The 68,115-nt window shown below is 46.1% G+C and overlaps 2 protein-coding genes across 4 annotated transcripts; one reads left to right on the plus strand and one right to left on the minus strand.

Moving 5' to 3' along the window:
- Positions 1–2,264: 2,264 nt before the first annotated feature.
- LOC149432797 (ras-related GTP-binding protein A) lies at positions 2,265–28,032 on the minus strand. 3 transcript variants are annotated; one of them, XM_089664934.1, is made up of 10 exons: positions 27,931–28,032; positions 26,268–26,311; positions 19,549–19,648; positions 19,354–19,420; positions 14,360–14,582; positions 10,315–10,410; positions 10,105–10,227; positions 9,912–10,003; positions 5,622–5,737; positions 2,265–3,554 (listed from the first exon to the last, which is right to left on the minus strand). In XM_089664934.1, the coding sequence occupies exons 2-10, from the start codon at positions 26,292–26,294 to the stop codon at positions 3,457–3,459; spliced, it is 942 nt and encodes a 313-aa protein (XP_089521060.1). In that variant the 5' UTR covers positions 26,295–26,311; positions 27,931–28,032; the 3' UTR covers positions 2,265–3,456. The 3 variants fall into 3 exon arrangements, with proteins under 3 accessions (XP_089521060.1, XP_089521061.1, XP_089521062.1); XM_089664935.1 differs by having other exon boundaries at positions 27,922–28,012; XM_089664936.1 differs by lacking the exon at positions 27,931–28,032 and adding an exon at positions 27,628–27,742.
- A 184-nt stretch (positions 28,033–28,216) lies between these two features.
- LOC149432798 (regulator of cell cycle RGCC-like) lies at positions 28,217–59,055 on the plus strand. The gene is made up of 6 exons (XM_089664932.1): positions 28,217–28,700; positions 33,315–33,387; positions 49,492–49,722; positions 56,316–56,459; positions 58,803–58,895; positions 58,985–59,055. The coding sequence occupies exons 3-6, from the start codon at positions 49,710–49,712 to the stop codon at positions 59,053–59,055; spliced, it is 321 nt and encodes a 106-aa protein (XP_089521058.1). The 5' UTR covers positions 28,217–28,700; positions 33,315–33,387; positions 49,492–49,709.
- Positions 59,056–68,115: the final 9,060 nt, after the last annotated feature.

Raw genomic sequence — 68,115 nt, forward strand, 5'->3', positions numbered from 1 at the left:
AAAATAACCTGGGCATGTAGGGGGGGGGGGGGGTAAAATCTTCTGGAGCCAAGCTGGTTAAATATTCACATATCCAAAGTTCTGGATATCATCGTCTATCTTTGCGGGAATTCGTTGAAGAAACGCTCAGCCTACTCTCACTATATGAGCATTGACAGGTTGTATGTATTTGTATCGTAACCCTATAGCAGGGGTCTCCAAATTATGGCCATCCAGCTGTTGAAGTACTACAAATCCCATCATGCCATTGCGAGTCTTGCCTGTGGCTGGCAAGACCTCATGGGACTTGTAGTTCCTCAAAACCTAGAGGGCCATAGTTTGGAGACCCCTGCCCTATAGTTTCATTCAGACGGGCATCAACACCCATTCTGTGTGCAGGTGGCAGCTACAGTTGCAAGAAAAAGTATGTGAACCCCTTCGGATTACGTGGAGTTTTGCATGAATTGGGTATAAAATGTGCTCTGAACATCATCTAAGTCACAACAATAGAAGAACACAGTCTGCTGAACATGATACTACACAAACATTAGATGTTGCCATGGTTTAATTGCACATAACATGTAAACATTCACAGTGCAGGGAGGAAAAAGTATGTGAACCTTTGGACTTAATAACTGGTTGACCCTCCTTTGGCAGCAATAACCTCAACCAAACGTTTCCTGTAGTTGCAGATCAGACCTGCACAACGATCTGGAGTCATTTTGGACCACTCCTCTTCACAAAACTGTTTCAGTGTAGCAATATTCTTGGGATGTCTGGTGTGAATCGCTCTCTTAAGGTCATGCCACAGCATTTCAATCGGGTTGAGGTCAGGACTCTGACTGGGCCACTCCAGAAGGCGTATTCTGTGCTGTTGCAGCCATTGTTTTGTTGAATTACTTGTATGCTTTGGGTCATCGTCCTGTTGCATCACCCATCCTCTGCGGAGCTTCAGTTGGCGGACAGATGGTCATACGTTTTCCTGCAAAATGTCTTGATAAACTCTGGAATTCATTTTCCCATCAATGACAACAATCCGTCCAGGCCCTGAGGCAGCAAAGCAGCCCCAAACCATGATGCTCCCTCCGCCATGTTTCACAGTGGGGATGAGGTTTTGATGTTGGTGTGTTGTGCCTTTTTTTCTCCACACATAGTGTTGTGTGTTCTTCCCAAACAACTCAATCTTGGTGTCATCTGTCCACAGTATATTTTGCCAGTAGTGCTGTGGAACATCCAGGTGCTCTTTTGCAAACTTCAAACGTGCTGCAATATTCTTTTTGGACAGCAATGGCTTCCTCCGTGGTGTCCTCCCATGTACTCCATTCTTGTTTAATGTTTTCCTTATTGTAGATGTGTCAACAAAAATGTTAGCATGTGCCAGAGATTTCTGTAGGTCTTTAGCTGACACTCTGGGATTCTTCTTTACCTCATGCAGCATTCTACGCTGTGCTCTTGCAGTCATTTTTACAGGACGACCGCGCCTAGGGAGAGTAGCAACAGTGCTAAACTTTCTCCATTTGTAGACAGTCTGTCTTACCGTGGACACATGAACATCAAGACTTTTGGAGATACTTTGGTAACCCTTTCCAGCTTCATGCAAGTCAACAATTCTTGATCGTAGGTCTTCTGAGAGCTCTTTTCTGCGAGGCATGGTTCACATCAGACAGTGCTTCTTGAAACCAGTAAACCCAAAACAGGTGTGTGTTTTTTAAGGGCAGGACAGCTGTCAGCAACACATCCAATATCATCACACTGATTGGAGTCAAGGTTGGCTCACTCCTGGCTCCAATTAGCTCTGGGAGGAGTCATTAAGCTAGGGCCTCACATACTTTTTCCTCCCTGCACTGTGAATGTTTACTTGTTATGTGCAATTAAACCATGGCAACATCTAATGTTTGTGTAGTATTATGTTCAGCAGACTGTGTTCTTCTATTGTTGTGACTTAGATGACGTTCAGAGCACATTTTATGCCCAATTCATGCAAAACTCCACGTAATCCCAAGGGGTTCACATACTTTTTCTTGCAACTGTAGATCCTCCCTGAGCTGCTCACAGGCAGCCTAGAGGAGGTGGATGAAGAGGACACAGGCATATGTCAAAATTTGAAATACATCCCGGAGCGGGTGCACAGGTCCAAAAACAGGTAATGTGCCTTCAGAGGCATGCACCCCGGTCATGGCTGTAGCTATGCAGCTGCAATGACAAAGATTACCTGCAATGGGGTGTCGATGCACGTCTAAATGAAGCCTTAATACTTTATTAAAAAAAAAAAAAAACAGACACTGTTTTAACAAGCATAAATATTTTAATTCTGAAGCATAAAACGCATTTCTTTTTTTTTATAATTGTTTTTTTTGCATCAAAAAAATTTCAATTTTATTCCAACTAAGATGAAGGACCAATGCAATGTACAAACAATAGGGACAAAATCGGAGTCGTTTTAAAAGGTCGGTCGTCATTTTCTTGTTTAAATCTACAAAGAATTCACATAACCATATTGAGAGGGAGAGAGGAGGTCAGAACCGGTCCAAAAAGCAGAAGGAGGTGGATGAGGGTCCATCAAGGTAGGAAATCTGAACACAAGTTATCACAATCTTCCAACAGAAGATATTTTCAGTGCAAACCGAGCGTTTACTTGGAGCACGATGATTCTTGGATGTGATGTGGAAGTCGCCTGCCCTAGGGGATTGAAGGTCAGGTAGGTCACTAACCTGTAAAAACACGCCCAATGACCTGTGTAATCAGGTACAGCCCTGTGTCTTCATACGCTTTGCTTAGGGAAGGGGGGGCGGTAAAGCTGAACTCCAAACAATCGGCTGAATACATATACAGCAGCCGTTTTGACCTGCCAAAGGGTTTGTCCTTTTGTCCATCCAGTTCTGAGATGGACACAGCCAGGCAGATGACACCACTTTCTTTGCTAGTTATAGGTTGCAGGAGGCGTACAGCAGTGTCCTTTCCGCACCCTTTGCTTGCTAGCTGGGCAGTGAAAGGAGACCAAGAATATCTCTGGTGAGTGGCTCCCGATCCTACACCTCCTTCTGCCAAGGATTGCTGCTGCTGTATAGGGAATGCAAGAAGCGGATTCTAAGCCAAATTCAGATTTTTACCCATGTTAAGGAATGTGACATCTGCCTGGAGTTCAGCGTTACGTACTGACCAAAATGTATGCAAATGTATGCAAGTGAAGCTTCAAACCACTTCCATGCTGGTGAGGTCACTAGCGACCAGACAAAGCTTTGAAAACGAGCATGCGGTTGACCGCCTCAATCAGCAGCATTTGCATACAAGGAGCCAGGACAATGTGGGGACCAGAAGGTAGACTGAGCTGCATTCAAGTACACAGTCCACCGGGCGTCCCTGAGCACCGCAGTCCACTGGTGTTCCCAAAACAACAACATTATACTGTAAATGGGGTACTGAGGTGTCCTCTCCATAACGAGCCTGTACTGGAATTCGTGACCTTGGCGTATATCCTCAGCGCATGAGAAGGCTGTGTTTAGGACCATCCACGCGTTCCAGCTTCTCAAAGTGTTTCCTTGCATTTCGGATATTTATTAAAGTTGCAGCTGAAGCTGTAAAAGAAGAAAGTAGTTTACATTCTTCTCTATGCAGTTCAATTTACTCTGCTCCCCCCCCCCACGACCATGCAGCTTTCCCCTCACAGCACAGACTCAGGTCTATTTCACTACGCTCCCTCTGCCCATCAGCTCTGCTCACCCTCCTCCTAGTAGTGACTAAAGCAGGCCATACAAGGATCAAAATTCAGCCAGTTCAGCAGGGACCGGCCAAGATTCCATCCATGTAGGGGCAGGCTGATTGGATCTACTTGGGCACAACCAGCCTGTCAAATTTTTTACATTTGATTGGAGGAGCTAGCAGTAATCATTGTGTTCTGCTGGCCAGGAAGGCTCCCAGCACCCCCTGCCGGCAGAACACAATAGCACCGTGGGAGGAATTCCCCCATCAACACGGACTATTCTGATGGGGAAAACTAGTGGTTTTCCTTTCACTCATGGTGGAAGGAAAGAAAATATTTGTCTATGGGCTGCTTAAGACAGGAAATAAGTTGTACATTTTTGTTTCGTTGAGGTTAAAAACCACACACACACACACACACACACACACACACTTGAGGTGGATGGGAAAAATTACTCCCACAGCTCTATTGTCCTGCCTGCAGGAATCCTTCCCATCCGGCAGAACATAATGATCAGTGTTGCAGAAGGAAAGCTGGTGCTCCAGTGCAACGACTGTAATCAAATGCTCTTTAACAGCTTCAGCACCACCCTATAGCAGAAATACTGCTACAGGGTGGCACGGTGTGCAAAATCACATTTATATATATATATATATATATACACATATACACACACACACACACACACACACACACGATTTTGCAGTTCCAGGTAGGGTGCACATGCCCTACCCGCGCCAGCCTCGGCTGTCAATCACCAGGTCCCTGCCGGTGATTTGTCACCTGCACACTGTGATCGCCGAGTATCTTTTGACGAAGGAGAGACCGGTGTTTAAAAAAAAAAAAAAAAACACAGATCTCTCTCCTGTCAGCTCCTGCACACTGCTTTGTGTGGCTCTGCATAGCAGACCTACAAATCAGTGTGCTTACAGTGTAAAGCACGCACACAGCTAACCCTTTGATCACCCTTCATGTTAACCCCTTCCTGCCCAGTGCCATTAGTACAGTATCAGTGCTTTTTATTAGCACTGATCACTGTATTGGTGTCACTGAGGATGTCAGCGACACCAAGTTGGTTCCCCCCCCAGTGTCAGAATGCCCGCCGCAGTCGCACAAGTTGCTGATCGCCGCCATTACTAGTAAGAACAAAAAAATTCCAGTATATATACACCGCCATTAGTAGACGCCATAATTTTCACGTTAACCAATTCATTTACACGTATTAGGACAAAATCTGATTCTTAAAAATTTATTGAACTGGATATGTTTAATAGCAAAAAGTCAAAAATATTGTTTTTTTTCTCAAAACTGGTGGTCTTTTGTTTATAGAGCAAAAAATAAAAAAAAACGTAGGAGGTAAATCAAATGCCACCAAAAGAAAGCTCTATTCGTGGGGGGGGTGAAAGGACGTAAATTTAATTTGGGTGCAGCGCTGCATGACCGCACAATTGTCAATTAAAATAATGCAGCACCGTAATGCAAAAAATAGCCTGGTCAGGAAGGGGGGGGGGGGATCCTCAGGAAGGAGGGGATAAAGCTCGTGTAGTACAGTCATATAAAAAAGCAAATGTGTTTGGGCTGTCAGGCCTTAATAATCCAGGTTGCTGGCTACAGCCAGTGGCAGTGATCGTTCGGGGGAAAAACCCAACATGCTTGTTGCACACAAGTCTGTCAATAAATTGACTTGGGAACAACCAGCTAGCTCACAAGTGGATCAAAATTCGTCTAGTCCCTGCTGAACCAGACAAGTGTCAATCCATGTATGGAGGCTCATCCTGCTCCCTCCACCCAGCAGTACCGGAAGAGCTCTGTACCCTCTTCCAGCAGTGACTCAACTCTGCTGCACCCTCCTTGCAGCATCCCAGTACCCCCCTCCCCCATGGAATAATAACTGCTTTATGAAAAAAAAAAACCCAAAAAAACAAACAAAACAAAAACTTACGAATTGAGGGGTCGGACATCACCACCATGACATAAGTGTTGGATGTGAAGATATCTATAAAGGCAGCGAAATTGGAATTCCGAACTTCCATGCTCTGGAAAGAGGCAGCCAGTTTACTGTAAAATCACAATAAGAAATGAGTGAGGGACAAAAGGTTGTAAACAGCAATACTTGACTACAAAATTTCATGGGAAGGTGGCAGGCTATACATTTACAGCAAGAACCTCCACCAATCACGTGGCCAGAACAATTATTAAACTCCCTGGCGGTAATCCAGAGTGTAGCTCGGGGTTCATTTTCAGCACCAAAAGCGGAAACCCTGAGCCACATTCGGGATTAAACTGTAGTGTAACTTACCTTGTCCCTGAGATCCCCCCATGTCCTCCGGCCAATGCCAGCAACAGTCTTCTCTTCCCTGTGAGCGCAGGGGGGCGGAACCGGCGGGAGATTCAAAAAGGCAAACAAAACATGACATACACATGATACATTGTAATCTGTTAGATTCCATGACTATCAAACCATTTCACATACATTTTGTCCCGAGTGCTTTGTCCGGCGCCCTGCCTGCATTTTTACTGTTCTTTCTGCCTGGAAACTTGAGAAAGTCCATGGCGTCCAAAAAGCGTCCCTTTAGGTCAAAAAGCAGTTCTAGACCAGCTAGAGATCAGCGATATTGAGCGATAGTGATTCGCGGGGAAATTCGTCATCAGACACCGAAAGTGACGACAGCGAGAATCCTGCGACTGAGCTCAGCGATGTGCGAACTTGGCACTCTATATCAAAATTTCAGTGTTTTTGGTTTGATTACATTATTGAATTGAATGTATTATATTATTTTTTTATATTCTTTATATTATATTTTATGATTTCGTGTTTCAAACTTTATCATACCCGGGATGTTTACTAGACTCTTGTTTGGACAGATTTGAGTTACCAGAGTACCTTGGTTTACGAACGCTTCGGTTAACGTACTTTTCAGTTTACGAATAAAAATCAGTTGAAAATAATGGCTCGGTTTACAAATTTTTTTTCGCAATACAAACAGATTAATTGGTTTTCAATGCATTTACGAATTGTTTTTTAATCATGTCCCTGTACAGTACTATGCCCTTATAAAGTGTTTTGAACAGATAAGACTTTTTTCTGGCCTCCGGAAAGGATTTCCAATGCATTTCTGAATTTATTTTTAATCATGTCCCTGTACCATATTTATGCCTTTAAAGTGCAATTTATAAAGAGTTTTGAACAGATAAAAGACTTATTTTACTTTTTTCTGACCTCCGAAAATGGATTAATTGGTCTTCAATGCATGCCTATGGGAAACCGCGTTTTGGTCTGCAAATTTTTCGCAATACGAAAAGTCCCGCAGAACGAAATAAATTTGTAAATTGGAGGTATGCCTGTATTCCTAAGAATTACAGGCCTACAATACAAAACAACAAAATTTCCATGCAAAACAATGTACCGCTTTGACATTCAAAAATATTGACATAATCAGACCGCCAGGGAGGTTAAAGACCAACTCCGGCTAAAACCTTTTTTTTTTTTTTTTTAAAGATTCTGCTGTGCTGGAAGGTTTGGAGTGTGCCTCCACCAGGGTGATTTCCATCATTTCCTGCCCTGAATGGAAATTATGGTGGACTCAAAAAAGGTACACAAGCACATCCGGAGTGGAGTGAGGGGGTTTGTTAAGAAATTATTTTTATTTCTCTCAGCCATTTCCTTTCCTAGTGGCAACCGCTGACCCAAAGACGTCGTTCACAGGGCTTCAGCTTGTATAAGAGCAGTTAGTGTGTACAGCGAGCTTTGGCACAGCATTTGTAGAGCTTTCAGCGATCTTCAAGCAGTTCTGTGGAAACCTTAAACATCAGTTTTATTGTGGGAATGATTCAATTGTTATTAAAGCCGGATTTGTTTCCTTTTTTTTGTACAATAGGCTGGGCAGGACTTCTCTCGTACTGGGCAAACATCATCCCATCCTTGCTGTGCATGCGCGCTCCCTCCATCTCTCTCAGACATGCACATCAGCAGTCACGGTAAAGAGCCAATGACGTTTACCATGTAATCTGCTGTGTCCAATCACAGGGACATTTACAGTATATGGATAATGAAGGCAGGGCAGAACTAAAATTACTTATTTGCAATATGTGATAAACAAAAAAAAAAAGTTTTTTTTTTTCAAAAATAATGATAAAATTTTAGTTTGAATGACAACTGCACAGTCAAGGAACACTGTACCCAAAGTGCAACAGCGATGAAAGCTAAAAATTGGCCTGTGTAAGAAGGGGGGGGGGGGGGGGGGGGGTTAGGAAGTGTCCAGTACTGAAATGGTTACAAACAAACATGTCATGCTTATCTGCCATGCGTAATGGATTTGCAGCATCCTGTTCACCGCCATACGTTCACTATACCCGGTCTCCCCCAGACCCCGCGTTCACTATACCCGGTCTCCCCCAGTACACACAACATGCCCCCTGGGCACTGCCTGAAGTGCCTGGTTGGGGCTCGTCCTGGGCTGGTCCCGGCCTCTGCTCCCTGAAGCTCTGAAAGGTCTCAGACATCTCTTGTGTCAGTCTGCAGGAAATCCTTAAAGAGGGTCCCAGACTCCTTTTTGATAAGCTTATCTATGCAGTCTTGGCAGAGTTCTTCCGCAGAGCGCACCAGCTTCTTTCTGCAAGTAGCGCATTTCTTTTTCAGCTCGCAAGGAGCTTCTTTTCCCCCCTCCATCCTCCTCCTGTGGGCCCATCTGGGGATAAGGAGACATGGGAATTTATGAACCGCGGGGGCCCCCAGGGATTGCCCTACATGCACCCCCCAATACCTTAAAAAAATACGGGGGGGGGGGGGAATGAGTGTAGGGAGCGCCTGAGGATCCCGGAGGGGGTAGAGGGTGAGTGGCGGCCAAAGGCCCTTACCTTGTCGCAGGCCTCCCCCCGCCCTGACAGATCTGCCTCCATCCTCGCCGCGAACTCCTCCTTAGTGTGGCGGTTTTTCAGGGACTGGCAGGCTCCGCCCCCCACCCCCCAGGGTCCATGCGCGTCGACCTCCCTTTCACGGTCGCCGGTGGAGAAGCGGCCATGGCGTGGGCTAATTCCGCGGTCCGCCGCCCACATCCAACATGGCGGCGGCCGATCCAGGTTTCCTGCGCCGGAAGGGACGCGGTTGCGGCGTCCTGACCCCGAGCAGCCGCACCTCCTGGCCATGCTGCCGGGATCCCGGAACCAGGTAAGACTTACCTCAGCCCCCAGGGAAAGGCACCACTGCCCAGGTCGGCGGAGTGGACTCTACCCCCCTGGAGAGCCCCGCTAGGACCATCCGGGGTCTGCCACCCCGAAGGGTCTGTCCATGACTGGGAGCCTGACTGAAAGCCCCCCCACAAGGCCCCTGCCTTGCTAGAGAGAGGAAGAAGGGGGTGTGGGGTCTCAGCCAGGGGCCCTCTGTACCTCGCCAGACGGTCGGGAAGAAAATAATAAAATCGGGCGTAGCTCCACCCTGGCCGGAGGAAACACTAATACTGAGGGTCCACTGGGAGAGAGGATACTTATAAAGGGGAAAAGGTGGAGCGGGTGTTTCCTGGGAGGAGCCCTATCTCTCAAGTGAAGCTGTCCTAGAAGAGGACTTGGGAAAATACAATTATTTTAGTAAATATAAAACTGCTAATTACCTTTTCTCATCAGCAGTATATAGCAGTCTTGTGACTTTAGCAGAGCACTGGTTAAAGCTTGTAGGAGTTTTCTGTTCTAGGAGGATGCAGTTGCCCTGACCTCTGTCTGGACAGTGCTGATAGGCCCTGTGCAGATCACATGCACTCTCCAAAGTAAAAAAAAACCTCGCTAGCAATACACACTAAACGGAGCATGTGCATGTGGCTACGGGTTAAGTGTCTTATCAGGTGGACATTTGAACAAGAGGAGGAGCAAAAAAGACAGGATCAAACTCCTTTTACACAATGCTGAGGATTAACCCCTTCCAAGGTGAGTATAACAAGCATGCTTTACTTCATATACAGACTGATTGTACTGTTGTGGGTTTAGTAACACTTTAATTGAATGAGCTGAAGTTAGAAGCCGATTGGCTCCCATGCACATCTGCACCAGATTGTGAGTGCTCCAGTTTTTGTAACTCTCCCCCTGTATCGATTGTGAAATGTGATGTTTTTGTGCCCAGGATTCAGTTTCAACTCTTCGCAAAACCAAAAGAAAAGAAAAGAAAAGAAAAAAAAAAAAGGAAGAAGAAACACAGCCTGGAGTTAGGTGTTCAGCCAATGAAAATCTTTGATACTTTCCTTACCTGCAGCTTAATTTGAACTGTTTTATAATGTTGCTAATCTTCTCAAACCTATGGATGTCCCTCTGTTCCCTGCACTGGTAGTGGGATATTACCTGAGAGAAAAAAAATATAAAATGGAAATGTCAGTTACCAAGCATTCGGTATAACAGTATTACTAGAACAATGGCAGGCAGAAGTCGCAGGGATCTCTCACCAGAAAAGTCGCTCTCTCGAATAGCAGCACTTCATCAGCCTCGATGATCTGAGCAAAGTTACGCAGGTTGGATTCCAGCTGCTGCACGTTGGGAATGAGCTGATAGACGATGCTGGACCAGGCCTGAGCACAGAGCAGAGCGGCAATCATTCACACGGCAGTCACTGTACTAACCTATGCATGTGACACGGCAATGGTGGGATTAGGTACCTTGTATAGCGTTTCATCCCAAATGGAGGTCCTGAAGCACGCACAATCCAAAGGTCTGGAGAGACGCCTCAAATCCTCCTCTCGCTCCTTAAATATCTAGAAAAAAAAAAAAAAAAAACACACTCAGAAGGAAATTAGATATTGTAGGAGCAGTACGCAATTATAAATCTCATTGCAACAACACACTTTGTCTTGTAAAATGGGGGGGGGAAAACCTGAAAATTGTACTTCGCGTCACAGCAGCATGCTAACAGACGCACGCCGACATGTTGGTACCAGGAAAATATTAAAATGCATGTCCGATTGTCTACTTGGTCTTTCCTAGTTGCTCCATCCCCTCTCAAACATGCAAATGAATTGTGTTAAAAAAAAAAAAAAAAAAAAAAAAAAACACATACTAATTAAACTTTTGCTTACATATCATAATTTATGCCCTGTGACATCACCAGGTCTCTGCGGTTCTCAATGCAATGCAGGCAGACGACAGCTGCGGAGGAATCAGCAAGGTGCTGTACATAGATTCCTGAAAACACACTCCAAAGACATGCTGGTAGGTGAATTGGATCCTGTCTAAATTGTCCCCAGTATGTGTATGTATGAATGTGAGTTAGGGACCTTAGATTGGACGCCCCTTGAGGGTTAGGGACCTTAGATTGGACGCCCCTTGAGGGTTAGGGACCTTAGATTGGACGCCCCTTGAGGGTTAGGGACCTTAGATTGGACGCCCCTTGAGGGTTAGGGGCCTTAGATTGGACGCCCCTTGAGGGTTAGGGGCCTTAGATTGGACGCCCCTTGAGGGTTAGGGGCCTTAGATTGTACGCCCCTTGAGGGTTAGGGGCCTTAGATTGTACGCCCCTTGAGGGTTAGGGACTGAAGTGAATGTACAATATGTATGTAAATGGACCGTGCTATATAAGTACCTGAAATAAAACACATCACAGCACCCTGCCTCAGTACTCCTTTCAGTCCTGATGGAAGCAGTGAGCAGGCTCTTGGTAGGAGTGTGCGGTGTTCCTTCACCTTTTTATTTTTTCTAAAAAGGTAAAAAAAAAACTTACATTTCCATTAGCAGGAGGTACCGCCACTGAACTCGATCCATTCAAGTAAAAATGGGCTGCACAGCAATTGCCCTGCAACCGTGTGCACTGCATGTAGTTGCAGTGTTGGGTCAACCACTAAGCAACTTATTGCCTCCCTTGTTATATCTCGCCTTGACTATTGTAACTCCCTCCTCATTGGCCGATCTCATCGCAGGCTATCCCCTCTTCAGTCTATCATGAATGCTGCTGCCAGACTCATCCACCTCACTAACCGTTCTGTATCTGCCACCCCTCTCTGCCAATCCCTCCACTGACCTCCATTCAGTGTCATCCATCCCTCTCTGCCAATCCCTCCACTGGCCCCCATTCAGTGTCCTCCATCCCTCTCTGCCAATCCCTCCACTGGCCTCCACTCAGTGTCCTCCACCCCTCTCTGCCAATCCCTCCACTGACCTCCACTCAGTGTCCTCCACCCCTCTCTGCCAATCCCTCCACTGACCTCCACTCAGTGTCCTCCACCCCTCTCTGCCAATCCCTCCACTGGCTTCCTGTTGCCCAATGGATAAAATTCAAAAACATTAATAACATATAAAGCCATTTATAACTCCGCCCCAAATTACATCACCGATCTTGTCTCCAAATATCACCCAAACCGTACTCTCCGCTCCTCGCAAGACCTCTTACTCTCTGTCTCCTCCTCCCATGCTCGTCTACAGGACTTCTCCAGAGCTTCCCCCATTCTCTGGAACTCTCTACCCCAATTTAACAGACTATCGGCTACTCTGCTCACTTTTAGGGGATCTCTGAAAACCTCTCTTCAGGGAAGCCTATCCTGCCCTCAGCTAATAATGGAATCTTCTACTCTTCCAACCAGCCCATCCCCCATATTTACTACCTTTTTGTACCACTAGCCCCTCCCTCCTAGATTGTAAGCTCCCAGGATCAGGCCCTCCAATCACTCGTGTTGAACTGTATTGTTGCTGTATTGTCTCCCATTATATTGCAAAACGCTGAGCAAACTGTTGGCGCCAAAAATCCTGTATAATAATAACAAGCAGCAGGCAGTGAGAAGGCGAAACATCGCAGATAGGCTTTTCGGAGGGAGAAACAATGATAATTGCATAGGTGATTGAGCCCTTAGCTGGTCAATCATGGCTTAAAGTGTTTCCAAACCCAGGACCCCGCATTCACTATACCCGCTCTCCCCGGACCCCGCATTCACTATACCCGCTCTCCCCAGACCCCGCATTCACTATACCCGCTCTCCCCGGACCCCGCATTCACTATACCCGCTCTCCCCAGACCCCGCATTCACTATACCCGCTCTCCCCGGACCCCGCATTCACTATATCCGCTCTCCCCAGACCCCGCATTCACTATATCCGCTCTCCCGGACCCCGCATTCACTATACCCGCTCTCCCCGGACCCCGCATTCACTATACCCGCTCTCCCCGGACCCCGCATTCACTATACCCGCTCTCCTCGGACCCCGCATTCACTATACCCACTCTCCCCGGACCCCGCATTCACTATATCCGCTCTCCCTGGACCCCGCATTCACTATATCCGCTCTCCCCGGACCCCGCATTCACTATATCCGCTCTCCCCGGACCCCGCATTCACTATATCCGCTCTCCCCGGACCCCGCATTCACTATATCCGCTCTCCCCGGACCCCGCATTCACTATATCCGCTCTCCCCGGACCCCGCATTCACTATATCCGCTCTCCCCGGACCCCGCATTCACTATATCTGGTCTCCCACAGTACACACAACATGGAAATGCAATTATTTTAATAAATACAAACTGCTAAATACCTTTTCTCATCAGCAGTTAGAGCTATCTTGTGACTTCAGCAGAGCACTGGTTAAGGCTTGTAGCATGAGTTTACTTTCTGCTCTAGGAGGATGCAAAACCCCTGACCTGTGCATGACCACTGCTGATCACATGCACTCTTCCAAGAAAAAAACAAAAACAAAAAAACCAAACAAAAAACAACTCTAGCAATACACACCAAACTGAGCATGCGCAGAGTGTATCTACACAATATGTCTTATCAGGAGATAAGAGGGGGCTCTGGAAGAAGGGGAGGATCAGAGAAGACAGGATCAAACAGCGGTTTTAAACAAAGCAGAGGATTAACCCCTTATGTTTCACAGTGAGTATAACAAGCATGCTTTACTGCAAATACAGACTGATTGTACTGTTGTGGGTTTAGTAACACATTAAAGTTTTTGGGTTTTTTTGTTGGTAGCTAGATGTATTTGTGTGTCCTGGATTCTAAAGCTAATTTGAACCCATACAGTGATTATGTGATTAATAAGGGGCCCCTTTTTAGAAAAAAAGCTTCACAAATACGACTCACCGACTATATAGATCAACAAGAAAACTAACTGCAGCATATTGTGAAAAGATCTTTTCGCAATATGCTGCAGTTTGGTTTCCTTGTGAGGCTGCTTTCTATAGGTTAGTGCCTCTTTAGTGCGCTCTATATACATTTTTGCTTAACCTCTTGGTGTGGTGTCTACCGGCCCTTTAAGAGTTTCAGAAGGGGTTTTAGGGTCATGTGACCACCGTGATTCGCCGTCACATGATTAGAAAAGGTCCCGATCGAAAGGGGAGATCGGCACCTTTCCAGGAGTAGCTGACATGTGTTGGAGCGCGCAGAGCACGCGCTCTCAGCACGTATGTATTTTCTAATTGTACGCAAATGTGCGGCCGCTAGGCGTCAAGGCCCAGACGCCGAGATGCTGTATATTTGCGTGCGATCAGCGTCAAGGGGTTAATACACCTAAACCTGCCTGCTGAAATGGTCATCAATCAGGTGCTCATGGGAGTATTCATTTATGGGGAAACCTTCCCTTCTTCAGCCTAGGTTCACACGTATGCTGTGCGGGAAGCACAGGGCAAGCGCAGACTCAAGTCGAATCGCATGTGAATGATGCAGGAACGCAGTGCGAGTTATAGTGTAAACCAGGGCGTGCAGACGGACTCTGTGCTCACCAGATCTCGCTGATCTTCCTGCACCAAATCCATCTTGTGCACCAGGCAAAACACCTTGGCATCCGGAGAGTTCTGCAAGATGGCTTCTAAACAGGACTGATAGTAATGCATGTCCTTCTCCAGTTCACGGCTCTCAACGTCAAAAACGTAGATGAGAACTTCAACGTTGCGGAATATGTTGTCCCGCTGACTGGTAAAGTAATTCTCCATGAACGTGTCCTGACTGAATGACAGAACGGAGAGAAAAGGAAAAACAGATCACTCCATCCGCTCTGCAACAATTACAACTTTTTTCCCAAATATCAGAACTCAGTCTGAACAGACTGTCTTTGTGGGTTACTGTCAAAGAATATTCTGTAGATGGGGAAACTATACTCTATCAGTTAAGGACCGCCCTATATAGCAGATGTACTGCTACATGGCGGCCGCTCCGCAAAAAACACAGACACAGACAGACACACACAGACAGACACACACACACACACACAGACAGACACACACACACAGACAGACACACACACACAGACAGACACACACACACAGACACACACACACACAGACACACACACACACAGACACACACACACACAGACACACACACAGACACACACACACAGACACACACACACAGACACACACACACAGACACACACACACAGACACACACAGACACACACACACAGACACACACACACAGACACACACACACAGACACACACACACAGACACACACACACAGACACACACACACAGACACACACACACAGACACACACACACAGACACACACACACAGACACACACACACAGACAGACACACACAGACACACACACACAGACACACACACACAGACACACACACACAGACACACACACACAGACACACACACACAGACACACACACACAGACACACACACACAGACACACACACACAGACACACACACACACAGACACACACACACACAGACACACACACACACAGACACACACACACACAGACACACACACACACAGACACACACACACACAGACACACACACACACAGACACACTTTTGCGCTTCCTGGTTTAGGGGGAGTGTCCGTGCTCTCCTGGCGCACTGCTTCTGCTGTGAATAGTCAAAGCAGAAGCCGATCAGCATGTCCTGACCAATGGATGAGTACCGACATGCACTGACTGCCTAGGGGAGAAAGCGAGAAAAAACAAAAAACAAAAAACACAGCTCTGCCCATACAAAGCACAGCTGTGTCCTGTCAGTGGCGATGTGCCGGATGTTATTTCCATGCAGAGCAGGGAATAAAATCCAGCATATTACCCAGTGAAAACACCACACTGTTTACACAAACACTGGCTAGGCACACAGTTGACCCTTTGATTGCTCTAGATGTTCAACCCTTTCCCAGCCAGTGTCATTAGTATAGTAACAGCGTATTTTTAGCACTGATTTACTGTATTAGTGTCACTGGTTCCCACAAGGTGTCCGTGTCAGATTGTCCAACGAAATATTGCAGTCCTGCTGTAAGTCGCTAATCGCCTCTATTACTAGTATACTAGTATGTATGGGATACTTCCACAGCACAGTCTGTAGACCAGCAACTCTTATAATCACCAATAAATCATGATACTTAAAGAATATAAACAAATATTTGTGCACAGGGCACCTCAAACTAATAGATCCGCTTCCAGACCAGCAACATACCCGTACATCCCAGGACTTCTGGTGGTTATACCTGAGTGACAGCATCACCCAGGTACTGGTCGGGTCTCTTGTACAAGCAGCGGGAGAACCCCCCCCATCTCTCTTCCCACCAGGAGTCCCATGCGACTAGCCGGTACATCCACCGTCTGGCCAGACAGCTGAACAAAGCCAAAATCAGCTTGGATTGGCTCTCCTTTACAGTAAACCAGAAGCAATGACCCGACATCACTTCGTATTTAACCACTTCCCGTGCAGGAGTGGGTTGCCGTTCATAAACGGTGCCCGCCATTTTAGCCTGGGAGCGTGCTGCACCGCAATCCAGTTAAAAAAAAAATATAAAAAAAATATACAAAAATTTAGAAAAATTATAGTTTTTGGTTATAAGCTAATTTGGGTTTGTTTTTTTTTTACTAAAAAGATAACTGAATACATTTTGGCCAAGATTTACAAAGATTTATTTACAAAATTTTATAAGAAAAACACTTTTTAAATTTTTGGACTTTATTCACCAGTGGTGAATAAATACCATCAAAATAAAGTTTCATCTGTCTCAGAAAAATGCAAAAAAAGTATATAGGGTACAGTGTTGCATGACCGTGCAATTGTCACTCAAAGTGTGCTAGCGCTGAAAGCTGAAAATTGGCCTGGGCACGAAGGGGGTATAAGTGCCCGGACTTGAAGTGGTTAAAAGTGTTCAGCCATTTTTAACAACCTGAAATCATTCAAAAATACATCGCTCTTGGTGTTCTCAATGCTTTCAAAGAGCAAAGGAGGGATTTGAGGTGTCCCAGATCCCTTCATAAAAATACCTGTCGCGTGTATTACTGTCACGGGATGATTACGTTCCTTGTGACAACAGTAAATGTGATCAAAAAATAAAATAAAATTAAAAAACTGACACATACACACCCCCCCCCCCCCATGCTCGCGCACAAAGGGGAACACATGTGTCGGTCCCACACGCATGCAAATAGCGATCGTCCAAGGTGAGGTTTTGCTGTGATTGTCAGATGGGCAGTAATTCTAGCACTAGACGACCTATGTAAATCTAAAAAATTGTAACCCGTAAAAGGCTTTTAAACGCGTTGCCTATTGATGGTAAAATATAAGCAGTTTGTCGCTGTTGCACAATTTTAAAGCTCAACATGTTTGCTATCTACTTACACAGTGTAACATTTATATTTTTACCAAAAACTGGGTTATGTATTTGGTATTATTTGCAATAAAATAAAGAAAAGAATTCCCAAAAATTGCTTTTGAAAAACCACTGTGCAAAGATCGTGTGACAAAAAATAAAAAAAAAAAAAAAAAAACACACCACACAACATAAAACAAACAATAAATAAAAATGCAAAAACCACCAATTTATTCTCTAGGGCCACTTTAAAAAATATATAATGTTTGGAGTTTAAGACATTTTCTAGCAATAAAATACTGATAGTAAAATGTAAACAAAAAGTGATAGAAATGGCCTGGGGCTGAAGTGGATTAACCTGTTCAATACCGGGCACTTCACCCCCTTCCTGCCCAGACCACTTTTCAGCGCTGTCACACTCTGACGATTACACGGTCATGCAACACTGAACACATGAAATTGTCATTTTTATTAGCTTTTTTTTTGGGGTGGTATTTAATAAAAAGACCGTAAATTTTGGGGAAAATATTTTTCTTAGTTTGCTATAAAACTTTGCAAATAAGTCATTTTTCTTCTTCACTGATAGGCACTAAGGAGCCAGCACTGGTGGGCACTGATGATCAATGCTCAGATAACCAGTGTAAGCAAAGCACAGTCAGGATTGCCAGTTATCGGCTTTCTTTGCCTCGCACTGGGACAGCACTGAGAAAAGGAAAAGCCAATAACCAGCAAATCTGTTTAGTTGTGATTGACTGACTAAACAGCTGATCACATGGTAAAGGACCGTTGCCATTGGTCTTTTACCACGATCTGTCCAAAGGACACAGTGGTCACAGATTACACCCAATACACATCCCAGGGGGTGCACGTTCTGGGAGATCGTCTAGACTTCTCTGTAACCATCTTCGGCTATAACCAGGCAATAAAGTGGTTAACCCCTCCTGAGGATTTCCCCCCCCCTCCCTGACCAATCCATTTTTGCGTTAGGGCTCTGTGTTATTTTAACGGACAATTGCGCGGTCATGAAATGCTGCACCTCAAATGCGGCAGACATTCTCACACTGGGGGGGGGGGAACTGACTTGGTGTCATTGACATCCCCAGTGACACCAATACAGTGATCAGTGCTAATAAAAAGCACTGACTGTACTAATGGCATTGGGCAGGAAGGGGTTAACATGGATGATCAAAAGGGTTAACTGTGTGCAGGGAGTGTTTTACTAGGCGTTGTATTGGTGCTTCACTGTAAGCACACTGCTCTGGATGGCTGTGCTGTACACAGCCATCCAGAGCAGTGTGCCTGAGCTGACAGGGAGGAGAACTGTTTGTAAACAAAACAGTTCCCCTCCCCGTCGGAGATGCTCGGTAATCACCGGGCACCAGCGGGTACTCACCGACCGGGACCCAGTGATTGACAGCCGCGCCTATCGGCGCAGGTAGGGCTCGTGTGCCCCCTACCCTAAAGTGCAAAATCACGTATATACACACACGTAATTTTACACACCCCTGTAGCAGTAGATCTGCTATAGGGCAGTCGAGAAGTGGTTAAGGAAACCCCTTGGTGCCAGCGCCTCCAAGCCATCCAATGGGTATCTGACCCTGGGAAGCGGGGCAGGGTTTAGGGTCATGTGACCACCGTGATTAGCGGTCACGTGTTTAGAAAGGGCCAAATCGTAAGTAGTGATTGGGACCTCTCTATGAGGCGCCGGTAAATGTCCCGGGAGCGCACGCATCAGAACACGGTTGTTTACTTTTGGTAGGCAAATATGAGGCCGCTGGCGTTAAGGCCCAGCCGGCAAGAGGCCGCATATTTGCGTACTGTCGGTGCAAACAGGTTATTAACAGAGGGGTTTTTTGGGCTTCTCAATCATGTGGTCACTACAATAAGCAGTCACAGTGCTCACATAATTGTGAGCCCATCCGAAAGGTTCTTGATTGTAATTAGAGACTGAGATCAGTGGGTGACAGTTTGATCACAGTATTGGGGGCACACTCCCAGTGCAGAACAGACACTGACTGGACCCATATACAAGGCAGAGCAGTGTTAAAGCCCAGCACCCTGTTACCGCATATATGCATGAGGCCAAATCTATTTGTACAAGATAGAGTACGAAAAACCATCTACTCTGCAACCTACTTGCTCAAGAATACCTTACTTACCCACCACAATCCCAAAGATTTAATACCAGGTTACCCAAGAATCGCACGTGAGAGTGTTCGACATCAACTGCACGGGAAAGATACAAGGATTACCTTGTGGCGGATGCTCGTTTACATCAATATACAAATTATCACATTGTAGGCGGATGCTCATTTCCATCAATATGCAAGGTTTTTCTCTAAGCAAATACTTACTTGTAGCCCCCAAACGACGAGTGTCCCGTGCTATGTAATTTGCAAAAATAATAGATCTCATGCTGGTCTTCCCAGACCCACTCTTCCCCATCAATAGCACCTGTAAAAATAGTAGAGGGACATCCAAATCATTAAAAACTCCATCTAAATAACCTAAAATTAGTCAACATTATTTGATTTTATAAAATCGCTTTCAATATTTTAAAATATGCAGCTATCATTAAAATAATCCTGGAGCTTCTTGTTTAGACACTTCCTGGTAACCTCCCTACCGGTCTGATTAGGTCCATATTTCTGTGCTCAAAGCGGTACATTTTTTTGCATGGAAATATGTAGTTTTTTTTATTGTAGACCTGTAATTTTTAGGAATAACTCACTGAAATCTGTCTGAAGAAGAGTCTAGTAAACATCCCGGGTATGTTAAAATTTGAAACACGAAATCATAAATTATAATTTAATAAATAATCATAAAAAATATAATAATTTAATTCAATAATATAATCAAACCAAAAACACTGAAATTTGAAATATAGCGCCAAGTTCGCACATCGCTGAACAAAGTCGTAGAATCGTTTTCAGTGTCTGATGAGGAATTTCCCCCACGAATCATTATCACTCAATTCTGCAAGTGGTTCTGATTTACTATCGCTGTTCTCTAGCCGGTCTAAAACCGCTTTTGACCTGAAAGGGACGCTTTTTGGATGTGTCTCAGTTTCCAGGCAGAAAGAACAGTAAAATGCAGGCAGGGCACAGGATAAAATGTATGTGAAATAGTTTGATACAGTAATGTTATACTATCAGATTTTAGTGCATGTTACTTTTAAAATTTCCCGCCAGTTCCGTCCCCTGTACATCCTGACAACACAGGGAACGGAACCCAGAAGACGGATGCCGGCATCGGCCGGAGGACATTGCCGGGGACACTGCAGGAGGGACATCGCGAGAGCGAAGGACAAGGTAAGTGATGGAGGGATCCCGGAGCAACGCCGCAGTGTATTCCCGAGAGTAGCTCGGGGTTACCGCTTGTGGTGCTGAAACTTTACCCCGAGCTACACTCGGGAATACCGCCAGGGGGGTTAAAGGGTGACAAAGCTCCGTCCGCGTCTCTCTCTCTCTCGACAGAGAACCTCCCAAATGGGGACAGAGATAGCAATACCTGACATGGCGCTAACCCCTCGCCACTCTATTCAAACCAAACAAAAAAAAATTTAGCAAATGAAAGGAAGACTTTGTAATCAGAGACTAGCATCAAGTAAGTGAAACTCCTGGGATATTGATCTGGTCAGGTAAGTCGCAGAGGTGGTTGTTCATCAGTTTCAGCTGCTTTGGTGTTAATGAAATTAACAATAGGTGCACTAGATGGGCAACAATGAGACAACCCCCAAAACAGGAATGGTTTTACAGGTGGAGGCCACTGACATTTTTTCCCTACTCATCTTTTCTGACTGTTTTTCACTAGTTTTGCATTTGGCTAGGGTCAGGGTCACTACTGGTAGCATGAGGCCATACCTGGACCCTACAGAGGTTGCACAGGCAGTCCAACTCCTCCAAGATGGCACATCAATACATTGCCAGAAGGTTTGCCGTGTCTCCCAGCACAGTCTCAAGAGCATGGAGGAGATTCCAGGAGACAGGCAGTTACTCTAGGAGGGCTGGACAGGGTTGTAGAAGGTCCTTAACCCATCAGCAGGACAGGTATCTGCTCCTTTGTACAAGGATGAACAGGATGAGCCCTGCCAGAGCCCTACAAAATGACCTCCAGCAGGCCACTGGTGTGAATGTCTCTGACCAAACAATCAGAAACAGACTTCATGAGGGTGGTCTGAGGGCCCGACGTCCTCTAGTGGGCCCTGTGCTCACTGCCCAGCACCATAGAGCTCTATTGACATTTGCCATTGAACACCAGAATTGGCAGGTCCACCACTGGTGCCGCTTTTCACAGATGAGAGCAGGTTCCCCCTGAGCACATGTGACAGATGTAAAAGGGTCTGGAGAAGCCGTGGAGAATGTTCTGCTGCCTGTAACATGGCTCAGCATGACCACTCTGATGGTTGGTCAGGGGAGGCATATCCATGGAGGGACACACACACACACACACTGCCATTAGGTATCGGGATGAAATCCTTGGACCCATTGTCAGACCCTACACTGGTGCAGTGGGTCCTGGGTTCCTCCTGGTGCAGTGGGTCCTGGGTTCCTCCTGGTGCAGTGGGTCCTGGGTTCCTCCTGGTGCAGGACAATGTCCGGCCTCATGTGGAGAGAGTATGCAGGCAGTTCCTGGAGGATGAAGGAATCGATACCATTGAATGGCCCCCACACTCGCCTGACCTATTCCAATAGAACACCTCTGGGATGTCATGTGCCGGTCCATCTGACGCCGCCAGGTTGCACCTCAGACTGTCCAGGAGCTCATTGATGCCCTGGTCCAGATTCGGGAGGAAATCCCCCAGGACACCATCTGTGGTCTCATTAGGAGCCTCCCCCGACGTTGTCAGGCATGCATACAAGCACGTGGGGGCCATACAACTACTGAGGACCATTCTGAGTTGCTGCAATGACATTTTAGCCAGCCTGCTGCATCAATTTTTCACTTTGATTTTCGGGGTGTCAGTGAATTCAGCCCTCTGTAGGTCGATCATTTCCATCAAATGATGAGGCGTCCTTACGTTCCTCACCCATTACCCCGTCCATATCAGTATAGATATCCAGCAGGAGATTCCTCCCCATTGACATCTGATGTGCTTTCAAAGTGTTCTTTTAATTTTCTTTGTGTACTAGTTTGAAATAAGATTTTACTTTTTTTTTTTTTTTTTTTTGTGGCATTTCAGTACTGCAGATTCCCTGTGGCCTCTTTGCAGCCACTTCCTGTTAACATTCCCATGTGGCGGGGTGACAATACAGACCCCTCCATCTAACACAAATGCTAAATATTGATTTTTATTTTTACCTTTGGGTCAGTTTTTGTGCTGCAGCACTTGTTTCCATGCAGGCCGGACCCTGCAGCCTCCTATGATTTCAATTCGCATGCACACAAACATAGTGCACGCTTTAATGCCCATCTAGAAAAGACCGGCAGCACTTGTGCGCATGCCAGCTCCCAAATACCTGGAAGAGAGCGGTGGTGCATCTTTGCACATGCAGATTTTTTTTTTTTTTTTTTTAAATTGTGTTGGAGAGAACACCCATGCAATGCGATTCACGTGTTGGTATTAAAAAAATAAAATAAAATAAAAACAAACAAACAAAAACAAACAAACAAACAAAAAAAAGGGTCCTGCACCTTTTTGGTGCAGATGTGATGTGATTTGAGCTATACAAAATGTATGGCTCAAATCGCACCGCACAGATATCACATGCAATTTGCACACGAATGTGCTGTGATTCATGTGCGAATTACATGCGGTGTCCTGCACCGCATTAGTGTGAACCTGATCTTAATAACCCCTAAATGCAAAACTTTTTTAGATTGTGAGCAAAGATTAAGGATGCACCAAGACCGATATTGGTGCAGATACCGAGCATTTTCACGGGTACTTGTGAAAATGCTCCCGATACCGCAAACCGATACTTTGCAGTGCAATTTCCGTCACTACAAATTGCACCACAAAAATTAGCATGCGATTCCTGTCCAACTCACAAGCGGTTTTGCCTACTGCTCATGTGTGAACCTGGGCTTGTCAGTCTGAGCTCACACAGCAGTACAGGAAACCTCCCTTCAGGCATCCCGTGCTGAACGGAGAGTGGGCTTGTGGGGATGTATACCATGGAGGTAGATGGTCCATATTCTCAGCGATAGAGGAGCGAAAGCGACCTCACTGGCCTGGGGATTTGAAATCCCTGCTTCTTTCTCTCCTCGCAGGGTCGCCCGTACGGGCTAGACGGCATCTATGTGACGGTGCTGAGCTATCAAAAGCCCTTTAGCCTGAACTGTCATCGCAAGGTGAGGAGATAAAGCAACCTCACAGGCCTGGGGATTTGAAATCCCTGCGGCTTTCTCCCGTTGTGATAATGCTGACCAATCAAAAGGCCTTTAGCCTGAACGGTCATCCCTGCAAGGTGAGATAAAGCAACCTTACAGGCCTGGGGATTTAAAACCCCTGCTTCTCTCTCTTCTTGCAGGGATGACAGTTCGAGCTAGATGGCATCTGATTGGTCAGCACCGTCCATGTGACAGTGCTGACCAATCAAACGCCCTTTAGCCCAAAGTCATCCCTGCAAGGAGGAGATAAAGCGATCTCACAGGCCTGGGGATTTGAAACCCCTGTTGCTTGCTCTCCTTGTGACTGTGCTGAGCAAACAAAAGCCCTCTAGCTCGAAGTGTCATCCCTGCAAGGAGAGGAGAGAAAGGTGGGGATTTCAAATCCCCGCTGTTTTCTCTTCTGTCCTACAGCTGAAAATATGGAACATCTGCCACCAAGGCAAACATCCCCAGTTGCCCACTCTCCTACACCACTTCTGAGTGGACTCCAGCTATGACAGCCTGGGTTCACACAGGAGCAGTGGGGAAACTGCATGCGATTCCTGTTCAAACCACATGCGATTCTTTGCAGTGAAATTTGTGTCCAAACATTTTGTATAGAGGCAAATTGCAACGCAAATTATTGGCACTCGTACTCGCCAATTAAAAAAAAAACAAAACAAAAACAAAAAAAACATTTTGGGTTATCCCCAGAAACAGAGGGGAAATCTTCCAAAGGGGACACTAGTTAGTTCTGGTGACCTGGGGGGAGGGGGTTACCCAAAGGGATTTTCTCTCACTTCCAGTTCGGGAATGGGATGTTGTGCAGAGAGACATGCTGTGCAGAGAGATACAAAGCAGCATATCCTTGCTGGCACACACGCCCCCTACCCGGAGATGCAAAAATCAGAAAAATATATATACACCTTATTTTCCGGCGTATAAGGCGGCTAGGTGTATAAGATGACCCCCTAATTTTCCAGTTAAAACATAGGTTTTGGGCTATACTCATCGTATAAGACTACCCCCCTTCCAAGGCAACACCATTTAACCCCTTGCCTACAGGGCACTTATACCCACTTCCCCCCAGGCCAATTTTCAGCTTTCAGCGCTGTCACACTTTGAATGACAATTGCGCGGTCATGCAACACTGTACCCATATGAAATAGGTGGCACTGATGGGCACAGATGAGGAGGCACTGATGGGCATCAACAGGCATCACTGATGGGCACTGAAAGGCGGCACTGACAGGTAGCATTGATGCGCACTGATAGGCATTGACCGGCATGACTGATGGGCACTGAAAGGCAGCATTGATAAATGGAACTGATAGGCGGCACTGACTGGCATTGATAGGTGGCACTGAATGGCAGCTCAGATGGGCACTGATGTGCACTGGTAGGCACGGATGGACACTGACAGGTGGCACTTCTGGGGCCACACTGATCATCAGTGCCCTGATAATCAGTGTACATGTCCCCTCCGCAGAAAGCCGATTACCGGCTCTCCTCTCCTCTGTCAGTGTGACAGCTCGAGAGGAGAGAAATGCCGATAACCGGCATTTCCCTGTTTACATGTGATCAGCTGTGATTGCACACAGCTGATCACATGACCGAGCCGACATCTTCGGCTCTTTCCGTGATCGGTGATCCGCTGTGTCCGAGGGACACAGAGCATCGCTGCGCATGCGCAGAGAATGGGGGGACATCATATGAGCCAATCACGGCAAGTGATGTATTGTATTAATGAATACAGAGCCCGCTCAGATTGGCTGCATCAGAGGCGGGCTGATGATGTCACAACTTCAGCCAATCCGAGTAGGCTCTGTATTCATTAGTAGAATACATCGCTCGCCGTGATTGGCTCAGCGCGGTACACTGTATGTAGCTGAAGCTACCGTACAGTATTACCGCACATACCTGGCGTATAAGACTACCCCCAATTGTTGGGGTGTGTTTTTAAGTAAAAAAAAGACGTCTTATACACCGGAAAATACGGTATATATATTGTGCGCTTTTGAGTTGTACTATAGGGACTCCAAAGACATGCTGGTAGGTTAATTGGCTCCTGTCTAAATTGTCCCTAGTATGTGTATGTATGAATGTGAGTTAGGGACCTTAGATTGTACGCCCCTTGAGGGTTAGGGACCTTAGATTGTACGCCCCTTGAGGGTTAGGGACCTTAGATTGTACGCCCCTTGAGGGTTAGGGACCTTAGATTGTACGCCCCTTGAGGGTTAGGGACCTTAGATTGTACGCCCCTTGAGGGTTAGGGACCTTAGATTGTACGCCCCTTGAGGGTTAGGGACCTTAGATTGTACGCCCCTTGAGGGTTAGGGACCTTAGCATGTACGCCCCTTGAGGGTTAGGGACCTTAGATTGCACGCCCCTTGAGGGTTAGGGACCTTAGATTGCACGCCCCTTGAGGGTTAGGGACCTTAGATTGTACGCCCCTTGAGGGTTAGGGACCTTAGATTGTACGCCCCTTGAGGGTTAGGGACCTTAGATTGTACGCCCCTTGAGGGTTAGGGACCTTAGATTGTACACCCCTTGAGGGTTAGGGACCTTAGATTGTACACCCCTTGAGGGTTAGGGACTGATGTCAATGTACAATATATATGTGTAAAGTGCAGATGGGGTACACTGGCAGTGTATGCATGGATTGCACAGATGTTACATTCGGTCGGGGTATAGACGACATTTTACACAGATGATATGCCTGTGTGTGTGTGAGAAATGTCCCCTGCGGTGTACACATTACCTTTTTCTTCATGGCGGAGCTGGGCATCACACAGAGGAAGGACTCTGCACAGAGAACACAAAGTCAGGTTACTACACACTCAAGTCACAAGACAAGTGGCACCCCAATGACTACCATTCATAACTGTGTGACTTCAAGTCGCAGCGACTTGAAAGAAGTTCCTGCACTACTTTGGTCTGACTTTCATGTGGCTTGAGGGCCTTAGACTCCAATGGAAATCCTCCAAAGTCACACCTGAATGATATACATGCGACTCTGTACAGCACAGTCATCCTTGGTCAAAGCCAAAGTCGCACTGATCGTCGCGTCAAAGTCACAATGCAATAAGGAAAAAAAAATTTAAATATCGCACAATTTGGAAGTCGCACAAGTGTGAATGGAGCCCAACGCAAAGGGCACACCCCGATAATGCAGATCATGGGGGATCACACAGGAGAAAGAATTCCTGACTCTTCAAATAATTTGTTTGGTGCAGTTTGCATGGGGGACTTAGTTCCTTAAAAGGGACAGAGGAGAGATCAGATATCTATACAGGGACAGTCGCCCCCCCCCCCCCAAAATGAGGGACAGGAGGGATTGGGTATCTATAGAGGGTCAGTTCCACCCCCCCCCTTCCCAAATGAGGGATTGGGTATCTATAGCGGGTCAGTTCCACCCCCCTTCCTTCCCAAATGAGGGACAGTCAGCCCCCCCCACAAATGAGGGACAGGAGGGATTAGATATCGACAAAGGGACAGCACCCCCCCAAATGTGGGGTTTAAGGATCTGGTTCTAAAAAGAAGGACAGTTCCCACAAAGGACAGAGATTTAGTTCTGAAAGAGACAGTCCGCCCACATGACCACAAGAGTCGGTTCCTATAGAGGGCCAGTCCCTAAAAATGAGGGGAGGGACTTGGTTGTTATAGACGGCCAGTCCTTACAACACAGGGACTGAATGTTCTGATTCCTATTTAGGGTGATTTTACCCTCTATAGGTAACAGAGGGATGAGGTTCCCTACAAATGAGGGACAGAGGATGTGGTTCCTGGAGAGGGACAGCACTCCCAAAACGTAGGATATGGGGATTGAGTTCCTATACAAAAAGAGGTCCCCAGGAGACTTGTTTTCTATAGAGGGACAATCTCTACAAATAAGCTCCTGTAGAGGAACAGTCCCTACAAATCAGGGACACAAATTTGGTTCTAAAAGAGACATCCCCATTCCCCAAATGAAGGACAGAGGATTTGGTCCCTATGGTGGGATAGTGCCTACAAATGAGAAACAGGGGGGTTTGGTCCCTATGAAAGTCCCTACTAAATGAAGGACAGGGGGAATTGGTCCCTATGATATTAAAGTCCCTACAAAAGAAGGACACACTGACCGAGGGATCCGGCCCCCACCGACCGACGGATCCGGCGCCCACCGACCGATCCAGCACTCACGGACGACCGACCGAGGGATCCGGCCCCTACACTGGAGGTCAGGCAGGCTCGGTACCTGTACTCTCTGCCGTCTCTCTGTCCTCTCCTTCAAGCTCCCTGTCCCACCCCTCCCCCTCTCCATGGCTGGGACCCTCCATCTCCCTCACACCTCCTCCCCTCCCCCACCCTTATACCCTTCTCCCGCCATTACACCCAATCATCCCCCCAATACTCATCCCACAACTCCACTCCACCTCACACACCGCGTTCCGAGACCCGGATGTCTCCTGGTCACATGACTACACACATCAGGCCGCCACGTCAGGCTCACGTGACCGGCCCTGTGATGGGCGTGGGAGGAGCTGCCCGGGGGGAGTGGGCGGGGTGATAGCGGCTAGGCTCTGGGCTTGATCTTTTATGGAGGCGGAGCTCTGTGGACTGTAGGGGCGGGGCTTTGCTGTGTATGGTGGTATAGAGCTGATAGATGATTGCGCATGCGTAGTAAGTGCTGGAGGCGAGCTTGTGTGCTTTTGTGTTAGGGCCAATACAACAATGGCAGTTCCCTTCTTTATATAATATTTGAAATGTTTACATTTTTTTAAAATTTATTGTTTATGGTTGAATCTGGTGAACCGGCCTCCTGCGAGAGGGTGACAACTCCTCTCCCATGGTATCACTGCAGGTTCCTCGTTGTCACCGTCCCATAAATGGCAGACTAAGATAGCCATGTGTAGCAGATGGACACGGTCCACCTACAGAGGTGCGAGGAGAGCTGGCAAAACCTTCAAAGGGAGCTGTCATTGGAGGGCCGTGGGCATGATCTCAGCATTGGCGCACGGAACTGTCAACAGCCTCGGCCATGACCACGTCTCATCTACTGTCTAATAACAAACAGACGTTTACATGGCGGGAGAACTCTGCCCGCAACCTGGCCGCCTCCTGTACTCACCATTCCCTGTAAGATGTCCCCAGTATTCCAGGTGGACTAACACCCCAGCCCATGTCCGCCAACCCACAAGATGGAGGACATATGGTGAGTGGAGACCGCGTAGGGGGAGTGTATACTGTATATGGTGAGTGCAGACCATATAATGTACAGACAGACACATGTACACACGCATGCACACACATGCATGTATACACAGACATGTACACACACACGCAGACATGTACCCAGGCACACACATGTACACATACACTGACACATGTACACGGACACGTACACACACATGTATACACACAGACACACACACATTAACACATGTACACAGACATGTACACACACATGTATACACACACAGACACGTGTACACACACAGACACACACACATTAACACATGTACACAGACATGTACACACACGTACACACACACGTGTATACAGACACGTGTACACACACAGAGACACACAGTAACACATGTACACAGACATGTACACACATGTATACACAGACACATGTACACACACAGAGACACACACACATTAACACATGTACACAGACATGTACACACACGTACACACACATGTATACACACACAGACACGTGTAGAGACACACACACATTAACACATGTACACAGACATGTACACACACACACATGTATACACACACAGACACGTGTAGAGACATACACACATTAACACATGTACACACACGTACACACACATGTATACACACACACAGACACGTGTACACACACACATACACTGACACATGTACACAGACATGTACACACATACAGATATATGTGTACAGACACGTACACACATGTACACACAGACAGATGTATACACACACAGACACGTGTGTACACACACACAGATATACAGTGAGGAACAGACGTATTTGAACACCCTGCGATTTTGCAAGTTCTCCCACTTAGAAATCATGGAGGGGTCTGAAATTCACATTGTAGGTGCATTCCCACTCTGAGAGACAGAATTTTTAAAAATATTCAGGAAATCCCATTGTATGATTTGTAAAGAATGTATTTGTCTTGCACGGCTGAACAGAAGTATTTGAACACCTAAGAAACAGCAAGAATTCTGGCTCTCAAAGACCTGTTACTGCGCCTTTAAGAAGTCCACCTCTACTCCACTCATTATTCTAACTTAGTAGCACCTGTCCACCCCACAGTCAGTCAGATACCAACTGCTACCATGGGCAAGACCAAAGACACCAGAGACAACACTGTGGACCTCCACAAGGCTTGAAAGGGCTACGGGGCAATTGCCAAGCAGCTTGGTGAAAATAGATCAACTGTTGGAGCAATTGTTAGAAAATGGAAGAGGCTAAAGACGACTGTCAGTCTCCCTCGGACTGGGGCTCCATGCAAGATCTCACCTCGTGGGGTATCACTGATGATAAGAAAGGTGAGGAATCAGCCCAGAACTACAAGGGAGGAGCTGGTCAATGACATGAAGAGAGCTGGGACCACAGTTTCAGAGGTCACTGTCGGTAGAACACTACGCCGTCATGGTTTCCAATCATGCATTGCACGGAAGGTTCCCCTGCTCAAGTCATCACATGTCCAGTCCCGTCTGAAGTTTGCCAATGACCATCTGGATGATCCAGAGGAGGCATGGGAGAAAGTCATGTGGTCAGATGAGGCCAAAGTAGAACTTTTTGGTCTAAACTTCACTAGTCGTGTTTGGAGGAAAAAGAAGGATGAGTTGCATCCCAAGAATACCATCCCTACTGTGAAGCATGGGGGTGGTAACATCATGCTTTGGGGGTGCTTTTCTGCGAAGGGGACAGGATGACTGCATTGTATTAAGGAGAGGATGAATGGGGCCATTTATTGTGAGATTTTGAGCAACAACCTCCTTCCTTCAGTCACAGCATTGAAGATGGGTCGTGGCTGCGTCTTCCAACATGACAACGACCCGAAGCACACAGCCAGGAGAACCAAGGAGTGGCTCTGTAAGAAGCATATCAAGGTTCTGGAGTGGCCTAGCCAGTCTCCAGACCTAAATCCAATAGAACATCTTTGGAGGGAGCTGAAACTCCGTGTTGCTCAGCAACAGCCTTGAAACCTGACAGATCTAGAAGAGATCTGTGTGGAGGAGTGGGCCAAAATCCCTGTTGCAGTGCAAACCTGGTCAAGAACTACAGGAAACGTCTGACTTCTGTAATTGCAAACAAAGGCTTCTGTACCAAATATTAACACGGATCTTCTCAGGTGTTCAAATACTTCTGTTCAGCAGTGCGAGTGTCAGGGCTCTGGGGTATGACCAGAGGTATGTGAACTGACGCAGGGAAACGCAGGCTTCAGATAAGTTATAAACAATATAATTTATTAAAGACTAACCATACAAACATAACACAGTGCAAACGAACCAAACCACCCACAGATAACAATACATACAATGCAAGCGTCGTCAGGCAGGCCGGGTCAATAACAATCGGGCAGGTAGGTACAGGGGGTCAGGGAGAGAATGGTCGGGGTCACAAGCCAGGGATAAAACAGGAGAAGTCAGCAGGGGTCCGGATCAGGCAGGGTCAGCAACGAATCAGACAGAGACAGGAACAGGAATGCAGGTAACAAGATACAGGGCCCAGGAAAAACACACACCAAGGCAGAGACTGCAGGTCTGGCCATCCCTTAAATACACCTGCATAATCAACTTCAGGTGTTTGGCTGGCTGCAGGGTTGAGTCTCTGATTGCTGGGAGAACCCGCTGGCCAGCCCTGGTACTGCAGCCCACAAGGCAGGTGAGTCCCACCATTACTGGCAAGTCCATTCCTGACAGCGAGACAAATACATTCTTTACAAATCATACAATGGGATTTCCTGAATTTTTTTTTAATTCTGTCTCTCAGAGTGGGAATGCACCTACAATGTGAATGTCAGACACCTCCATGATTTCTAAGTGGGAGAACTTGCAAAATCGCAGGGTGTTCAAATACTTCTGTTCCTCACTGTATGTGTACACGCACATGTACACACACATACATTGACACGTGTACACAGACATGTACACACAGATATGTATACAGACATGTACACACAGACACATGTATACACACAGACACATGTACACATACACACAGATTTATGTGTACACACAGAGACACTCACATGTACGCACACACACACATGTACACACAGACACATGTGTACACACGTACACACACATGTATACCTCCCTTTGAAAAGTTACAGTGCCGGGTACCACATTCTAGGGGAAGGCAGAGATCACAGAAGACACTCCTCCTCCCTTCGCTTTCACTTTGCTGAGCGATCTGACAGCTCCCAGTGCCGGGGATCAGGAGCTCGGGCTCAACTGACAGCCTTTCTCCGCCATGACACCGCGGCACCCCGGTTGAGAAAGTCTGGTTTAGCTTTACAGAAGAGGACTTGTGCTAGAATTATTGCTCTCACTCCGGCCTGTGCGGCGATATGTAAAGTGTAAATCGCAATCAACCCTTTCACGTGTAGGCGCCCCGATGTGTGCGTTTACGTTCGTATGTGTGTATATATATGGAGGGGGCCTCAACATTTTTTTTGGGGGGGGATATGTGCTTAGGTGTAACTTTATTTCCCCCCCCCCCAAATTTTTTTTTTCACTTAACCTTTTTTTTCATTACATAGGGGGACACAGGGTCACCGTGTTTTTTGGTGACAGGTTCTCTTTATTGAGACATGCCAATTCTTCTCTGGGCTCCACTAGATGTATTGCAATACAGTTCTTCTCGGCTATTCTAGCCCGGAAAAGTGACAAGGGGACCTGGAAGTGACATCATACCTTCTAGGTCACAGAAAAAAAGGGAGGAGAGTGGACGATCGTCCTCTCTCCCCTCCATCCGCCAGCACCCACCACAGCTCTCCCTGGGCCCGCAGATGGGCAAGCAGAGCCCAGATACATGGTGGGAGCACGCCTGCGGGGGGGGGGGGGGGGGGGGACCGGAACTGGGGGCTGCCCTACTACTTCCATGAGTCTGCCTGTCAGCTACATACACAATCCCCAGTGGTTGCAGCTGCTGGATTGTGTATAAACCCCCTCCCCCTCTCTTTATCTGGTGGCCAAAGGGTAAAAGTCTCTTATGCTGGTCATACACGGTTCGAAAAAAAGTTTTAAAAAAATCATTCAATACATTTGATCGTTTGACTCTCGAAAGATTAGTGGACTCATTTCAGTTATGGAAATGCAAAGTTTTATGGCCAAAAAAAACCCCCGAAAAGGTCACGTCAGATTTTTTTTCAGCCTAAGCAATCTATTTTTCTAAAGATTAGTCGTGGAACAGTTCGAAAAAATCTACAGCGCGTGTTAAAATGTAACCCTGTAAATGTACCCATTATGTTGTTATCAATCGATGATCTGTCAATAATTGGGGAACAAATATCGACACACCGGGGGCTAGTCTTGATCGGCGCCCACATCCAGGGAATATCCGATTGCCTCTCAGGGGATCAGGAAGGAATGTTTTCCCTGCAGGAGCCAATTGGATCGTGGTTTGCTGGGTTTTTTTTTGCCTTCCTCTGGATCAACTGTGGGTGTAGGATTATAACTTTTTTTTTTTATATGTTTGAACTGGATGGACTTTTTTGTCTTTTTTTCAGCCAGACTAACTATGTAACATCCAATATGGGTAATATACTTGTCCCATTGATATTCTTATTATTTTCTTATTTCTTCTTTTTCAGGGAATGTTGGTAGGTTTTCTTCAATGACCACACCGCAGAAACTTTGGAGACCTGATGTCATTAATTCCTTCTGGTGAGTATACACAAACAAAAGATTTCCCTTACCTACCGGCCTGCAAAACAACCGAATTGGCCCTGTCTAAGCCCTGGTTCAAATCTGTGCGGTCGTGCGGACACGAGAGCCCAATCATTTGAATGGACTCCCGTGCCCCAGGAAACGCAAGGAAAAAGTCCCCGCACTACTTTGGAAATCGCAGCCCGCACGGGAACTGAGATTCCCAGTACAGTTGCGATATCCAATGCGGGCGGTGTGCCATTAGAATTAATGGCATCCACCTGCGGGTCCCACATTCCTCTGTGTGGGTGGTGCAGCTGCAAGTATTTGTGCGGGTCCCGCAGTGGCACCACCCGCACAGATTTGTGTTGTAAAGAGGATTTTGTTTGCACACATTTGCAAATATATGCGTATGCCACAGTGCCCTTGTCAAGGGACCTCCTTATATACTGTCCAAATCATGTAGACTTCACCTCCACAACATCTCCAAGATACGCCCGTTCCTAACCTCAGAAACTACTAAGCAACTTATTCACTCCCTTGTTATATCTCGCCTTGACGTAACTCCCACCTCATTGGCTGACCTCATCGCAGGCTATCCCCTCTTCAGTCTATCCTGAATGCTGCTGCCAGACTCATCCACCTTGCTAACCGTTCTGTATCTGCCACCCCTCTCTGCCAATCCCTCCACTGACCTCCACTCAGTGTCCTCCATCCCTCTCTGCCAATCCCTCCACTGACCTCCACTCAGTGTCCTCCACCCCTCTCTGCCAATCCCTCCACTGACCTCCACTCAGTGTCCTCCATCCCTCTCTGCCAATCCCTCCACTGGCTTCCCATTGCCCAACAATAAAATTCAAAACATTAATGTATAAAGCCATTTATAACTCCGCCCCAAATTACATCACCGATCTTGTCTCCAAATATCACCCAAACCGTACTCTCTGCTCCTCAAACGACCTCCTGCTTTCTAGCTCCCTTGTTCCCTCCTCCCATGCTTGTCTCCAGGACTTCACCAGAGCCTCCCACATCCTCTGGAACTCACTACCCCAATCTATCTGATTATTGCCTACTGGGCCCACTTTTAGGCGATCTCTGAAAATCTCTTTCTTCGGGAAAGCCTATCCTGTCTTCAGCTAATAACAGAATCTTCTATTTCTCCTACCAATGCATCCCCCATAGTTACTACCTTTTGTACCACCAGCCCCTCCCTCTTAGATTGTAAGCTCCAAGGATCAGGCCCTCCTATCCCTCTTGTATTGAACTGTATTGTTGCTGAATTTTTACCTTTATATTGTAAAGCGTTGAGCAAGCTGTTGGTGCTATATAAATCCTGTATAATAATAATATATATATAATAAAATAATATACTGTGGTCCCAACTCTAAATTTCTAGTGACCCATATAAAAATGGATAGATTCGGGGCAGGCATGGCTGGAGGTTGCCCACTCCTTCTTAAAGGCACAGGGATGAATGTGACACCCAGCAAAAGCACAATGGCAGCGAAGGCGTCTTGTGCATCTCTGCACCCAAATCATCTAACTGTACATGAAAGTGGCAACCACCCCAACTTATAACTGGTCTATCCAGCAAGGTGCAAGACTGAGACAATTTGTCCGTTGTCAGAGTTGCTCAAATTTTTGTACTTGCCCAAGTTTTTCTGCTTTCAGGGACAACTTGTTTACTTGCTGCCTAATATACCCCACCAACTTTCAGATGCCATTGTAATGAGAGAATCAAATGTTCCTCTTTACCTGTCAGTGGTCAGAATGTTATGATTGACCGGCATGCTCGCTGTAGTGTTCCCAATCTTTTTCTTTTCTCTGCTCCTTCATCCTACACCATAACAATATCCTGTTTCCAGAGTCATTAGGAACTGGTTTGATAACTTGTGTAGTGTTGCAGACCTGCTTGACTCATGAACAGATAGACCTTCACCTGTGGTATTGTGGTGCCACATCTGTCACTTGGTATCAAACCACGAAGGTAGTATGTCCAACACCGCTATGTTCTGAGTGGTGGAGCTTCTGTAATACCACCATTTGGGCAGCATTGGCTGAAAACGGCTTTATAATCAGATGCCACATCCTAAACTGCCATAGACATTTGCAGCACCTTCTCTACCACCAATGGTAAAAACTGTGGAAGTGATCGAATTATGAAGAGTGTTGTGCTACTGTAAGGAATCGCGGCGCCTCTCCCGGCGCACGCACACTGGCAACAGCTCACGCCGGGACACAGGCACTAGGTCTCGGCGGGCCGCGGCTGACAGGACGCCGCGCATGCGCAGTGGGAGCCGCGGGCGCGCCTCGGGCGGCCAATGACAGCCCGGGGGCGCGTCCTGGCCGGCCAATGACAGTGCAGGGCGCACTATTTAAAGATGCCCTGCACTGTCACAAATTGTCGCAAGGTCTATCTGTGATCCTGAAGTTTCTGTACCTGATTAGTGACCCTGATTGCCCTGACTACGCTGCCTTCTCCTGTGATTTGACCCGGATTGCCCTGACTACGCTGCCTTCTCCTGTGATTTGACCCGGATTGCCCTGACTACGCTGCCTTCTCCTGTGATTTGACCCGGATAGCCCTGACTACTCTGCTTTCTCCTTTCCTGACCCCCGGCTTGTTTGACCATCCCGCGGACTGACTTATCCTGCTGACCCTGTGTGTGACCTGACTACTCTTCGCCTGCCGATTCAGTACCTCGCTACCCCACGGAACCACGGCTCGTGACCACCCTGCTAGGTCCGCCGTCCTCCTCACATCTGGCTCTCCCGGTACCTGCATACATCCCCGGAGGCTCCCTCTGCCACTGGTAGGCCTGCTCGGAGGTCGTGACCTGGCCCTGGTCTGTTACAAGTCCATCCCCACCATCAAGGGCCCTGGTGAAAGCACAGACCGGGGCTTAGACTCCACGCTCTGGGTAGGTCTGTCAAGTGGGCAGCCTGAGGCACCACCTGGCGGATCATAACAGCCACATTGGAAGACTTGGTGGTATTGGTTCTACTCCTTTTGCTGTGACCTGAGTGGTATCGGCAACAGGCTGCAGTATCAGCCTGGTAGTATTGGCTGGAGCCTCTCCTGCATGCAGAGATGCTACATCCTACACTGTAGTTGCAGAAGTTTGCAGTACTCCTCCACCACCAAGTGGTACTGACTGTTGTATAGATCTAAAATATAAATAGGTATGGTGTTGTCATGTTGGTGACAGTTTGTGGCCCGTTTTTTCCCAACGGTTGTGCTATTCCATGCTTTATATCGCCAAACAATCCTTGTTATTTAAGGTCTTCATTGAGGGGGAAGTTATGTTGCATTGATGGGACAATAAGTAAAACCACCTTACAATAAAGCCAGTACAAAAACCGATAGATGTCCATAGTGACTTGGGTTTTGATATGACAAACACTATCAAGAAAAACAATACCAGTGCTCAATCTTCATGCTGACTAGGGGTAATGTATCTGTCATTCTCTGAGGTGCAGCCCTTGAAAGATCAGGAAACCTTGGTATTGGGGAAGAAAAGCAAAAGAAGGGTGCACTCTCTATATGCATTGCTGTGGTAAAAAACTAATTTATTAAAATGCATAAAAGTGCGTACTCACAAACCAAAGGAGATATTGAAACAGAGACAAAGAGCAAGTGGTAATGGTCCCAGATAGCAGGAGACCCTTGATGTAGTTACTTGACACGTTTCGGGACACACTCCCTTTTTCAGATTGGAGTGCATCTCCCGAAACGCACATCAAGGGTTTCTCCCACTATCTGGGACCGTTACCACTGGCTTTTTGTCTCTGATTCAATATCTCCTTGGGTTTGTGAGTATGCACTTTTATGCATTTTAATAAATTTGGTTTTTACCATGCTAATGCACGAAGAGAGTGCGCCCTTCTTTTGCTTTTCTTCATGGCAAACACTAAGTTGACAATATGACTTGTGACATGAGAGGATGCAAACAACTTGTTCAATATCCAAATAGAATGGAGTGTGGGGGTGACCCCATAACAATAGTTGAACTTTACTGGCACATGAGACAAAATGAAACGTATAAAATCCAAATCTTGTTGTGGGGTCAACTATTTGGGTACAACTGGATGAGGCACGGTGGAGGTCTCGTTATTTGTTCAATAGCCACTTGACCTCCAGAAGATTTAGCCCCCATCCTGGCCAAGCCACTTTTTCCCATATGGCACTGCGTTCGTTTAAGTGAGTGCAGTTTTCTGTAGGAGATGGTCGTGAACTGGCATCTTACAGGAACATAGTCAGTGGGACGTGCAGATAGTGAGTTCAGGTGGCAGGCCAGCAAACAAAAGATTAGTCCAGGCAGCAGGCAGAAACATGGTCAGTAAGCAGTTCATGGGGGCAGCCTGAGGCACCATTACACTGGTGTGGTGGCAATCAGGAATACTGTTGCTGGCTGCACTGGTTTGGGAAAATTGGGACTGGTGTGGCAGTGATCAGGAATACCATGGCTTGCTGGTGGCAGTGTACTGGTATTACTAGTGATCAGAGACACAGGCTCACTTCATTGGTTAAACTGTACTGGGATAATCTGTGTTAATGTTAAAAAAAAAAATCACAGGACACACGTTTCCTTCCACAGTTGGTGTGAGAATACAAAGCGGTGGCTGCAATATGGAATCTTTGTTTACATTTGTGATTGCTGTGACTGGCCACAGCAATCACGTGGTATTGGCCTTGCACCACATTCCATGATCTATGTTCAGTGGACACAGCAAATGCAGAATGCACTAGAGGGCGCACACAAGCAGCAAAAAAGGCCATTTTAATAAACAATACAAGGTCAAGCTGCAAAATAAAATTACCATATTTTGGTAAAAAATCATATTTTGATCCTGAATATCGGGTACAGCCATGGCAGCTCAATATTAGGGACAGCCAGCATTTCCAATATCACTTAGAGCCAGACCTCCCCCCCAATGCAAGCAACAACCACAACATCCCAATGGGAAGTATTATTATAATACAGTATTTATAAAGTGCCAATAGTTTGCTCAGCGCTGTGAACTACAGCCAGTTCCCCCTCAATACCAGGCCTGTCTTGTAACAGGAGTAGCAAGGACCCTCTTACAGGTAAAGTCGGGACCCCTTATTGGGTACAACCAGGATTACACAATATCAGGTACAGCGTGTACCCCCCAAATACCAGGTTAAGTAGAACAAAAGGCAACACTTTTCTGTTGATTGTGAGGACCCTCTGCCATCATATAAGTGGTTTTTGTCCTCATATGAGAGCTGTTTGTCTCCATGTAGGGTTCCTTTGCTCACATGCAAGTGTCCTCTGTCGTGAGTGCTTTTTTTCATCGGGTGACTTAGGGTTTCTCCAGTAGTTCCTCCTTGTCCCTTTTCATGAATGTTTCTTTCTGATGTGCCAGCTTGCTTCAGTTGATGTCCAGATTGTCCTCTGATCTCATTTTCACTGTTAATAGTAAAGGCAGCAAATTGGAGTAATACGTTTATCATGCTGATCCTGCTACCATCAGCAGTTGTGTCCTCCACTGCTTGTGTCTTGCTGCAGGCAACAAGGGGGAAGGACTTCCTTAGCTCACTGGGATCTGGAGAGGAAAAAGATTAGTGTCAGCAGCTTGTGACTTTTGAGAACAGCCCCCTCTTCATAAAGCCAGAGAATGTCTTCTGCACTTTGGGTATTGGAAAACCTTGTTGGAATCTTATGCTGTACCAGCACTTTAGGTCTTGCTGGGACTGGAGACTTCACCCCGGCACTTTAGGTCTTGCTGGTACTGGTGGCCTCACCCCAGCACTTTAGGTCTTGCCGGGACTGGGGGCTACACCCTGGCATTTTAGGTCTTTCTGAAACTGGAGGCTTCATCACAGCACTTTAGCTCTTGACAAAACTTGGGGCTTCACCCCAGCACTTTAGGTCTTGCCGGGACTGGGGGCTTCACCCCGGCACTTTAGGTCTTGCCGGGACTGGGGGCTTCACCCCTGCACTTTAGGTCTTGCCAGGACTGGCGGCTTCACCCTGGCACTTTAGGTCTTGCCAGGACTGGCGGCTTCACCCCGGCACTTTGGGTCTGGCCAGGACTGGTGGCTTCACCCTGGCACTTTAGGTCTTGCCAGGACTGGCAGCTTCACCCCGGCACTTTAGGTCTTGCCAGGACCGGCGGCTTCACCCTGGCAATTTAGGTCTTGCCAGGACCGGCGGCTTCACCCCGGCACTTTAGGTCTTGCCAGGACCGGCGGCTTCACCCCGGCACTTTAGGTCTTGCCAGGACCGGCGGCTTCACCCAGCACTTTAGGTCTTGCCAGGACCGGCGGCTTCACCCCGGCACTTTAGGTCTTGCCAGGACCGGCAGCTTCACCTCAACACTTTAGGTCTTGCCAGGATTGGGGGCTTCATCCTGCTACTTTAGGTCTTGCCAGGACTGGAGGTTTCACCCCGGCACTTTAGGTCTTGCCAGGACTAGCGGCTTCTGTCAGGAATGGACTCAGCACTGGTGGTGGGACTCACCTACCGTGTGGGCTGCAGTACCAGGGCTGACCAGCGGGTGCTCTCAGCAGCCAGAAGCTCACTCCTGTAGTCAGCCAACACCTGGACTGATTGCAGGAGGTGTATTTAAGGAATGACCAGGCCTGTGATCTGGGCCTTGGTGTATGTTTCCCATGAGCCCCTGTACCTGGTATCTTGTGTTCCTGCCTCGTTGCTGACCCTGCTTGATCCTGACCTCTGCTGACTTCTCCTGTTGAACCCCTGGCTTGCCTGACCATCCTTCTGCCTGATCCTCGGTACCGCGCTGCCCGCTACCTGCTGAACCTGGCTTGTGACTCCGACCATTCTCTGCTTGCTCCCCCTGTACCTCGCTGCCCGCACAATACCGACCCGGCCTGTCTGACTATGCTTACTTCACCCGACGATCCATCCATCCCGCACGGATCACCTCTAGTAAGTCTGCCTGCCTCTTCCCATCAGACTCCGTTCCTGCACTCCCCTGCCAGTACTCTCTGCCACAGCTGGACGCACTCAGGGGTCGCGACCTGGTTCCAGTCTGCACCAAGTCCATCCCCACCATCAGGGGCCCTGGTGAATAGCAGGCTGGGACTTAGACCCCGCGCCCTGAGGAAATCCGTGCTGTGGGCTCGGCCTGCCTGACCATTCCACCTCTCCAGCCCTGACTGCACTGGTACCTATTCGTTTAAGGTTTATTGCACCTGGTTGTACATATTTATGTAAGTGTTGAGTTTGGTTGTTTGCACTGCGTTTATGTTTGTGTTGTCTTTAATAAATTATATTGTGTTACACGCTATACCTGAAGTCTGTGTTTCCCTGTGTCGGTCCACACACCTCTGGTCATACCTGGAGCCCTGACAGCTTCACCCCGGCACTTTAGATCATGCCAGGACTGGTGGCTTCACCTCGACACTTTAGGTCTTGCCAGGACTGGGGGCTTCACCCTGCCACTTTAGGTCTTGCCAGGACTGGAGGTTTCACCCTGGTACTCTTCGGTCTTGCTGGGACTGGGGGCCTCACTGGGACCTTAGGCCTTGTGTCCATCTGTTGCTTCAGATAATGGTGTCCTGATTTTCTGAAGGCCATCACATTCTGTTAGAAGCAAACGATGTACAGCATCATTGGAACACTTATAGAAATATTTCATTAAATCCAAACACTCGCTCTATGTTGGTTTTATTGGTGGCTGTGACCTCATTTGGGACATTTCCCCTATGACATCAGAACAGGAAATGAAAGGCATATGTGTCAGTGGGAGAGGAAGACAGAAATTACAAAAGACTACATTCCGTTTCAACCTACTATCCAGGTAGGTGCCTCAGCTGCTGGGACAGAGGCACAGTAACAGGTGAGAGGGGAGCAGATGCAGCCGATTTACTACAGAAGTTGAGAATTCATTCAAATTAAATAATCATTTTTTTTAATTATTATTATAATACAGGATTTATATCGCACCAACAGTTTGCTCAGCGCTTTACATTATAACAGGAGACAATACAGCAACAATACAGTTCAATACAAGAGGGATAGGAGGGCCCTGATCCTGGGAGCTTACAATCTAGGAGATTCATTTATATATCTGCTCATGTGAAAAGCCTTTGCTTATTTGCAAGTGAACAGGAATTTGCTTTTCACATGATTGGCTATTTAAAGTGACTATTCACATTGAAAACATAGTAAATTTTCCCCACTTTATATAAAGAATTTAATTTAACTACAGGAAACCAGGGGAATGTAGATATACTATATGACCACTAGATGGCACCCAATATAATGGATACAACTTGACTAAGAACACCAAGCAACATCCTTAAAGGATAATTCACAAAAATATTAAATTATTATAATAACAATTATTATTAAGTGTATTTATTATTTTTGTCTGCAGGAGCCTGTACAGCATTGCACCAGTGATCAGCACATCGCTGGTGCTATGCAGTGTCCTCAGCCCCCCTTCATATCACCCCCCCTTTTACAACAGTGACCTCGGCCCCCTTCACAGCAGTGTCCTCAGCCCCCCTTTGAATCACCCCCTTTTTACAACAGTGACCTCAGCCCCCTTTATATTCCCATCCCCTTCACAGCAGTGTCCTCAGACCCCCTTTATACTCCCCCTTTTTGCAGCAGTGTCCTCAGACCCCCTCTATACCCCCCCTTCACAGCAGTGACCTCAGACCCCCTTAAAATTACCCATTCCCCCCCCACACACACACACACACAGCAGTGTTCCCAGCCCCCTGCAGACTTCATTCACTTTTGTGCATGTTTGCGCAGAACTTACAAAAAGCGTGTTGCACTCGTGGTTCCATTCATTGTTAATGACAGCCCAAACACGGACAGTGGACACACAACTGCGGTGTGGCATCAGCGCCATGTTGGTGTGTTTGGCATGCATGAGACAACCCGTTCAAATGAATAGGCTCCCTATGCATGCCATGTATAAACGAGCAAAAACTGTGCTTTCACATGACACCTAGATGTGAATGCATGCTCATGGTCCTACCTTACATGGGATGGAGGGCGAAAGGCACTTCAGTTTCGGATGGAGGGTGGGAGCTGCCCAACTTTTCATGGTAACAAGCCGGCGATTGGTTGCTGGGACCGTCCTGCTTCTTAGCAGCCAATCACCTGCTTGTTTGCGTAAAAAGTTAAAGCAGAAAATGTACACTGTTATACAAGCTGTACACTCACTACATCACATTATAGCAAAGTGTCATTTCTTCAGTGTAGTCTCATGAAAAGAGAGAATCAAATATTTACAAATACCTGAGGGGTGTACTCAGGGGCATCCCTAGGGTTGGTGTCACCTGGAGCAATAACACTTGGTGACACCCACTCCGACGATCCCCGCAGAATGGATCGGATCTGCAGATTGAGCAGAATGGATCGGACTCTGATCCATTATGCTCAATCTGCAGATACAATCCATCCTGCGGGGATTGTCAGCTTGCTTTACAACTTACCTTTTCGTGGAGCGGGTCCATTGTCACCTCGTGTGATAGGTGTCACCCCGTGCAGCACACACCCCCCCCCCCGCACTTGCCTAGGGACACCCCTGGGTGTACTCACTTTTGGGAGATACTGTATGTCCTGTCCTTCTGCTAGGATGCAGAAACCACTGGCTGCTCACTTCCAGCATTTCAAAATGTATATCACTTTCTGGGGTCCCCTTTGAAAAGGTGGTCTTATCCTTTAATGTGTTTAGGGAAAACTCCAAGGATTAACCTTTTCAGCTCCAGAGGATTTACCCCCCTTTCCTGACCAGGCCATTTTTTGTGACACAACGCTGCATTATTTTAACTGACAATTGCGTGGTCGTGCAATGCTGCACCCAAATGAAATTTATGTTCTTTTTTTCCCCACAAACAGAGCTTTCTATGGCTTTTGACAATTTTGGAAAAAAAGGACTATTTTTTTTCTACTATAAAACATATCCAATAAAAAAAAATTAAAAATCAAATTTCTTCATAAATTTAGGCCAAAATGTATTCTGCTACATGTGTTTGGTAAAAAATAAATCCTAATAATTTTGCAGCACAGAATGGGAAAGTCCCAGATATCCTCTTATGCTAGGTCTTCCATCTTGTTCCGGGGTTGAAACCCACTACAGGCCCTTGATTCCCCAATTTTGCTTCTACCTTCAAATCCTTTCACAAACTCCGCTCAAAGTTTTATCTGGACCAACAATGGTTCTCCTGCTATAGGCAAAACTTTTTTTTTTTCTCATTTTGGATAGAGCAGGGGAGGTATCACGTACCTGGTGATGGAGGCCAATGAAGAGAGGGCTTCCCTTGCGGCTAAGTTCCGGACTCCCCTGAGAGTGGGACAGCGGGAATCTGGCCCAAAGTTGCACAGGTCGCCTGTAGCAGTGCTGGTTGGTGGTCCACTCAGAAGCACAGCTGGTGCACGGAGATAGGTCTGCAGACAGGAGGTGCCTGTGCGAGGCATGCAAGCCCTTCCGGGATTTAGGTGTTTACTGGGTAGTCGGTTCAAGCCAAGGTCAGGTACCAGGTGGGAATCAGAGCGGACGTAGTCAGATGGGATAGCCGAGGATTATACACAGAGGAGAGAGAGAGAGAGTATCCGTAAGCCAGGCTGAGGTCAGATCAGGAGTAAGGCAGAGTAGACAGGTCCAGGAGCAAGCCGAGTCAGTAACAGGAAATCACGGGTCAAAGTCACAGGAAATAGGAACAGGGCACGGGGAGCTAGAGATCATCCAGCAACTAGAGGAAGTGATGAGCCTCCTTATAAAGGCCGTCTGGCACCAGACTGAGGCTGATGTGTACTTTTGCGGCCATGCAGAGTACTGGCAGAAATGCCAGATCTTCCAGAACTTCTGCCGTGGACAGGACCCTGACAGGAGGGTCATAACCCCGGTCAGATTCCCCCCCCATCTGTGTCTCATTGTGGAGATTTCCTTTCACTTCCAGTCCCATAGCCAAACAGGAAGTGGGGGGAAATCCCTGCAAATTAACCACCTCCCATCCGGCCGTTGTATATAAACGGCTGGGCAGTGGCAGTGCAGGGTCGGGTGGCCTTTTATAAACGCCCTCCCCGCTCCCTGCTTGTGCGCGCTCCCTGGGAGCGTGCAGCACTGCGATCCGGTGCCCGCTGTGTTCTCCGGACACAGTGGAACACCAATCATCGTACGGGACCTCTGTGCGAGGTCCCAATCATGTGATCACGGATTGGCCAATCAGTGATCACATGCAGAGTAGTAAGCAAGATGTCACTTCTGACATCATTGCTTACTACGTGTGAAATCTGTGAATGATCACAGAGGTCACATAGTACAAGGCTATTCACAACTGCCTTGTACCATGTGACAAGCTGTGACCAATCACAGCTCACACAGTATTTCTCAATGGCTGCAAGAATGCAGCCAGAGAGAAGGAGAAATGATTGCTTTTACAGCCTTTATGGGTGTAAAAGCAATCAGTGAAAAAAAAAAAAACAATCTTCATCACCCTCCACAAGTAGTACAGTGTCACTGTGGTGACAGTATGTAAAAAAAAAAAACATAAATAATAATATTAAAAAATAGAATTAAAATGTAAAAAAATAAACTAATTTGGGTTATTTTTTTTTACTAAAAAGGTAACTGAATAAATTTTGGCCAGGATTTATGATAAAATATATTTTCAACATTTTATAAGCAAAACACTTTTTTTCAAAATTTTTGGACTTGTTCATTTATATAGCAAAAAAATCCCAGTGGTGAATAAATACCCCCAAAATAAAGCTTTATCTGTCTCAAAAAAAATGCTAAAATATTCATATGGGTACAGTGTTGCATGACCACGCAATTGTCATTCAAAGTGTGACAGCGCTGACAGCTGAAAATTGGCCTGGACAGGAAGGGGGTAAAAGTGTCCGGACTTGAAGTGGTTAAGGTAATTATTAGAACTAGTGTCCCCATTGGAAGATTCCTCCTCTATTACTTTTCTGGTGGCTCAGACAGCAATAAAGACTAACAGGGGGTCTAATCCTTCTCCACCCTAGCATATGTAGCGCACCCCCGAAGCAACCGCTGGTGATAGCTGATTTCCCCAAACTTTGTGCACACACAGCCAGACAATCAGCATTTTCTCCATTCCACTAACTCGAATATAAAAGTCTAATGCAGGCCATACATGGGTTGAATTCAGAACGGATTTTCTTTGGAAAATTGTAAATTTCGTGCATTTTGTAACCCGAATTTTCATGGCCAAGAATTTTCTTTTCTTTCCAGGGCACAGCTTTATATTTCTTGCACAATTCTCCCGTCGTTGATTCAAAATTTGTTCGTTTTTCAAAAAATTTCCAACATCCCCGATCTCTGAGTTTCGATGGTCACACAAAAATTGGCCATTTCTGTGACCCACTAATGGTGCGAAATTGGAATGCAAATTTTTAGAAAAGATTTTCAAAAGAAAATTCTGTCGGAATTCGATCCGTGTATGGCCAGATTTGGGGTTGCTTTTTGATGCTTTATTGCAAATTGAATTTGGAAGGGGTAAAGGGAGAATGGGATACCCTAGAATTTGCTTAGCTACCTTTTTTGATTACTCCTTTCTTCACAAAAGTCCCACAACTTTCGGCTGGCTGAAAGAGGTGCCTAGGACCTTCTTCTAGAGAACTGCATACAGTCACTAGGGCACAGCACTTGGGTCAGTACTCACAATGCCGCAGGATCACCAGCTGCCTCCTTCCAATATCCACCGGGCACTCTTCATTGAGGGAGACATGGACTCACAATACCACAGGACAGCTGGACACTCTTCTCCCAACTTCCACCGGGCACTCTTCATTGAGGGAGACATGGACTCACAATACCACAGGACAGCTCGACACTCTTCTCCCAACTTCCACTGGGTACTCTTCAGTGAGCTCTCCAGACCAGCCTTTGAGAATGGGCCCTCCAGCTTAGGCTCCAGCTGGGACCTTGATGACCCCCAAATGGCGCTTCCAGAAACTTGCCCTTAGGGGCAGAGCCCCTGGACAGGGGACTCATCTGGACCCAGGATTCAACAACTTTGCCCAGGCCTCAGACTATTTATGGGCTCTCCAGCCATGTGCTGGGCACACCTCCCCAGGGATTGGCTGGATTCCCATAATATTCAAGCTGTTTCCTCTATGCTTCCTCCACTATAACTTTAGGATCTTCTAGAATGCAGAGGGAAGTAATAAGATCAGCAGCCTGTGAGACATTGAGAAGACTAGAGCAGTGTTTCTCAACCTTTTTATCTTCGAGGAACCCCTGGCAAAAAGTTTGAGATCTCGGGGAACCCCCTAAATAACAGTCAGATCTACAGCTCACGGAACATTGGTGTGATCAGCGAGCTGTGATATAATAACAATTATTTTAAGAATAGCAGTAAATAATAGAAAAAATATTATTAAAACTTGCCTATTTAATGTGTAACTTGTGCAGGTTTTTTTCTCTGCACAGATGCTCAATTCTGGGTTTAACTTGAGATATGCAGTGTACAGGGGGCAGAAGGACAGAGCACAGGAGGCCAGGAGGACACAATACAGGGGGGATAGCAGGGTACATTAGGGGACACACCAGGGCGCATTACATGTGGGGGGGGGAGCAGGGTATATTATGGGACACACAAGAAAACATGGGGCACATCATAGGGCGAACAGTAGGGCATACAGCTGGGCATGGGGAAGACAGCAGCACATGGGGCACATCATAGGGCTCACAGCAGAACATGGGGCTCACAGAAGGGCATAGGGCACACAGCAGAACATGGGGCACACCATGAGGCTCACAGCAGGGCATATGGCTCACAGCAGAACATGGGACACATGATGGGGCACACAGCAGAGCATGGGACACATGATGGGGCACACAGCAGAGCATGGGGCACACCATGAGGCTCACAGCAGGGCATATGGCTCACAGCAGAACATGGGACACATGATGGGGCACACAGCAGAGCATTGGGCACATGATGAGGCTCACAGCAGAACATGGGACACATGATGGGGCACACAGCAGAGCATGGGACACATGATGGGGCACACAGCAGAGCATGGGGCACACCATGAGGCTCACAGCAGGGCATATGGCTTACAGCAGAACATGGGACACATGATGGGGCACATAGCAGGGCATGGGGCACATCACATGGCACACAGCAGGGCATGGGGTTTACAGCAAGGCATGGGGCACATCATGGGGCTCACGGCAGGGCATGGGACTCACAGCAGAACATGGGGCAAATCATGGGGCTCACAGCAGAACATGGGGCACGTAGCAAAACATGGGGTACATCATGGGGCTCACAGCAGAACATGGGACACATAGCAGAACATGAGGCACATGATGGGGATCACAGCAGGGCATGGGGCACATCATGGGGCTCACAGCAGGGCATGGGGCATATTATGGGGCTCACAGCAGGGCAAGGGGCTCTAGTCACTAGAGCAATTAACCCCTGCTCCATTGATTACACGGGAACTACATTAAACAATTATTTTTCTCATATTTCCCACCCCCTTTAAACAAAGCTGGAAGATCTAGATCCGCTCTCTTATGAACTTCAGGGTGAGGTTTTGTAAAATAGCCTGCTGGTTGGCTCTCCCTGCCGCACAGAGTCACCCAGCTCTTCATTTTGTATACAGTGTATCGTACACCAGAATCTCTACAAAGAATTGGCCATAAGGAGAATTCACACTGTGCCAGATGTGCCAACTCCCACCCTAATGTACCCATCATGGAGATGTCCTAGGCATAGACACTACTGGCAAGGGGTGGTTACAACTCTGAATGGTCTGTATGGTATTTCCCTGACTCCCGATCCCACTTTATCCATCCTAGGACTCCCGATCCCACTTTATCCATCCTAGGACTCCCGATCCCACTTTATCCATCCTAGGACTCCCGATCCCACTTCATGCATCCTAGGACTCCCGATCCCACTTTATCCATCCTAGGACTCCCGATCCCACTTCATGCATCCTAGGACTCCCGATCCCACTTCATGCATCCTAGGACTCCCGATCCCACTTTATCCATTCTAGGACTCCCGATCCCACTTTATGCATCCTAGGATATACTCATCCCAGCTTTTGACCCTAATCCATCACTTGTGGTCCTAAGGTTTTTGATGAAAGTTGAAAGTTTTTATGTATCTTTGTCTTCAGTTGTGCTTGCCCGGCGTGGTTGATTTTCTCGCTTATTAAAAAATAATAAATATTTTAAAAATGAAATCTCCAGAAGTGTGTGGGGGCCACAAGTTGGCAGTCTCCACAGAAGCGGACCTGGAAGCATAGATGTCAAATGTCCTGGATTTGCTGGAACAGTCCCACATGTTGGACTTCAGTCTCTATGCTGCTGTGTCCTGGACCATGTCCCCGAATCACAGTGTCATCCATATTCGTGTCACTGCCCATGCATGAGAACTCAATGAGCCATTCATTATGGTGACTGGGGGCCAAAAGTTGGTGGTCCCCACATAGTCGTAGATGACACCTGTGCCGAATTTGCCAGAACAGTCCCACATCTTGGCCCTCAGTCCCGATGATACTGTGTCCCCAGGTCAGTGTCGCCTCTTTTTGACTCGCTGTCCATGCACAGTAACACAATGAGGCCCTTGCTATGGTGATGGGAGTACCCACATATTCAGAGGCGGGGTTTGGGCAAGCCACTCCAGTAAATAACCTGGACCACCTGGTTACTGGGTGGACTGTGGGCGGGGTTAAAATTTGATCTGAAATGTTAGTAAATACCTGTAAGTGAAAGTGAGTCTTCAAGAGTCATTCATTATGGTGTTTGGAGGTCCACACATAATTAGAGGCTGGATTTGTGCGGGCCACTCTGGCAAGTGGGTAGGACCACCTGGTTGCTGGGTGGACTGCTTGCAGGGTTAGATGTGACCGGGATCTTAATGTCAGTAAATATGCCTGCAAGTGAAAGTGAAACTTCAGCAGAGAAAGACCAAGCCTGCTTCCCTGATAGACAGGGCTGTGCTGTGTGGTGGAGCTGTGTAAATCTTAGGAATGGATGGATATAAATACAAAACGGCTCCCTTATATGATTTTCATCTTTGTATTTAACTGTTTGCTTGAAGTTCAACAGAAAAAAGTTTGTCACATTAAATGTTTCATTCGATTTTCCTTCTATGCTTGTGTAATGTCTTCTTAGAATCCCGCTATTCGTAGTAGGAAGTATTACGATGAGCTCACGGCTAAGCGTGGTTTCCATTCACAAACCACATCCAGCAGAAGACAGACTCGTACTGAGCTTCTCTGTAACTGGTCTACCAGGAATCCAGGGCTGGGCTTGTACACCAAGCAAGACTCTCTGTACTCTCTGTACTCGTATTGTCAGAGCGACTACCGGAGAGCCAGAAAACAGCAGCCATGGACAGGAAAGGTGAGACTAACATTCCAAAATTGATACATTTATAAAATGAAAATTTCAAATGATATCAGAATGTGATGGAGATGATTATTAGACTGCATACCCAAATTATAATCAGTATGGTGCTACAAGTGGTCCATCAAATCTTGTTTTTTTTTCAAATTTTTTATTTGTTTATTTTTATAGTTTTTTTTGTTTTTTTTTTTTATGTTTGCCATCAGACTGGCCTGTGTTTAATTCAAGGATATTTATATAGTTTTATGGTTTTTATTTTTAATATATATTTGTCTTTATATTGACTGATGTTTATTCCAATGTGTGTTGTTTCAAGTCTGTTTTTTCAGGTTTTTTTAATATATTTTTTTTAAATATTAATTTTTTCTATCTTCATATTGACTGATGTTCCAACAATATATTTATGTGCGTGTGTGTGTGTGTGTGTATATATACACAGTGGGGCAAAAAAGTATTTAGTCAGCCACCAATTGTGCAAGTTCTCCCACTTACAAAGATGAGAGAGGCCTGTAATTGGCATCATAGGTAGACCTCAACTATGAGAGACAAAATGAGAAAACAAATCCAGACAATCACATTGGCTGATCTGGAAAGAATTTATTTGCAAATTATGGTGGAAAATAAGTATTTGGTCACCTACAAACAAGCAAGATTTCTGGCTCTCACAGACCTGTACCTTCTTCTTTAAGAGGCTCCTCTGTCCTGCACTCATTACCTGTATCAATGGCACCTGTTTGAACTTGTTATCAGTATAAAAGACACCTGTCCACAACCTCAAACAGTCACACTCCAAACTCCACTATGGTGAAGACTAAAGAGCTGTCGAAGGACACCAGAAACAAAATTGTAGACCTGCACCAGGCTGGGAAGACTGAATCTGCAATAGGCAAGCAGCTTGGTGTGAACAAATCAACTGTGGGAGCAATAAATAGAAAATGGAAGACGTACAAGACCACTGATAATCTCCCTCGATCTGGGGCTCCACGCAAGATCTCACCCCGTGGGGTCAAAATGATCACAAGAACGGTGAGCAAAAATCCCAGGACCACACGGGGGGACCTAGTGAATGACCTGCAGAGAGCTGGGACCAACGTAACAAAGGCTACCATCAGTAACACACTACGCCGCCAGGGACTCAGATCCTGCAGTGCCAGACGTGTCCCCCTGCTTAAGCCAGTACATGTCCGGGGCCCGTATGAAGTTTGCTAGAGAGCATTTGGATGATCCAGAAGAGGATTGGGAGAATGTCATATGGTCAGATGAAACCAAAATAGAACTGTTTGGTAGAAACACAACTCGTCATGTTTGGAGGAGAGAGAATGCTGAGTTGCATCCAAAGAACACCATACCTACTGTGAAGCATGGGGGTGGCAACATCATGCTTTGGGGCTGTTTCTCCGCAAAGGGACCAGGACGACTGATCCAGGTACAGGACAGAATGAATGGATCCATGTATCGTGAGATTTTGAGTGCAAACCTCCTTCGATCAGCAAGGGCATTGAAGATGAAACGTGGCTGGGTCTTCCAACATGACAATGATCCCAAACATACCACCCGGGCAACGAAGGAGTGACTACGTAAGAAGCATTTCAAGGTCATGGAGTGGCCTAGCCAGTCTCCAGATCTCAACCCCATAGAAAACCTTTGGAGGGAGTTGAAAGTCCGTGTTGCCCAGCGACAGCCCCAAAACATCACTGCTCTAGAGGAGATCTGCATGGAGGATGGGCCAACATACCAGCAACAGTGTGTGCCAACCTTGTGAAGACTTACAGGAAACGTCTGACCTCTGTCATTGCCAACAAAGGATATATAACAAAGTATTGACATGAACTTTTCATATTCACCAAATACTTATTTTCCACCATAATTTGCAAATAAATTCTTTCCAGATCAGCCAATGTGATTGTCTGGATTTGTTTTCTCATTTTGTCTCTCATAGTTGAGGTCTCCCTATGATGCCAATTACAGGCCTCTCTCATCTTTGTAAGTGGGAGAACTTGCACAGTTGGTGGCTGACTAAATACTTTTTTGCCCCACTGTATATATATATATATATATGTATGTGTGTGTATATATATATATAAATATATACTGTTCATTCCATGTTTGTAATGCTTTGCTTAACACCCACATCAAAAATGATGCCATAACCACTGGGCAAACGCAACCCATGCAAGCGAATGGGGAAAAGCCACAAATGCCCCGCATTTTGGGTGCACAGCATGTGGGTTGTGGCATGTTTCTTTGGCAAAAATGACCAGGCATCACACTGCCTAATCATTGCCTGTCAATGGCCTCTGAAAAGCAATCCAAATGTGGATTGCTCTTCAGAGGCTTGGTGGGGTTAAGTGCAGGTCCAAGCCTAGCTTTACAAAGCTAAAAGGGGCTATTTCCTCAACTTTGGTATTTGGGTTCTTTACACTTTACGGGCAAATGGACGCACGCTGTTATAAATCTCCACAATTTCTGCTCCCAGGAGTTACAGGTGTTGCGTACAGCCGCCTGTACAAATCAACAACAGGCTGCGGCTGTATGCTGTCATCCTTGATATCTGTGTATACATGGCTGGTTACATGCGTACAGGGTTGGATGTGTGCCCCTGGATGCAGGGTTGCTGTTAGAAAACGCAGGGCCCAGTACAGTATACCTGACCCGCTCTCCATCCTGAAGTGATGCCCCGTACCCTGCAACAGCCCATGGGAGGGAGAGGAGAAAAAGCTTTCAGGGGCCCAGCAGCAGAGGGAAGGAGATTGCTGACAGAAGGGGTGATCGGTGCAGTGGGGGGGCATTTACTAGAACAGATCCCCTGTAGTTCCCCTGCTGCAGCAGCTGAAATCTGGCAAGAGGGAGAAGAGATGCAGCCAGCAATGCTACAAGCAAGAGAGGAGTCTGGTCATACAGGGTAGGGGGGGGGGGCAGGCAGCAGGGTCAGGGGGAATCCAATCATGGACAAGAGGTAGTGATTAGTGCAGCAAGGGGGCAATTACAGGAACCGATCCCCTGTATGGCTCTCACTGCAGCAGCTAAAACCTGGCGGGAGGGAGAAGAGATGCAGCCAGCAATGCTGCAAGCAAGAGAGGAGGGTGGTCATACAAGGGGGGGGGGGAGGGCGGGCAGGCAGCAGGGATAGGGGGAATCCAATCAGGGACAGGAGGGAGTGATCAGTGCAGTAAGGGGGCAATTACAGGAACCAATCCACAGTATGCCTCTCACTGCAGCAGCTGGAAGCCGGCTTCTCTTCTCCCTCCCGCCAGCTTTCAGCTGCTGCAGTGAGAGCCATTTAGGTGATCTGTTCACTCCTCATGCCCATGATCCGATTCTTCCTGTTGCATGGGCGCCCCTGCTGAACTGATGGGACCTGGGCCCTGTACTGGAGGGCCAGGGGTACCCCCTTATCAGCTGCCCTGCCTGGATGAAAACTGTCTGCGTCCAGGGGCACACATCACCCCTTTAATTATGGGACCGTTCAGACGGGAGGATACCGGCGTACAGCCTGTCATTGATTTGTACAGACGACTGCTCACAACGATTGTGACTCCCGGGTGCAGAAATACTTGGAATTTTGCCAGTCTACACCAACACGCGTCCGTGTGCACGAACCCGAAATAATATTGTTTTTTTATTCTCTATTTCTGTGAAGTCGCCCCCACCCCCGTCTTATATTGCCTTTCCTCTGCCTTTTGTTAGCTTTCATCTCTTTTCCTTCCTCTGCATCCTTTTATTGTCATATGTCTAGAGCAGAGACTTCAGACTACATATGAGTGTGTGTATACTATTATATACCTTTTATACATAGATACCGGTTGTACAGAAAGCATTTCAGCAAGCTGATTGAACCCCCAAACTTGTTGCTCACCCCACATCAGCGTTTGTAAAATTATTTGTTTTATTGTAAATTCTATAAAAAAACCTTTTCTGTAAAGTTGCCTACATAAATAGAGCCTGCCCATCGAAATTTGACATGATGTATGTGTAGTGCTACCCACTGGGTTTATTTTGGGTCTACCTAAGCTCTGCACAGCCAGGAAACATGCATTTTCCACACTTGTAGTCAGTAATACAGTGCTTGAGCTGTGTTTTTAGCAGTTTTCATTAAGGGGTTAACAACTTGGATAGGGTCTAAGGCTCTAAAGCACGCGCACATCACCCCCATACTTAAAAAACCCTCCCTTGACCCCACTGACCTTAACAACCTTAGACCCATCTCCCTGCTCCCATTCACTTCCAAGCTCCTTGAGCGCCTGGCCTACAATCGCCTAAGCGCCCACCTCACTGATAACAACCTCCTTGACCCTCTACAGTCCGGCTTCCGTCCCCTGCACTCCACCGAAACCGCCCTACTTAAAATCACTAATGACCTGCTAACCGCCAAAGCTAATGGCCATTACTCTGTCCTGCTCCTTGACCTCTCTGCGGCCTTCGACACTGTTGACCACCCTCTCCTCCTTGCTAAACTGCACTCCCTTGGCATCAAGGACGCTGCTCTCTCCTGGATCTCCTCCTATCTTTCCCAACGCTCCTTCAGCATCACCTATAACACTGCCACCTCCCTCCCCCTCTCTGTCGGAATCCCCCAAGGTTCTGTCCTTGGACCCCTCCTCTTCTCCATCTATACCTCCTCCCTTGGCAAACTAATACACTCCCACAGCTTCAATTACCACCTCTATGCCGACGACACACAAATTTACCTCTCCACCCCCTCACTCTCCGCCCGCATCGTCCACCTCCTAAACGACACATCAGACTGGATGTCGCTCCATTTCCTCAAACTTAACCTGTCCAAAACCGAGCTCCTGGTCTGCCCCCCCCCTCATCCTCTCCATCACTACTAACAACGCCACCATCTCTCCCACCCCACTTGCCAAAGTCCTGGGTGTCACCCTGGACTCCCACCTCTCCTTCCTACCCCACGTCCAATTGCTATCAAGATCATGCAGGCTCCACCTCCGCAACATCTCCAAGATTCGCACATTCCTCACCCCAGACACCACCAAACTACTCGTGCACTCCCTCATCATCTCACGCCTGGACTACTGCAATTCCCTTCTCACTGGCCTACCCAAACGAACGCTATCCCCACTCCAGTTGATCCTGAACTCAGCGGCCAGATTCATCCACCTTACCAAACGCTCCACATCTGCCTCCCCCCTCTGCCAATCCCTTCACTGGCTCCCGACTGCCCAACGCATCAAATTCAAACTGCTTACTCTGACCTACAAAGCCATTCACAATGCTGCCCCGAACTACATAACTGACCTGATACCCAAATACTACCCTACCCGTGCCCTCCGCTCCTCACAGGACCTCCTACTCTCTAGCTCCCTGGTCTCCTCCTCCCACGCCCGATTGCAGGACTTCCCCCATCCTCTGGAATTCCCTACCCCAGTCCATCAGACTGTCACCTACCCTCCTCACCTTCAGGCGCACCCTGAAAACCCTCCTCTTCAGGAAAGCCTACCCCACCCTCACCTAACAACTGACCTTCTCCACTCCTCCCACCACTTCATTCCCCTCAGCCATTTCTTTCTGTACCACTTCCCCCTCCCTCCTAGATTGGAAGCTCGAAAGAGCAGGGCCCTCGAACCCCTCGTGTATTGTATTGTTTCTGTCTTGTCTCATGTTCTGTCCCCCTTGCTACTGTACAGCGCTAAGCAAACCCTCTGGCGCTATATAAATACTGTATAATAATAATAATATATGGGATACCCCAGGACAGGGCCGTGGATAAGGGGGTACCACCAGTCCTCCTTTGTGGGGCTCAGGCAGATGGGTGAATCAGATGTGGGTGGGCAGGGAGGATACCCCAGGACAGGGCCGTGGATTAGGGGGTACCACCAGTCCTCCTTTGTGGGGCTTAGGCAGATGGGTGAATCAGATGTGGGTGGGCAGGGAGGGTGATCAGCATGGCGGGGTAACAGTTACTGAAACAGCACACAGTCTCAAGGATCTCTCGCACCATCCTGTACTCACTAATGTCCCTGGATAAGTGATTGCCTCCTTCCAATATCTTCCCAGACACTTTCTTCCAGTGATAACAGACCCTTAGATCCTCAGAAGAAAAGCCTAACAGTCAGCTCCAGCAACTTTCAACAAAGTATGCCCCCCAGCTAGCCCAATTGGGATCTTGATCAACAGCAAACACATGGCACGCTTGCCTAGGGGGAAAATTGCCCCCTTAGGCTGTGATCTCCTCCTCAGGGACAACACCTTTCTGTTCCGAATCTCAGGGTATCTATTCACACTCTTAAGCACCATCTGGGCAACTGCCCCCAGGGATTGGCCAGGGCTGCATAAATATTCACCTGCCAGTTTGACTTTCTATCTTCCAGAACATTAACAGACAGACCGGTTGAAACATAGAACAAACCTAACTAATCACATGCAGCTACACTGATTACAGTGAGCCAAAACTGAATTTACCTACCCCGGCACCTATCTAGGAGGGTGCTACACTTATAATGCTGATCGTTACATTTCTCAAAATGGAAAATGATGTTTCAGACAGGATATTGTGGTGTTATAGTTACAGTATACCAACAAGTAAGCAAAATGTAAAGTTTGACTGTGTACAAATGATTCTGTGCCCTCAGCCTCTTTAGGTGAAGATTTAGTTTCCACCCTGATGGAATTTGACGATGCTTTGCAAGACTTTACAAGAGGACCTTGTGATTCGGAAGACCACCTCAAGAAACTCAAGCAACATCTAAGTTTGATCAGTAGCCATAATTCAGAAGGTAGGTTACATGTTGTGTATATAAAAAATAATTAATTGGAGAGCATACCCACATAGAGCAGACCTGGATTATCCACAAGGCAACCAAGGCAGGAGCCTAAGCCCCGGTGGATGTCCTGGGGGCTCAGCTACATCATTTATGCTTCTGCAGTAAACCAGGGGGAAAGCACGATTGTTCATTTCGCAAGGGAGAATGGCCTTGTAGGCTGTTAGGGTCTGATGAGGTCATGCTAGTACAATCAATGGAAATGTTAAGTCTGCTCAGTATAACAATCGTATCAGTGTTAAAACTGAATTCCAGACATGGCAATTTTTACAAAGTTGCATTGGTCCACAGCTTGGATCAATGTAAGTATGTATATGCCATACTTGTAGGATTCCCGTGGAACCTTGAAATCATTGTAGTAGGCACATCTACTACACTGACCTACTCTAGCTTCTGGGTCCCATGCCCACTTGGGGCGCAATTCAAGGAACACTTTGAATTTTCTCAATGAATGGAAAGCATTCTCTGATTGGATGAAGTGGGGGAGATGCGGTGGTGATGTCCCATCCAAGATGGCAGCACCCAACAGCAGTCTCATGGTGTACACAGGTAAATACCATGCATAATATACAGTACTATAAATGCACTTATGATTAGAAATGTGTTGAAATTAATGGTCGGACAACAGGGTCTCTGTAACCAAGACATTCTCAACACTTTTACAATGGCAGAACCCTTGAAATAATGTATGGGTCTCTTGGAACTCTTTAAATTTAAATCTACATCTTATGGTATATTGGTATGATCCGTAAGTTGTACATATAATTTTAAAGGAATGTGTCCAGTGGAAAAGTAAACCTCTTACACAGAACATCAGTAGAAAAATACCTCTATACATTGCTGGTCAGAATGAAAGTGCTTCCTTACATTGGAAATACTAAAATCTTACATTGGTGGACAGTAAGAGGCTATCCCTTACATTGGTGGTCAGCAAGAGGCTACCCCTTACGTTAATGAACAGTAAAATAGGCACCAACTTACATTAGTGGTCAGTAAAAGAGGTTACCCTTTTTTTGGTGGCCAGGATGAGGGCTTCTTTTATATTAGTGGACAGTAACAGAGGCTCCCCCTTACATTGGTGGTCTTTTAGGACAGGCTTCTCCTTACATTGGTGGTCAGTAAGAGAGGCTACACCTTACATTATTGGTCAGTAATAGAGGCTCTTCTTACATTGGTGGTCAGTAAGAGAGGTTCCCCTTACATTGGTGGTCAGTAAGAGAGTCCCCCCATACATTAGTGGATAATAACAGAGCCAATCTTCCTTTCATTTGTGGACAATTACAGATACTACCCTTTACATTAGTGGTCAGTATAATACTCCCCTTACATTGATGATTAGTAAGAAAGGTTTGGTGGTCAGTAAGCAACCCCCTTACCTTGGTGCTTAATAAGAGAGGCTCTCCTTACATTGGTGGTCAGTAAGATAGGCTTCCCTTAAATTAGTGGACAATAACAGAGGCTCCCCCTTAGCAGGGGCGGACTGACCATTTGGAAACTCGGCTTTTTTGAGTTTGGGCAAGGACACAGGGGCCCCATGATCCCCTATTGAGGGCCTGGGGTCAGTAGGGGGCCCCATGAGATGCCCCTGGTACCTTTTTCATAGGCTTTTTTGAGTTTGTGCAAGAACACTGGGGCCCAATGGTCCCCTATTGCCCGGGGGCCTCATGAGTTGTCAGTCCGCCCCTGCCCCTTACATTGATGGGCAATTACAGAGGCTACCCCTTACATCGGTGGTCAGCATAGGAGTCTCCCCTTACATTGATGATTGGTAATAGAGGCTCTCTTAACCTTGGTGGTCAAAAAGCAAGACTCCCCTCTACATTGGTGGACAGTAAGAGAGGCTACACTTTACACCGATGGTCCGTAGAAGAGGTGGTCAATTACAATGCCCTGTTACACTGGTGATCAATGTAGTGCTTCCTGCTTAGTGATGTTGGGAACAAAACTATGCAGGTAATTTCCAGTTGGAAATGAATTCACCTCTGCTGACAGCCCAAGGAACCCCTCCCCCTCTCCGGAGTTGCCCCAAGGAGCCACAGAACCCTGGTTGTGAAAATCTGCTTTGATCTCGATCTCTGCTATAGTGTTAACCAAGAAAAATTGCAGGGACATTTTGCACATGAAGAGATGGTGGTGTTTTTCTAGGAAAGCAATACATTTAGGTAAATATGAATTTTCTATTTTATGATCTCTGTAGCAAATGATAGCCAGAACCTGGTTTACTATAAGAAATCCCCCATGCTTTACTTACAGAAAACATTTCTCATATTCTGTCATTTAATTGATGTATCTTTGCAGATGTGACTTTATCTCCAAGAAGCACCACATATAACACAGAGGAAACTTTAAGTCATTCAGCTACCAGCATAACATCAAGGCACCAACCAAAAGGTAAGATTGTGAAGTGTGATGTTTGCGATTTTGTCTTTTAATTTCGTTATGATGTGACAGTTCAGCAGTTCTTTGCTTTATTTCCGTAGCAAAACTGGGTGACACAAAAGAGCTTGAAAACTTCATTTCAGATCTGGATAAAGTTCTCACTGGTAAGTGAAAGTCAGTTGTTAAGTACCTCCTTAGGAGTCGCTGACGTTTTGGGTCCCCCTATAGTCCTGCACAGCCAGGCAACACATATTTTTAATTCAGACTTGCATCCAGGAGACAGTAACCAGTCCTTGAGTTTGTTTTTTGGATTTTATTAGGGGATTGCAACTTGGATGGGGTAAGGGGTGTATGGGATGCCCAAGGGTAATGGCAACAGAGGACAATCTTCCTGAGCTATTGTACAAGTCTCTTTAACAGCATCTCCTGTTGTACCATCCCAGACCCTAGATACTCATTATCTAGCTGTTCTGGGTGAGTCCCTGGGCAGGAGATCTAGTGCCTGTCACTTTATGAGAAGAAGTAGTAGCTAAAACAGTTTCCCACCAGAGTGCTTTTGCCTCTTACTGGCCCAAAAGGTGCAGGTCTACTCACTCAGTTCTTCTCCTATGAGCGGATGGATCAGTGGTTGCTACCAGGCCTTCTAGCTGGGCCTCTCCTTCCCTGCTGCATAGGTGGTCCTTGCTCTGGGCACCGGAGCCGATGATGTCCCAAGCTTATCTCCATCCAAGCTTCCCTGCCTAGATGTGAGTGTCTTCCTATCTGGGCTCCCTCTCCAGCCTCACTTCTACATCTTCCACCTGAACTCTCTCCTCCTAATGAACAGGCTCTGTCACTTTTAAGGGCAGTCCTGACCCCATGCCAAGCCTCCTGTTAGGTATTGGCCAGGAACCCTCAAGACTGCAGACTAGTAACTCCTTACCTCTTCCCACTGCTTTTAGAACTTTCTCCAAAGTTCTAGTGCAAGGGGAAGTCTAAGAGAGCTGGTCTCCAGAGCCTCTCAGCCCAGAACACAATCTGACCCCGATCTGACTGTTACACCCAGGCTGCTACTCAGCCCTATCTAAAAATAGCTAACTAGGAGGGTGCTACAGTTATAAGCTGTAACTTATTTAACTGGTGCACAAAAGGACCTAACACCGCCAAGAACCCAACACCAGCCAAAATGTTCTTTGTTTTTTTTCCCTTGACAACCGAATAACTTATCCCAAGGAAGTAGGTTTTAACAGTGCGCATCTATGAACTATATGTGCCCATCAGCTGGAATTCTTTTAATATTTCATCTTTTTTTCAGTTTCCTGTGTGGTTTCAGATGAATCAGTACTGCCCTATGACATAATAATCACATTTTGCTTAGTGGACTAACTTGAAAGAACTTGCTTGTCATCTTGGAGATCATGGGATGGGAGCGGTCTTTATAACCAAATCTGTATGGACACTCTCCTAGATGAGTGAGTTTGGGTGTCTCCAGTGATGAGTACTGGTAATGCTACTGCATACAAAGACAGTTTAGATAATCGTGCCCTTTGACCTTGAGATAACAGTTTGCAGAAGGCCCTTTTCTGTTCTAGCATGACTGTGCCTTTGTGTATAAAACCAGCTCCAAAAAGACTTGGTCTGACCAGTTTGGTGTGGAGGAACCCTATGTTCCCTCTGTTTTCCCTGAACCTTTCTCATGGGCCCTATGTTTCCTCTGTCTTCCCCGAACCTTTCTCATGGGCCTTATATTCACCCTGTCTTTCCCGAACCTTTCTCATGGGCCCTATGTTCCCTCTGTCTTCCCCAAACCTTTCTCATGGGCCCTATGTTCCCTCTGTCTTCCCCAAACCTTTCTCATGGGCCCTATGTTCCCTCTGTCTTCCCCGAACCTTTCTCATGAGCCCTATGTTCACTCTGTCTCCCCCGAACCTTCCTCCTGCAGGTGCTGAATGCCTGCTTCTCTTCCTCTCCCTCCTGATGACATTCAGCAGCTAAGAACCAGCAAACACAAATGCTCCTGCGCTTGGGGATGGACTCGATGCAGGCTACAACCACATTAAGAATGTCCTGGAACATGCACACCTTGCTGCCCTCAAATGGACCGGGGAAATCCAAATATACTGAATGGGGAAAGAACAAAAAGAGGGCGCACAGGCCTAGTGCATTACCATAAAAAATGTTTAATAAAAAATAAAGTAGGTGTTGTACTCACAAACGACAATATAGTCAAGGCACATCATAAAAGAACAGCTGGATCAACACCGCGCTGAGTAACAGTCCGCAATAGGGAGTTTAGACATCCAAAAGGCTGACGCGTTTCGAGGACTTGCCTCTTCCTCAGAGCCAACTGACCAAATGTCTGCTCCCTCTTTTATATGCTCACTACTAGTTACACCAAAGGTCACATGGGCCGTCCTGGACACTCCCCTGTGCAGGTGGAGGAGTCACAGGGGCAATCCACATAGTGTAAGTAAACACGAAAAGTCCATAAAAACACATATATATATATATATATATATATATATATATACATACATATATATATATATATATGCATACATATATGTATAAATAAAACCATTGAAACTAGTGACAATCATAAAATCATATGAACCATAAGAAGTATGCACAGTGAAAAATAAATAAATAAATGGAAAGTTACACATATATAAAAAAAATTAATAAATAATAAAAATCCTTCCCTGGTGATGCACTGCACTGCTCGCCTTTAAATAAATGGATGGATGGATGGATGGATGAGCAACGCTACAAAGCTGCCTAGTGCTCTGCTTGCCATAGACAACCATGGGACATGGATTTAATATAGAGAGTAGATCTGAAACCCAGCAGAAACACTTATTAATTCATAGAGATGCTGCCTACAGGGTGTGTGCCTCTCATTCTAGTATAGTCATATGATGAGACGTAGGCAAGTGTGGCAATGTGGTGCACCAGGGATGGATATGCATATGCAATACTATATACAAGAACAAAGGAGATAAATCACTAGTAAAACATAAATTTTGATATAAAACGTTACAAAAAACTTCTTATTATGGCTCACAAAGTTTAAATAAAATAAAATAAAATTGAATAAGTATTGTTACAATGTAGTATAATATCTGGTAAAATTGGTATAGTGTATGGTATATGTGTGTATGCATAAACATGGAAGCATAAGAAATATAAATATATAGGAAAAGAACAAAAAAAAAAATAAAAAAATTAATAATTATATAAAAATGTACAAAAGATGTATATATGTGTTATATATAAGAACTATATAAAAATGTCAAAGGCGCTATGGAACAAGCACTTGCAGGATGAGAAAGCAGTGCTCGAAGAGAGCTCACTGGACGACATGCGTGCGCACATGTGTGTGTAACACATCCACATGAGCAACTGCTTTTTAGTAAAAAAACCATGTCTATACATACATACATAAACCCACACACACAAATGGAAACTGAATGGAAAAAATGGGTGACCAATGAATGACCCATAGACACAAGCGCATGGGAATGCGGTCATACGCAAGCGCCTAAGGGTGACACAATAAATATGAAGTGAGCAACCTAATGTGTAAGGATGCAGGGTAATGGTAGCTATACTGATGATACTATAGTAGTTATAGCTGATGAAAATGAATATATCTAAAGCATACATCTGTAGTGGATGGTGTACCCACTATAGGTTACAAGGGAAATGATGGAACTAGCACTAAAGAGGGGGGGAGAGAGAGAAAAAAAAAAAAAAAAAAAGGAGGGGGTTTGCGAGAGAGACAAAAAGGATGAGAGTAGGACTCTAGGGACCATGTGCAGCTCAGCAGAAGGTACCTATGCATAACGGGGAGTCAGTGGATGACCCCATGTATCTCAAGATCTTCATTAAGCCCAGTGGGTGAGAGGGAACCCAGAGTGAAGATCCAATAGGTCTCTCTCTTGCATAGTCTTTGGAATTTTCTTCCACCATCTGAATCTCCTGTGATGGATTCAATCCCAAATACTTTCATGCCTGATGGATCACCACTGTGTGCCTCCTGAAAGTGCCGTGGTACAGAATATTTGTTTTTGCCTTTATTGCTCTCCTTGTAATTAATGATGTTACATTTGTGTTCGCCAAACCTGACCCTCAAGGGGCGCATGGTTCGGCCAACATATAGGAGGCCACAGGGACAGATGAGCCCATAGATCACAAAAGAAGTACCACAGTTGATGAACTGCTTAATCTTATATGTACGGCCATTGGTGGCAGCCACCTCTTTCTTTCTGTGGCACATGTATTTGCAGGTTCCACAATTGCTCACACCGCATTTGAAACTGCCGCTTTGATCAAACAGGGCAGACCAAGGATTGACCGTATTCCTGGCACCAGTAAGAGGCTTCTTGATTCTACTGGGTGCTATGTGACTCCTGAGATCCCTAGGTTTCCTGAACACAATTTCGGGTCTGGGGGCAAGGCTCTGGCCAAGAACTGGGTCCTGCTTAAGAATTTTCCAATGCTTTTGGATGCTTCGCTGTATGTCGAAGGCTTTAGTATTGAACCTGGTGCAAAACCTGACCTGGTTATTAAATCTATTGTTGGGGTCTTTAGTGGCTTTTTTGGCAGCTGTGTGTGGTATATGCAGTGGACTCTCTTCATATTGGCCCCAATACTTCTGGTATGCTTCCTCGATGTGGACCTCACTGTAGCCTTTTTCAAGGAACTTGGTCCTCAAGATGGCGCTCTGTTCCTCATAATCACCTCTGGTGGTGCATGTTCTCCTTAACCTGCAGTACTGACCAAAAGGGACATTACGGATCAATTTGGGGTGGTGATGGCTACTAGCGTGCAAGTAGGAATTGCCTGCGCTAGGCTTAAAATGCGTTTTAGAGCAGATGTTGCCATCAGAGTCTGTCCGTAGTTCAAGATCTAGGAATACCAGACTGTTGGCATCCACCACATGTGTGACGCCGATTCCAAAGGGGTTATTTTGGCAGTGTGCAAGAAACCCATCCAGATCCTCGTCTGACCCTTGCCAGATGATTAAGATGTCGTCTATATATCTGGCGTACAGGGCCAGATTGCCCCGATATGGGTTGTTGTTCCATATTGATTCCTCCTCCCAATACCCCATGAAGAGGTTGGCATAGCTAGGGGCAAATCTGGCTCCCATAGCCTCTAATTTGTCTGTAGAAGTTCCCTTGAAAGGAGAAGTAATTATGTGTGAGGGTATAATGGATGGCTTTTTGTAGGAAAGCTACTTGAATGGGAGGTATGTCACTATTGTCCAAAAAGTGTTTGATGGCAAACATGCCATATTGATGCTCGATGGATGTGTAAAGCGAAGTGACATCCAAGGATAACCATTTATATTCTGGACACCACTTCGAGGAAGATAGGATCTCCAACATATGCCCAGAGTCTCGGACGTAGGATGGTAGACTCACGACTAGTTCCTGGAGGAAATAATCAATGTAGCATCCCAAATTGCTGGAGATGCTATCAATGCCAGCTATGATGGGTCTACCAGGGGGATTAGTCAGGTCTTTGTGAATTTTTGGTATATGGTAAAAATAAGGGGTCAGTGGGTGTTGTTTGAGCAGGAATTGATATTCATTGTTTGATAGTATTTTATTGGTCAGAGCCTCATCCAGCAACCCTTTTAAAGCATCTTTGTATTCCGGTAGGGGGTCTCTACGGAGCTGTTCGTAGGTGTTACAATCTCCTATCAGTCTAAAGGCTTCCAAAAGATCTTTGTCCTGGATGACCAGACCACCCCCTTTGTCAGCTTGTCTTATGATAATATCATCTCTGTTTTGTATGCGAGTCATAGTGATGTCAAGGTTCTCACCCCCAAAACAGTGTGAGATGTTTTTTGTAATGCTATGATGTTTGTTATGTTTGCAGATCCTCTTGATATCCTCAAACACCATGTCATAAAAAGTTGGGATGAAATTCCCTTTAACCCAATGTGGATAAAAGGTGGAGGCAGGTTTGAAGGTTGTGTGAATGATGCTGTCTTTACCTGTTGAAACGTGATCATCAAGGGCCAGCGCAAACCCATCACATTCACCTTCCTGTAATAAACTTTCCAGCAAGGGAAGTGCGGGATCATTGCTAATGGAGCTGGTATTAGGTAACTGCTCTACCTGAGGAACTGCAGTCATTAGAGGTTCTTTTTTGAGGGTGAAATACCTCTTGACAGTGAGGTTTCTGACATATTTGTTGAGATCTATAAATATTTCAAATAGATTAGGAGGATTTTTAGGAGCAAAATTGAGGCCTTTCCGTAATAAATTCAGTTCTGTGTCTGTAAACACCGCACTGGATAGATTATAGATTTTAACCACTTGAGCCCCAGAGGATTTACCCCCCTTAATGACCAGGCCTTTTTTTGCTGTTTGGCGCTGCACTAATTCAAATGATAATTGCGCGGTCATGCAATGCTGTACCCAAACAAAATTTACGTCCTTTTCTTCACACAAATGGAGCTTTCTTTTGGTGGTATTTGATCACCTGTGCGCTTTTTATTTTCGGCGCTATAAACAAAAAAAACACGAAAATCTTGAAAAAAAACCAATTTTTTCTACTTTCAGCTATAAAAAATATATCGTAAACTCAAAGTTAGTCATAAATTTAAGCCAAAATGTATTCTGCTACATGTTTTTGGTAAAAAAAATCCCAAGAAGTGTATATTGATTGCTTTGTGTGAACGTTATAGCGTCTACAAACTATGGTATAGATACTGTAATTTATGCCTTTTTTTGCTGTTTGGCGCTGCACTAATTCAAATGATAATTGCGCGGTCATGCAATGCTGTACCCAAACAAAATTTACGTCCTTTTCTTCACACAAATGGAGCTTTCTTTTGGTGGTATTTGATCACCTGTGCGCTTTTTATTTTCGGCGCTATAAACAAAAAAAACACGAAAATCTTGAAAAAAAACCAATTTTTTCTACTTTCAGCTATAAAAAATATATCGTAAACTCAAAGTTAGTCATAAATTTAAGCCAAAATGTATTCTGCTACATGTTTTTGGTAAAAAAAATCCCAAGAAGTGTATATTGATTGCTTTGTGTGAATGTTATAGCGTCTACAAACTATGGTATAGATACTGTAATTTATGCCTTTTTTTGCTATACAGCGCTGCACTAATTCAAATGATAATTGCGCGGTCATGCAATGCTGTACCCAATCGAAATTTACGTCCTTTTTTTCACACAAATAGAGCTTTCTTTTGGTGGTATTTGATCACCTGTGCGCTTTTTATTTTTGGCGCTATAAACAAAAAAACACGAAAATCTTGAAAAAAAAACAATTTTTTCTACTTTCAGCTATAAAAAATATATCGTAAACTCAAAGTTAGTCATAAATTTAAGCCAAAATGTATTCTGCTACATGTTTTTGGTAAAAAAAATCCCAATAAGTGTATATTGATTGCTTTGTGTGAAAGTTATAGCGTCTACAAACTATGGTATAGATAATTTGAAATTTACACAGCTTTTACTTTCTGACCGCCCATCACATCTCTTGAGGTGCTAAAATACCAGGATAGAACAAACACCCCCAAATGACCCCTTTTTGGAAAGCAAATCTCAGGGAGGGGGGGCCATTTTCTCCCGCTGCTTGTAAAGGCAATTCTGCAGCTAATTAACCACTAGGAATGCTTTTACATGAAAGCCCATTTCCGGCTGAAAAAAATAAAACCAGGATGATGCCTGCAGCTGCAGGCATCACCCTGGTATAACCATTCAAAGTCCAGTGATGTACCAGTACGTCACTGGTCCTTGTTGGGTGTATATGCTATGTTCTTTTTTTCTTTATGCAGCCTGTGGGCTGAATGAAAAAAAAGAGAAGAAATCTCTGCCAGAAAAAGTGTGTGGTATGCCCACCATTAGAAACCTCCCTCAATCCACCCACTTCTAATGGTGGGCACATATGAAATGTGCCAACAAATATAAAATATATATGCCGAAGTATGGGGGCCATCCACCCACTGGCCACCCCAGGCCCCCATGCTTTGGCATATATTCTCTTTTTTTTAACTGCGGATGAAAAATCTCATCCGACAGCACTGCACACACCTACTTATGTCTATTCTGAAAGCAAGACCCTGTTGCTGTCAGAATAAACAGATCAGTGCTGCAGTTTGACGTTCCTGCAAAGAAATCAACAAGGGTTAACAATAAAACATAAACTCAACAACTTTATAATGAAAAGTGTGTGGTGGTATGCCCACCATTAGAAACCTCCCTCAATCCACCCACTTCTAATGGTGGGCACATATGAAATGTGCCAACAAATATAAAATATATATGCCGAAGCATAGGGGCCATCCACCCAGTGGCCACCCCAGGCCCCCATGCTTTGGCATATATTCTCTTTTTTTTAACTGCGGATGAAAAATCTCATCCGACAGCACTGCACACACCTACTTATGTCTATTCTGAAAGCAAGACCCTGTTGCTGTCAGAATAAACAGGTCAGTGCTGCAGTTTGACGTTCCTGCAAAAAAATCAACAATGGTTAACAATAAAACATAAACTCAATAAAACAACTTTATAAGGAAAAGTGTGTGGTGGTATGCCCACCATTAGAAACCTCCCTCAATCCACCCACTTCTAATGGTGGGCACACATGAAATGTGCCAACAAATATAAAATATATATGCCGAAGCATAGGGGCCATCCACCCACAGGCCACCCCAGGCCCCCATGCTTTGGCATATATTCTGTTTTTTATAACTGCGGATGAAAAATCTCATCCAACAGCGCTGCTCACGCTGACTTATGTCTATTCTGAGAGCAAGTTCCTGTTGCTGTCAGAATAAACAGGTCAGCGCTGCAGCTGAAAGCATTCCTGCAAACAGAAATGGTTAACAATAAAACAACAATAAACCAGTGAAAGTCGAACAATCACAAAAATGACAACAACAAAAAAAACTATAACTATTTTTGGTTTTTACATTTTTTTATTTTTTTGGGGGGTATTTGTACTTTTATTTATTTTTTTTATTTTTTTTAACTTTTTTTTCCAAACTTCAAACATTTAAACAGCTGGTAGGGTCTCTCCAAATGCGATAGCCAGTTTCCTGACTACCGAACATCTTTTGAGACCCTGTGTAAATGTGCCCTGATCTGTGCCGTGCTGTACCCTATACTAATAGTTCACTAGTGTATGGTAGAGGCGGAAGCAGGGCTTGATGCAGAGGCCAGGTTGGCCAGGACAGGAGGGACAACAATAGCGGCTGTCACGCCTAATTCCACGTTT

Source organism: Staurois parvus, unplaced genomic scaffold, assembly GCF_062004578.1.
Source record: "Staurois parvus isolate SC_StPar_1 unplaced genomic scaffold, SC_StPar_1.0 ptg002108l, whole genome shotgun sequence".
Taxonomy (NCBI): domain Eukaryota; kingdom Metazoa; phylum Chordata; class Amphibia; order Anura; family Ranidae; genus Staurois; species Staurois parvus.

Bases quoted from the DNA above. Each gene is read 5' to 3' on its own strand.
- LOC149432797 (XM_089664934.1), bottom strand. From the start codon at position 26,294: ATGCCCAGCTCCGCCATGAAGAAAAAG. The intron at 19,649-26,267 runs GTAATGTGTACA...CTATTTTTACAG, and splicing joins GCTCCGCCATGAAGAAAAAG to GTGCTATTGATGGGGAAGAG. The intron at 5,738-9,911 runs GTAAGGAAAGTA...GTGATTTTACAG, and splicing joins CAGTTCAAATTAAGCTGCAG to TAAACTGGCTGCCTCTTTCC.
- LOC149432798 (XM_089664932.1), top strand. The intron at 56,460-58,802 runs GTAGGTTACATG...GTATCTTTGCAG, and splicing joins CAGTAGCCATAATTCAGAAG to ATGTGACTTTATCTCCAAGA. The intron at 58,896-58,984 runs GTAAGATTGTGA...TTATTTCCGTAG, and splicing joins ATCAAGGCACCAACCAAAAG to CAAAACTGGGTGACACAAAA.